Source organism: Uloborus diversus, chromosome 7 (assembly GCF_026930045.1).
Source record: "Uloborus diversus isolate 005 chromosome 7, Udiv.v.3.1, whole genome shotgun sequence".
Taxonomy (NCBI): Eukaryota; Metazoa; Arthropoda; class Arachnida; order Araneae; family Uloboridae; genus Uloborus; species Uloborus diversus.
The window spans coordinates 137667714-137733939 of record NC_072737.1 but is presented as its reverse complement, the minus strand read 5'-3'; the positions used below and the strand labels follow the sequence as shown (position 1 = coordinate 137733939).

The 66226-nt window shown below is 33.2% G+C and overlaps 1 protein-coding gene across 1 annotated transcript; it reads right to left on the bottom strand.

The window, feature by feature from the left end:
• Positions 1-18119: 18119 nt before the first annotated feature.
• LOC129226000 (SH3 domain-binding protein 5 homolog) lies at positions 18120-50299 on the bottom strand. The gene is made up of 10 exons (XM_054860574.1): positions 50184-50299; positions 41347-41425; positions 39260-39322; positions 31335-31463; positions 30261-30428; positions 27017-27147; positions 26894-26936; positions 23758-23941; positions 20787-20921; positions 18120-19185 (listed from the first exon to the last, which is right to left on the bottom strand). Exons 2-10 carry the CDS (start codon positions 41380-41382, stop codon positions 18989-18991), a joined length of 1086 nt encoding a protein of 361 aa, XP_054716549.1. The 5' UTR covers positions 41383-41425; positions 50184-50299; the 3' UTR covers positions 18120-18988.
• Between the last annotated feature and the right edge of the window lie 15927 nt (positions 50300-66226).

The following is a 66226-nucleotide window of genomic DNA, read 5'->3' as shown; positions in this document are numbered from 1 at the left end:
CTCCGAAATCTAAAATATGTTTTTTAAAGAACAGCCTTTCCTAATGTCATCAAAAATTGCTTAATGACATTTTTCGGATTTCTTTTTCAAAATTTTTTGCGATGGACTTTTTGCAATTACTACCAAAAGACAGTCTCAGTTAGAGTCTTTAGAGAAGCCCCTAATACCACACCTCTCACTTAATTTACTGAAAAACAAACTAAAATTGCGTTTTTCAGACATTAGTCTCAAAAACTTTCGGGAAAGACCCCGGATCCCCCTTTTCTCCAATGCAATCACTATACCTCAAAATTTCGTTTTTAGACGGTTCCGTGGAGCCACAGAACCCTTCCTGCCTAAACTAGCATGAAATTGACTTCAGTTTCTAAAAACAGTTCGTGAGGGCACACTGAACCCCCGCCCGCTCTTAGTCCCATTGTTATCAAACAATGAATAAAATACGTTTTTGCGACTTCAATTTCTAAAACATTCCGGAGAAGAACTGCTTGGCTTATGTAACTTTTCACCACGCTAGTACGATACCCATCAATCGTTGAGGAGAGGTGGACAAAAGTCTATAGTTGTATTTTTCAGATATTAATATCGAAAAATATACGTAAGATCCACTGAAGCTTCCCAGTATTGTTAACGTCACCAAAGACAGTATAAAATTGCGCTTTTAGAAACATCCACTTGGAGCCACAAAACCCTTCCTTCTAAAAAATAGCCTATAATGAATTTTTGTTCTGAAAAATATTTCGGTTCGGAATATTTTCACGTTTCCCCTATCGTTTTCAAATATAGCCCAAAATGGGTTTTTTAAACAATAGTGCCGAGAAATTACTGGAGGAAAGCCGCCAGATCCCCTACCATCACCAAAGACAGCCTAAATTTGCGTTTTAAACTTCAATTTCGAAAACCTTCGATGGGAGACGATTGAATCTCCCTTCCTCTCAACGTCGTCAACAAAGGTAACCCAAAATTGCGTGTTTAAACTTCAGTTTCGGAAAATTTTCCGGAAGAGCGCCGATCTTTCCTACGCTACGGTCACAAAAAATAGCTTCAAACTGATTTCAATTTGAAAAGAATTTTAGAAAAGAACATCAACATTACTATCTCCTGAAGTCTCGAAAAAGTTCCTAAAATTGCGATATTTGACATCAATTTCGAAAATTTCTCCATGCACCTTGAGTATACCCGACTATTTTGTCCTTGCAACCGAACACAACCAAAGATAACCTAAAACTATTTTTCATACACAAATTTCAATAATTTTCTCGGAGTTATTCCCCCTCCCCTGATCCCCCCCCCGCTTCCCCCTCCTCCGTCTTTCCTCTGATGTCACCGACGACAGACTATAAAATGCGTTTTTAAGGCTAGTAAATTTTGGTATCTATTATTTTCTTCAAAGATATAAATTGTACCTAAGGAGTTTCTTACTACAAAACTTTTCTTCCTTTTTATAAGTTTATCATTCTTCTGTTTTTTTTTTTTTTTCCTTTCTTTTTTAAAGTGGAACTTGGTATAGAAATTTGAAGAAAGATTTATATGGACGTTAAAGATGAGTCAAAATATGCAAATTACTCTTGAGGGGCGGCACATTAGGTCTTTGCACACGGGCGGCCAACACCCTAGGATCGGCCCTGTAAGAACATAAATATTATGCACAAATAAATACTTGAAATGTGGACACAAATCATATATAACGAGTAGATCGTTCTGTTCGCGCGAATGGGGGAGGGGGGAGATTTTCCCCTTTGCTTTAGGTTCTAATTTGTTAAAATAATTGTCAATTATTTTAAGTGTTGCAGCTTAATGTATAGCTTGTTTAGCCTATATTTTCATTCATATACTTGCCCAAATGGTTTTCAGTCCAAAATAGTGAATTTAGACACATTTTCAGCACCCCAGTGACAGTTGTATTATTTGTATTCAATGTTCTTTTTTTTTCCTTTTCTTATCTCCCATCAGAAAAGGACATTTGCTTTTCTCTTCATTTTCATTGAACTATTCAAAAAAGAAAAAGTCATGTTTTTTTTGTTTTAAGATTTTGGGTGATGCGTTGTTACTACATAAAGTCCTCCCAAAACTGAGGGGCATTGCCCCCTATGCCCCCCCTATAAATCCACCCATGCCCTTCTGAACTATTCAAAAAAGAAAAAGTATATATATTTTTTAATTTTTGGAAGATGTGTTGTTACTACATAAAGTCCTCTCAAAAGTGGGGGGGGGCATTGCCCCCCTCTGCCCCCCCCCCCCCCATAAATCCGCCCATGGATAATTGCCAATTTAGTGCAATGTTTGTGCTTTCTGGCAGCAAAAAATGTCCCGTGAATGAACATTTTAAAATGTTTTAGGCCCTGACTGGTTAACAATAAACATTAGTGTGTTATTGAAATGTATGAAAACGGAAATTTCTCCGGTCATGCAAACTTTGCCCGTCGAGAAAAAAACTTTCGGTATCAATGTCATCCGTATATACAATCAAATATCAATTTACGCGAGGGATGCCTTTCAATCCTTCTCGCACCGGTTGAAAAAGCTGTGTTATGGAATAAAAATACTGTTAAGATATATATAATCAATGGAGGAGAATGGATTAAATGAAACAGTACAGAGTACGGTACGTATAGTATGTAGCAATAATAAAATGCAGTACTATAATAGTACTGTACAATAGAAGCAGTTATTATATTCGACGCATTTTTAAGTTAGTTTGAATTTTGAGATCTTGAATACAAATTCTGTTTTTCGCAATCACGAATTGCGATAGGACCCTACTCGTTGGGTTTCTTGTTTCTACTGATGGCTTTTATCGCAACCATAATTTGAATTCAAGGTGTCAAAATTGATATCTTGAATTCAAATTATATCCTTAAAAATGCTCAATGCATTTTTAGTTGTTCAAGCATTTCGAAAATCTTCAAATTACTATAGTTGCCAGAAACGCTCTACTTTTCTTTTCATTTTCAACTTTAGATAAACAGCCCACTTATGTAAAATTATGTTTCATCAACGTCATATGTATAATGAAAAAGATACGGAGTGGCGATTTGTACGTTAACAAAAAGGTGTTTCGACTAGCAGGGCCGTCCGAAGAGCAGACGGTTTTCTGGCGCCCCCCCTCCCCTATACACACAGAAAAATCAAGTTAGTTATAACATCAATGCATAATACATACTTAATTTTTTACATATTAATGAACAGAACAATCAAAGGGCTATGCATAATACAAATTAAAAACAAAAGCAGTGAATCTGTTTCGAATATTTGTGAAATATTAATGCAACAAAAACTTTTCGAAAAAAGGGACATGTTGAAAATCCAAATATTTATCTAGTAAAATGTTATCCCACTAGATGAAAAAAAAACAATCAAAACAGAGTTGGTTATTCATACTGATCAAACTAAGAACACAAATAAATAATTTGCTGATTATAAAATGAAAATGTATTTATCGAAGTAAATTTCATCAAAATTAAATTTCGATCTGGACTCATCCAATGATTATTTTCGAGAGGTTTTTTTTATTTTACTTGTACCAACTTAATACCAGCTTTCATATATGTTATAAACAAAGCTGTTATTCTTTTGCATCAAATACTTTAGGGAGAAGCATAGTTTTATGGAGTAGCTCACAAATACTCAACAACATCGAAAATCGCTCAGAATGGCGTTTTTGGAGCTCTAATTTCGAAAAACCACTAGCCCTAATATTACAAAATATGGTCTTACAAATTGCATTTTAAGACTTAAGTTTGAGAAAATATTCCTGCAACCCCCCCCCCCCCCATGCCACCTTTCTTCAATATCACAAGCAATGGATTTTTAAACGAAACTTACAAAAAAATTAAGTTGAACAGCCCCTGAATGTAAAACATTGCTTAAATGTTTTAAACCATAATTTTGAACAATTTTCCTGGGAAATGCTCCAGATTCTCCTATCCATAAAATCTTCAAAGTTTGTTTAAAGTTGCGTTTTTGAAATTTCAATTTCGAAAACTTGCAGGGGGAGAAGGAATTGATTTCAATCTATTTAAAAAATAATCGATCGGAAAAAGTCTCTGAACCCTTACCGTAACGTCAATAAACATGGCTTATAATCGCGTTTTTAAGGCTAAAATTGCGTTTTTAAAACTAAATGCTCAAAATTTTGACCGAACAACTTTTGACCTTTTTTTTTCAAATCCGACCTTTTTTTTTTTTTTTTTGAATATGTTCCCTTAAAACTTTTTTTTATGGTTACGTCACGGCACGCAGGGGTAGAATTCAAGCAAATTTGGTGAGAACTAGACAAAGGAGAAGTCCCTTTTATTTGATTCTAAACAGTTATATTCCCAAAACTTGTATCTGCTTCAATGATACAAAGGAAACGAATGTTTTGGAGACTTAGAGAGAGAGGAATAACTTCGTGCCCTAGGAAAAAAATAGAGAATCATTGCAATGATTCCCTATTTTGTGTGTATGACTGTGTATCTATGATACACGAAATAAGGGGGCGCCGCAAGGCACCCCTAATTTTATACAATCGGGGCATTTTATACGATGAGGGGAGCCGCAAAGCGCCCCTCCTGAAAATATCGTGTTCCGTCGAAACGAGGGGCGCCTTGCGGCGCCCCCTCATTTCGTGACCCCCGGGGCGATTGCCCCGCTCGTCCCCCCGTCGGGACGGCCCTGTCGACTAGTACGTTGTGAGGAACTTCCGCTTTCAGTGATGTTAAAGAAAAATCCATTCACTTTATACAAATATTTAGTACTCAATAAAGAAGGCAATACTTAACCTCCGCGATTCACTTCCGAAAATTTTCGTGTTGCGGGTGAGGCATTCATGATAGCTCCAAAATTCGTTCTGCGAGGAAAAACTCGCTATATAACTTTTTCGCGTTTTTCGAATAGCGTTTCCGCACGAATCCAATGCAGTTTTAAACAGCACATAGAAGTAAAGAAAACATTCTTAGTTATGTTTCATATTTCGGATATTTATTAATATTTGATTCTTAATACTAGTACCGTTTGGGATATTTTTCCTATTTCTTTATTTCTTTTCTTTTTTACTGATTGAGTTTTGACACATTAACATAATAAAAGTCAATTATTAAATCTTGTAAGTTTTTGATGTTATTGGATAAAATTGATAATGTTTTTATTTCATTTTATTAGTGGCGTAAGAAAGGAGATCGCGTCCATGTCCAGACCAGAAACTTGGAGCTCAAAATCAATTAATTAGCTTCTACAAAATATAAGTTCCTATAAAATCAACTCTTATAATGGAAATTTAAGTTTTCCTCTTTTGCTTACAATATGTTTTTCATCATCAAAATCAATTTTATGTATATGTATGCCTATGTAAAATTTAAATCAAATTACGCCTCCATCTATTTACATTTTCAAGTAGCCGAGTTATACTTCTTGAAATAAATATTTACTGTCAAGAAAGGATTAAAAATTTGAAGTAGAATTATTTCAACTTTTAAATCCAACTTTCAACTTTTAATTTCTTGCAGTGAATATTCGTAAAAATTGTAAAAAAATGTTTGGAATGACAAATTGATTCAGTAAAGTTAAGGAAAAATAAATAATGCTTAGTAATATTAAATGTTCAAATGAGCCAAATTAATTATCTAAGCCACTTTTTTCGTTGAATCCTCAAAAGGTGTGTATGTGTATGGTATTTATTTATTTTTTTTTTTTTAAAGTAGCGAAGTAGCGACTACTTTTCAAAAGTTGTTTGTAGTTGCTACATTTTGAAAAAAGTAGTTGTAATTAACTACTTTTTCAATAAAGTAGTTGTAGTTGTAGTTCGCTACAAAAAAAAATGTAGTTTTTCTAACCACTGGCTTAGGCGTGCATTTTATGGGCCAAAAAGGTTGAAGTTCAATAAAATAATAACCCACAGACTCGTTGCCATTCAAGGATAAATTAAGAGTCGGAAGAAAGAATCACTTGTTCGGCGTAACATGAATCTCTTTTGCGTCCTTGACACTTCCCGTTAGGTATGAAGATCAGGAACCAAAAACTGCGTCTTCCAAATGTGACCCGAATACTAAGCAGTTTGGATCTGGAAGATTTTGTTTATTGACATGCTTTAATGTGGCAGCAAAGATGCCCGCAGGAAGATCAAAAAAAGCTGACCTTGTACTTATGCAACCAGCAAGAGCAAAAAGCATATGTTAGATACTAATTATTCATCCCCCCCCCCCCCCGAATTTTTATTTATTTTGTTTATATTATTTATTTTCATACATATATCATAATTAAGACTAGAAATTATAATATTTTTTCTCATTTGGAAACTAGATATTAATAGATGCGTTAGGGTTTTGAACGTGTAAGCCTCTATACGCTGGTTTCTAGTTTGTACGAAATCGTTAAGCAGGCCCGGATCTACGTACCCGCAGACCCCGCAATGTGGGGGGGAGGGGGCATGGGAACCAGGGGTGCCTTTAGGGGGAGGTCATGGCGCAAACTGCGATATTGAAATTTTTAAGGGAGTTGTTTTGACGGGGTTTTTTTTCATTTTGAAGGGGAGCTTTTGCTTTTTGGGGGGGGGGATGTCTTCGCGATATTTAGGGGGGAGGATGCACTCCTGCTCATAGAGGGAAGGGGCACCCCTGTGAGAACTAAGTTGTCCAGTGTCCGCGGTCCTTAGTGACATAGAGCTCCAGTGGACAGTAAAGGGCCCGACTAAATTTTTGCACGTTCCGGACCTGTCGTAAAGATTAAGAAAATTTGGCGAAATCCAGAATTTAGAAAACAGAAAGTATCAAAGATGTCAACATGGGCGTAACAAATGTAAAGAGTGTTAGGGATACTATGTAGCGCTTTTTTAACTCATTAGTAGAAATTTCTTTTGTTTATACCGCACAGGGGCGGACTGGCTCACTTTGAATCAGTCGGCAAAAGAATATTTTGGCCCACCTCTGCAAATTAAAAAAAGTTAAAATAGTGCGGCTCTCGATTCTTCCGATTCGAGCAAAGACATTTAAAATACCGCTAGTTCCTTTTTTCTTTTAAGTTTCTAAATCAAGTTTTAAAGTTCTAAAAAAAAGAAAATTATGAAACGTAAAATAAAGATAACACTGACGCATTTTTTATGGGCATTGAAAGAAGGATACTAATGGTTATAAGTCTGAAAAGGCACATCTAGGTTTCTGTATTGACAAACAACATAGGAAGAATACGAGGAAATCAGGTAAATCCCCGCGGAAGTTTTTCAAAATTGGTTGATCTATATAGGCCTAAGGAGAAAATAATCGCGTGAAGGGTTCTAGTTCCATTCCAAGCGATATTTTCAAAGTTCATGTCAAAAACCGCAATTTTACAATTTTAGGTAACGTTACAGAGAAGAAGGAAAAAAGGGTTCCCCCACGGTGTTGTTTTTTCAACTTTTTTTCCCTTCAAAATTGAAGTCGATGTTAGTCTATGTTGTTTACACTAGAACGTTGAAGGCTCTTCACAGAAATTCTCCGAAATGGGAAGTTTTAGAAAAGCAATTTTAGTCTACTCTTGGTAAAACTAATGGAACAGGGAACATCGGGAGCTCTCTACGAAAACCTTTCGACATGGATTTGACAGTCCTGGCGACATGTGGACGGGCATTATCCTGCTGGAATACAGCCCCTGGCAATCCTTGCAGGAAAGGAATAGCTTGGGGCTGTAAAACTTGTCCACTGTGGCGTTCGATAATGCACTCCGGAATGTGCCGTTCACCGGCATAGCGCTTGACACGAATTCGGCCATCATGGTGGCACATATTGAAGCGGGATTCGTCAGAAAAGACGACCTGCTGCCAATCAGCAAGCCAGTTCCTACGCACATTGGCCCATTGTAGCCGCAGGCGGCGACGGTTTCGCGTGAGAGGAATCCTGTATAAAGGAATCCTTGCGCGCAGCCCACGCTGCAGCAGACGTCTCCGAAATTGATGAAGCACACAATGAAACACCTGTAGCTGTTGACCACTGTGCTGCCAATTGTCTAGAAGAAGCTGTGCGGTCCGTCAGCGCCATACGCACCAGGTGTCTGGTGTCTGTCATCGCGAGCTGACGTCACTTTCGGGGTCCACTTCCGGAATTCCGAGCTGCCCGACCCTCGTCCGTCCACTGCTTCCAAACACGCATGACTGTGCTGCCGTTATGCTGCACACGAGCGGCTACTGCACGATAAGACAATCCAGCTTCACGAAGACCGACGATTCTGCCCCGTTCAAACTCCGAAATTTGCTCAAATTTCGCTTTTTTTTTCGTCGAAGAGGCATGGTAAAGATTCAGTTAACGTTTACTCTAGCATATAACCACCGATAATCATACACGCCTCGCTAGAGCCGTCTATTTATATTCGGTTTGATCCGCCGTTCAGAGGGCGCTGCTCAGCATTAGCATGCGCTGCCGGTTTGCAATTGTAATCATTTGCATATCATGCCCTACTTTACACTTCCTGCAATTTTTAGCTCACTCGTGTAAGTCTTTCGTGGTGTTGCAATTTTCACAAACAGGAGTGTATAAATTGTTTAAATGGCTAAGATATTACTCTCTCTTTGTATATTTTCTAAAACTTCACATCATTTCTTTTAAGAATTGTATACATTTCTATTAATTATTTTGTTTATCGGTGGGTTTGAGGGATGATCAAATATCAACTATGCCAAGAATCGATGTGAGCAAGTGACGATGCGTTGTCTTTTCTCCTCTCTCTGTAGACCATTGTCAACAATTGGTCGAATCAAAAGCAATTTTTATTTTGCATCATCTTAATTTTCAAAAGAATGTAAAATTTATAAAAAGTTCTGGTTTGCCTGGTTTTTTCCCATGATATTTTAACAGTTTCAATTATGCTTTATAAAGCCTAAAATTTCAGAATTTTTTTTTATCTATTTTTAAAAAAAATTCCCGGGGGATAAGCCCCCGGACCCCTCAAAACTAAAGATATTTTTTTCACATTTAAGATCATTCATGAATAATTCTTCTGATACCCCTTTCTCTCCTAGGTTAAAAACAAACACAAGAGAGAGTACAGCAATAAAAAGGAGGGGGGAGCATCGCTTTATGTATTGGAAGGGGGGGGGGACTTTAATGCTTGATCTATATTGCTATCAACGTAAATTGTCCCGGACAACAAAAAGGGCCTCCCATATCTGAGTTAGCTTAGGATCCCCTTTCGCATAAATCCGGCCCTGATTGTTAGTAAACTACGATAATAAAAGCGTAGAACTAATACATAATAAAAGTTCTTCGATATTATTTTTTGTAAGGAAAAGAGGGGAGGGGGACTATTACTGATCCGCGATTTTTTTCACAAATTTCAATAGATCCACGAGTTGGTCAAAAAGAGGTTGAAAAAGGCTATTCTAAAAAAATTTCAATTTATTTTCAAGTAAGAAAAAGTATGATTTTACTTAATTTTGATCTTCTTTACTGTCGATTCATTACATTTATGAAATTTATACAAAAAAGCTGTTATTTCGATGAAGTTTTTAAATTGAATTCATTAAAACTCCTCTTGATTTTCCTCTTTATCGAAAAGAAAGATCGAAGTACGTGAAAAAAGTAGGTATCAAAAACTTATTGTAAAGGTTAAGAACGAATTCCTTTAGGCCTAAATAAAATATGTCCTTGGAATTTCCGAAATGCGTAATATCAAGTCGCTCAACTAGGGAATCAAAACTGCATTTCATATGATTAACAAGTCTCTCTCAGATGCCAATATGGTTAAGTCCATTTTTTATTGCTTTCTTATTCGCGAAAATTTTAAATAGGTAATAATAGCTAGTAAAAGATCACATAAAATATTTTTTTTATAATTATCACTTTTCTGATCAAATTAAGAAACCCTAAATTGCAAAAGTCAATGCTTGAAGAAAAAAAAAAAAAAAAAAAAAAACTTTACACACACACTCCTCTTTTTTTTTCCCTTGAACTATACGGCGTTGGCTTCTTCATATTGTAATGTGTGTGTGGAGTTGTATTGAGAATAAAATGTTTTTAATTTTAATTAGGTGTTATTAGAATTAAATTGTATTAATAGGCATTCATTTTATTTATATGATAACAAGGGTGCCCATCAGGCAGGTGGTATGGCTGAAACTGAGTCGTTGAAATTTTTTAAGGGGCTGTTCTTTTTGGTTTTTTCCACACTTTTTTGAGAGGTCTCACTCTGGGGGGGGGGGGGGGGCAGTGTGACATCACTCTTGCAATGGACATCCCTGTAGTTAATGCAGTAGTCAATGTTTTTTAACTGAGGGCCCCGCAAGATTTTATAAAGGATTTTAAATTACGATTCTACCAATCTGTGTTAGATTTTTGTCGTACATTTTGAAATTTCTGCAAATTTTTCAATTGAATTGCTAGGGATTGAGATTCTTACTTTTTCTTTTTTTATAAACTACAGGGCTCCGCCTTTGCTCGCTGATGCTTAACAAGCCCCAAAAATTGCTGTGCAATCGAATTTGATTGGCACAAATTTAAACCATCTATTAGAAAGAATCAAATTAAAAAATGCATTACGAGTTCCATTTCTAACAAAATGAAAAAAAAAAAAAAAACTCAATCCGTAGAAAATGGAATTTAAGTAAAGAGCTCATAATTAGAACACAATCGCCCTCCCACCCAAAGACAAAAAAATGAAAAAAGGAAAGCGCTTTGAACCCCTTTTCCGATTTCCGAATTAACTTGTACCAACTTGCACAGCTATAGGTACTATGGGGCTCCTGAACATTGCAAAACGGCAGTTTTTTGGACGCTTGAAAAGTCTATTTCAAATCATGGTCTCTAGTAACATATTTTGCTCTTTAACTCCTAGCTTGAATTGAGTTGAGCCTAGAACTTTTCGCTTAAATTGAAACCTTTACATCTGCTGTTATTCGGAACTCCAGTGCTCGAATACGCTACCTTGCGGTGATTTACAAAACTGCAAATGAAACTAAAACATTGCCACGTTGCGTTCCACGTGTGTCTGTTGACGTAAACACAGGCAGTTTGTTCTGAGTATTTATTAACGCAATCGATGTGTCTTAGTTTGCTTTCAGCTACAAAAATTAATTCGTCCCTTAGAAGTATTCTCGAGCTTCTAAAAATAATGTTAGTTTTCCTTATTTCTTTCAAAAAAGTATTAAATGGTGGAAGCATAAACAAGAAAACTCTGGATTAACAAAATTGGATAACGTTATACCAGGTAAAATTTTTTATTGTTTTGTATGAATTTGTAAGAATATGAGTTTTTTTTAATCTTAAATTAATTTAACTAATCATATTTTACAGCAGCAGTTAGTTGGAATGGGCAGTATGCAAAATATTTTCTTGAATTTATTATCGTAGAACAAAATGAAAAATGTTTAACCGAGAAAGAATTTACTTTATTCCTTTTATTCTCAGCTGAAAGGTTTCGCCAAATTTGTTTAGGGTTATAGTTTTAGTATTGTGCGAGCAAAGTAGCCTTGGCGAGATTTCGCGTTTTTAGTTAAACCATTTTTAATTTTTATCATGAGTGGAATAAAATGATAGTAAGATTACAGAATTCGATAAGTAAAAAGAAATAATGGTCAATCAACTGAAAAGAAAACTACCACCATATATAAACTGTGAGTACACATTTTATTTATTTTGTTCTGAGTGAATTTGAATAAATATCAGTTTTTCAATTCGATGAAAAAAAAAACGAACTTAACAACATTGACTGGACACTTTTCCTTAACCTAATTCCACATAAATGATTTAAATAACCTTTGTTACTACAGTATCCTACTGAAATAGACAGTATGCAAATAAATTTTCTTGAAAATATTTATCGCAGAACAGATTGAAAAATCCAGAAAGAACGTTAAGAATTTGAACAATAAAAAATAAAAGTTCGCCAAAAATCTGTTTATAGGGTTACGGTTTTAAAATTGTGTGAAAGAATAATGTATCTTGACAAGATTTCGCATATCAGGTAAATCATTTCCATGACGAATGAATTAAATGCATGATTTCTTTGGATATCCAATCATATAGTCATAGAAATAAATTATCTAGTGTTAAACGTTACTCTTGACAGTCTGCCACGTATGTGCACTATGTGACAAAAATGTCAACAAATGCCGGAAATGTCACGAAACTGAACTTAATATGTACTAATGTATAGAAAAAACGGTACAAAATGAAAATGCCATTCGAAGCGAACCAAAAATTTATGAATTCCGAATTCAACATCGTGAAAATGGCTGCTTCAGAACAACTTACTGTGTGTTCTGCATTAATTGTTTACTTTCGTAATACTTTTTGGTTTCTAATCTCTTTCTAAATGGGTCAGGATAACCAAAAGACTTTGAAAAATCTTTTCAAATGAATAAAGCGAAAAAATCATACATACGAACAAAAATCACAACACTTTTAGCATTTTCTTCGTTACCACATGCGTTTGTTTTAGTTTTTAAGTCGGCCATTAGACAGTGACTGCAGTGCCCCCTATAGTTCGTTGGAGTTGCGAATAATTAATTGAGAAAATTGGAACAAGCTTTTTTTGATGCGGAAAAAAAAAAACTCCTTCGAATCAAGTGTTAAGGGGTGCGGGAATCTAAATCTTTAATCTTTTTTAGTAGGGAATTTACATGAAATTTTACCTTAAAAAATTTATTACAAGAAAACTAATTCAAAGTTTCAAATTAAAAAAAAAAAAAAAAACAGGTACAACAAATATGCATTAATACAATTTTTAGCTGGGGGGCCCAAAATCAAATTTGCAGGGGAGGACTTGGAAATTACACTACTAGTGACCACCTACAACTTAAGGTAGCTGTGGTCGTTCTCTTATCCAGCTGCTTCACTAGTCCAGTATTAAATCCATCAACAATTAAGTTCGACCTGCTTTGCATTCCTTTCTAGTGCCCCTCTTGTCAAAGTCTGAAATCTGTAGCTTTCAGAACTTATTACTCGCCCCATACCATTCTTGAGGTGGCACGCATGGTCTATTATAATGCATTTATTCTCTTGTCTCTTGTCAGAGTGAGATATTTTTCAATAAAATTTCCAGATAATTCATTGTTTTACTGAAAATATTTCAATTGCAAAGAAAAATTCAATCATGTCAAAGTAGCTCCAAGTGTCGTCTTAACCGGAGTATCACCATGAAACACTGTTGTACTCTATCCGGAGTCACTTAAGATAAATATTATATGGCATGAGTTCAGAGCGTTGAAAAAGTGACATGACATCCATAGTGTTGTGAAATCCCGGTGTTGCTAAGGATGTTTGTCTGTATATAACTTTAACTGTCATTTTTTCCTTATTTTTTTAAAAACATTCTTGAGTATCATGTTTTTCCCAGAAAAAGAATCCTCTGTTAAAGGAAAAAAAAGGGAACTTTTTCAAGATCATAAGCCAGTTAATTACAAAACATACTATTTTACATTCATTATGTCATACATTAAAAATTGAATTTAAAACAATATTAATCATTATTGAAACAATCAGTATCCAACAAAAAATAAGTTTATTACACCAGCAATTTGATATACAATTTATGCTTTAAAATCATTTAACAATGCTCACTTGAACACTTTAGTTAAACCTTGATTTTTATAACAGTATTTGTTATTTCCATTCCTCCATTACTATTGATATTTAACATTCAACAACCAGTCCCATTAATAATCATAAAGGAAAAAGACATAACTTACAAATTAATAAGCTCTAACATTACGGAGAGAAGTCCTTTTTAAAATAAAATACCCTACATTTTACAACCAATTTTATTTGGTTGCAGTTATTTTGAAAAAGAATAATGCTGAATAAGAGCTGACTCAAATACAAACACAAGGTTTTCAGTAAAAATTTTTAATTCGGAAAATTTATAACCACCATGATTGCAATAAATAAAAACACAACAAAATAATAAAATGTACAACAGAAAATACAAAAACAACAAAAAAACATAAAGCATTCTACACATAAAAACAATCAAATTTTAACTCTAATAAAGAGGCTTTTCAACAATAAAACAGTGGTAATATTTTACAAAATGAGATATGTAGTTATTCTTAAATATGAAACAACCTGTGCTATATTCATCAAAATATTCTTTTACAAGCCATAATGTACTAAAAACTTGTCCATAGTATGTTGTTCAAAATGAAAAAAAAAATGTTATGGAAAAAGTCAATTAACACATCAAAATTAAATACATAAAAACTTTCTTTTGAATGAAAATAACATCATCAACATATTTTTCAATTAAACATTTTTAAATTCAACATTCTCAATTATTCTTCAGTCACTCACTCTCAATTTACGCCTCAAAAATTTATTAATAAATTTTCAAATATCCTTTCTTTTTTTTTTTTACAACTGTTCGTTTCTTATTTTCCATGTTTAAAACCAAAAGGAAATGAAATAGAATTTTCATTCAATACTTTTATGCCACCGCCTTGAGCTATAACATCATCATCATCATCACTGGCACAACAGATCCTTGTGGGCCTGTGGCCTTCTTCAGAAGCTTCCATCTTCGAGTCAGACATTGTCTGAGAATATCAGTGTTTAATTTTTAGAGTGGCAAAACTTTTCATCCAGGCATTCACTCTGTTTTTACTTAGGTCTTCCCTCAAAAAAAAAAAAAAAAAACGCTAGACACATAAAGACTTTAAATATACTCTTTTTTTTTTAATCATTAGTACTTCAACTTGCTTTTAACAATAATGATAGTAATAATTAAAAAATAATAATAATAAATTTGGTTATTTTTATCATGAATATTTCTGGAATTATTATTTTGTAGAAGATTCTTTTTATTAAATGTTTTATTTATTTTATTTTTTTCCTGATTATAATGAAATTTATTTTTTAGTGTAGCCACCAACTTTCTGAACATTTATTCTCAGACCTGGACATCTCATTTTCCTTAGTTTTATGAGTTTAATAATATCTTTTTTAATTTTACAGAACTCAAATATTTTTAAGAAAAAAGAAAGAAAGAATTGCTCACTGAAATGAAAATAAAAAAAGCACTTCAAGAAAGTTCAAAATAAAATACACTGAAACCATGGTAACTTGACACTCAAATAACTTTACTTCCCAGAAAGTTGACATACTTTTTCCAATGGTTGGTCCAGTGCTAATTTCAATGGCCAAAACATGTTTACAAAAACTTCCGTGAGTCAACCTCAGCTTACTGTTCCAGCCAACTTTTTTCCTCTGATATTTTTTTGCATTGACCACCTCTGAAAATTTCATTATTTGAATTTGAAGTTTCTCGGTCAATCAGTCCTTTTTTGGAAAAAGTTCTTGTAGAAGATTTTCCCTTATATCCTGGGGAAAAAGGCACCATGACACATGTATTCAAACAGTTTAAGCAGAGCTTTTCTCTCAGTTCTGATCAGGAACATTTATCTTTTCTCAAAAATATAGATTTATTTCTCATGAAGTATTCCAATTCGATACTATTGTGTAACTTTTCAAAAGAGAAAAAACATTTGTTTATCTTGTTACATAGGTTTTTACAACTTGAATAAAAAGTACAAGTAAAAAAGAGTGCAAAAAGCTTTAAGAACTGAAGTAATGGAATCACAGTTGACACTTACACATCTTTTAGTTTCCTCTTGAAGCGTCAAGTTATCAAGCATAACAGTACAAGAATACTGTTGTCGTTTTGATACAGAAAATTTATATTTAAACCAAACTTCAAAACAACAAAGTGGAAAAAAAATCTACAAAAATGTCAACTTTCAAACTTTCTCTTTTAGAAAGTGGCAGCTACAGTGTTTAAATAAAAAATAATTTTCATCATTATCAGAAACAAAATTACATTAACATTTAAAAATAAGATTCTTCTACAAAATAATAATTCAGGAAATATTCTTGGTAAAAATAACCAATTTCAAATTTTTCAAAATTACTTTCATTACTAAAAGCAAGTTCAAGTACTAATGATATGAAAAAAAAGTATATTTAAAAATTTCATTTCAAAATAGGTAGGCATTAGATATTGATTTTGGCGGATTTTGCTGCCATCTGGTCTCCTTTGTCAACTGCCTAAGAATATCAAGCTCTAGATTTGTTTCTAGTTATGTTAAACCTTTAACATAGTACACTAGATGTCTGGTAAGAGTAACTACCGGACATTCAATGCATTATTTTCTTTTTCAGAATAGCATAATACCGTAAAAGTAATAAAGAAAACTGTGGGATTTATTTTGTGATTGAAATTTCGGCATGGTTACTAATTTTTGGACAAAAATTCTTTCATATAGGTCTCACTGGCAAGACTAACACATTAACACCTAATCTGTAGCTACAGTTGCAACAACTACCAAGAGTCTCAGTTTCCAAAATCTTCTCAAAAATCTTACTTCTTTCTTTTTTCTAGTTGCATTATAAAATCACAAAGGTTTTGAAATGTGTACTTTGAAAGCACTTTGACATAGACTTTGGCAGTAGTATTAGTTAATAGAATTAAATACCTAAAATATATAAACAAATTAAACTAGTATTCGATTTACTTATACATAAGAAACCTTAACTAAATCAAGCCAATAGATTTGAAAGCTGGATCAAAAATATCCCCACTATTATGTATTTCAAATAATTTCAAACCTAAATACATTTCTAAAATCATCACATCCCGGTTAAAAACTGAAAGCAGCTTTCAGTTTTTATAGCAAAGTATCATTTTGTTATTGCAAAATTCGAACATTACCAAAAAGAGAACATTTAAATTGTTTAATTACATTATAATGTAGTGATATTCAGCATCTGTATTATAAAATGCAGAGCAAAAGTGTGACTTTAAAGATTTAATCAAGTCTCCACTATTATTCAACCTAAACTAATTTCAATCATTATTTTTCATTTAGTTTTAAGTGCAATGAATAACATAAAACACTTATCTTTAGTCATTGCTTTTTAAAAGCTTCAATGCACACTACATTTGTTTCTAATGCAGAGTGCAATTTTACACTTATTTGCTCTTTTATTAAATCAACAATAATTCCACTTATTTGCACTTGGGGAATTTAAAAAAAAAACCCTGAAACAAGAACGTGAAGTTTACATAGCAAGAGGGTTTTTTTTAACCAACAATGCTTTTCATGAAACTAAACCAGCAAGGAACAAAACATAAACAAATAGAAAATAAATAAACTCACATTATCAGAAAAAAAATTAATATGCATTGTTTAATATTGTTCACCAGCTGAACTAAATACTCCAATGAGACTTTAAAAAATATTACAACCTCTAAAATGAAAAAAATATAAATATATATATATATAAATCACAACATAAAAGAAGAATTGAATGAAATGCTTTCATTTACAAACATAATTAATTTTCAAATGAACTGATAAAAACAATGCAAAGAGTTTTTAAAAAAATTAAATATTTCTGAAAATTGTTTTCAGACTAAAAAAAATGATGAAATTATAATCTAGCTTTCATTTTTTCTTTTTAAGAAAAATAGTTTCATACATATGCAGCATCCATTTTTTGTTTATTTGAACAACTTTTTTACTACTATCAATAAATATTAACAAAGCTTAAAATCTGTAATGATCACATTAAGTGGTGGCTACTATAATTTTGGCTACTAAATAAGTTTAATATAATTTTAACAGTAACAAAATTTTAGAGCACATAGTGTTGAATAAGAGATTCATTATATTATACTTCCTATAAATTCAACTTCTCAAAAATTAAGAATGATTTTTTTTCATAAATAACAAACAGATCCTTGATAATAAGAAGGGAATTCAGTTTCATAAATTAATATTTAAAATTTAAATGAATAAATCTCTAAGATTTGGTGAACAATTCAAGCTCAGATTTTCAAGATCACATCCATAAATGAAAAAATATGCTTATGCTTTTTAAATGCAATCACTAACAGAACATGTACACTCTTCTCTTTCTATCAAAGAACTTGAAAGAGACAAATTTAATATAGAGTTGACACAGAAAGTTTACATTTCATAAAAAGTAAAAGATATCACATAAAAAGTGACCACTCGTTGAGTTTTCAACATTTAAATATTCTCTTTAAATTTAAATACAAACTGTGGAGTGAATACTACAACTCAATTCTTTTTTCATACTGCTTCAAAGAATTAATGTTTTTTGCTGGATTTTGAAAGTATAAAGACTGGATTCAAATGCTATTACACCACCATTTCTCAATTTTATTGAATTAGAAGCATTTATGTCTTCTTTTCAACAGAAATAAACCATTCTGTTTTGACAAATTTGTAGTTTCCTAGTGGTAGTACTCAGCTCTCAAAAAGTTATCAGGAAAACATATATTTGATAGTTTGAAGCAGATCAGTAAATGTATCACAATTAGCAAATTTACAGAAAAAAAAAGCATCTGCTGAAATGCAGGAAAGATTTTCATTCATTTTTGCCCCTATTTCAAAATGTCAGATCTAAATCAAACTAAATGCACAAACACAAAGAGAGAGAGAGAATTGAAGGAAGAGAAAAGAAGGGAAAAAAGAAAAGAAAAGAAAATAATTTCCTCAGATAAAGTATAGCAAAATTAAAGAAAACTAAAAGCATGGGTTTATGAACCTTTTACATATACATCAAGGTTAATAATGAATTTAGTTCAACCCAGGAACATTATATCAAGTAAGGTTCCCGATAGAGTGTGAGACTGTGATTATCACGTCGTTTTAAAAGAAATCTCATTCGAAAATTATTTTGATGTGGACTTTCTTGGTCTCACATCTGTTAAATTGAATAAGATTTAAAAAAAAAATCTCTCAATTTTTAAAAATCTCACTTTATTTTCAACAGAGGGTGAGATTGTCTCTCACACATGTTTTCCTTTACTGGCACCCTGATATCAAGAATAAAAATTTAAATGAAAAGTAATTGAGTAAAAGATTTCACCCTTATACATTTTAAATAAATTGACAATTAAAATACACAGAATAATTTTCACGTGTACAAGATTTAAACTCACAAAGTGAAAAACCATTTTCCTAAGGCAGTGTACCTGAATCATTATTAAACTAAAACTTTCATACATTCTAAGGCAATCATATGGATTATGAACTTAAATCCACTTCTTGAAAAGTATCTTCACAAAAATCTCCAGAAGTAGAAGGTGTGGAGGACGGCATGGCATTGGATGGCAGAGGTAAATCACCAGACCCGCTGGTATTGGCACATGAATCATCACATATTTCAGTGTGTAATTCTGGCATAAGATTTTTGAGACTGTGCTGAATTGGAAGCCTGAAGTCTGAAACAAAATAATTTTTAATGTAATTGAAAATCTATATCAATCAATTATAAAAATCCATTTCAAAACACAAAAACAAATCAATGAGCTATTATCAATAATTGTTTTGAAGAAATTTTAACAGCCAATATTTGATTCATCAACTTATCAAGAACATTTATTTGCTTTAAAAAAAGATGTGTTTGATTCTATACAAATTTTATTCAAATAAGAGGTGATGTTCTATAAATTGTAACAGCTCTTTTGTAAAGTTAGTGTAATCACAATCTCCATCAAATATATTTAAAACCTTAATCCATGCAGTAAGTCCATCTTGACTGGAATTCAGCTTTTTTGGGGTGAAGGAGACTCTGTCGAAAATTTATGTCTGAAGGTGATCAAATTTGAAAGCAACAATGCAATTTGACTATTTTAAACTTTTGCATACAATCATAAAAAGAAAAAAAACTTGTATTCAATGTTACTTTTTTTCCATTACTTAATTTTCAAAATTCTCAAGTATTGCTATTTCTATTTCCCCAAATTTGCATATGTTCCAAAATTGAAAAAGTATTTTAAATAAAAACTTACCTAATTTTTTTTTCTTAATTTAAGAATGGCATTTTGTAACATTTTTAGCCATTTGTTTCTAAACAAGTTATAATGTTCCCGAAAATTTTCTATATTGCTATGTCGTATAAAATCAATCATTCATAGAGAGACATATCACCTCAGAGACTTTCTTAAAAAATAGTATCCCTAACAGCAGATTCACAAATTTTCTGCAAAATTGAGAAAAAACAGTTTTTCAAAACATCGTTGAGAAATGTTTTGAATCTTCAGCAGGACCAAACAATTTGTAAGGAGGTGTTTTAGAGATTTGTGCAAGAACCCAGTTATGACATCCTAAATTTTAGTCCCCCCCCCCCCCCTTTGCCCTAATAAATTTATATTTGACATGTTATGTGATAATACATAACATGAAGCAATTTAAATTCTAGGGTATTATTTGTCTCTAACAGCTAGCCATTCGAACACATTTAAAAAATGTTAAACTGTGGAGTTGGTGCTTTTGTCTTGTTTGCAAATGACCAGCTGTTACATCATCTGAGAGAAATTGAAAAAGAATTAATAAGGAAAAAAAGATATAATAGCTAGGTTAATGTAACATGATTTGCACAATACAGTGAAAAGCAAAAGAGAAAAGTTAGATAATATAACTCTAGAAGCATGAATAAAAGTGCTGGATAATTTGTATTGCCAATACTCTTATGATAAGCAATGGAGATCAACTTTGACAAAGCTCACAAAGTTAGGGCTCTATTTCTAATGTTGAAAGGTTGACATGACATTCTGAAACCAGAGGCTTGCACAGGCGAGGAGAATGGACACCTGTTGGCCCGGGATCGAACCTGATGGAGGCCCAAGGTTTTTAAAATAAGGGGTGAAATATATGTAGAGATGTAGGGGTAAACAATTTGGAGGGGGGCATAAAAGTCATTTGTGAATGCCCCAAAATTTTTGTGCAAGCACCTGTCTGAACCACATTAAATGAAATTTACATAAAACTTTGATCTTTTAGCATGTAAGATATAATTTAAGCTGTCAAAACACACACATACTTGGTTCCAATGATATATCCTGACACAAATGTTCCAAATCAGAAGCAATATCTGCTTCAGTAGTAGAGGATAGAGTATCAGTTTTCTGACTATCAGTTTCCCATTGTTGAAGTAATGGCAAAGGAGGATGGATTGCTAAAAAGGAAAAAAGGGGGAAAAAACATAAGTCTTCATTGCAGTTGTGGAAAATCCACTCTACTTTTGGGTGGTTTTATAGCAGCAAAAACCACCCAAATGTTTTGTGCATGTTATTTTTAACGAGAAATGTTTTTGTACGAGCTATAGCATTTTTGCAGTGGGACAAATGAAATTTGCATTGTCCTTTGAAATAGTTTAACAGAGAAAATTTGTTTTAAAGATTTTATTAACTGATCAGTTTTTGAAGCAATAACAGTAAGTATGAGGGTATATATATAAAAAAAAACATACCATTAAAAACTTTATGATTTATGAAAACTGAGTTTACAGAAAAGAGTAAATCATTTTTTCAGGCTGAGGAGTGCTGAGAAAAGTGACAATTTTTAAAAAGAAGGTGACAAAAAAGTAGCTAAACTGTTGAGTAAAAGTGATTTGCTAAATAAATCAAGTGATCCTGAACATGAATTTTGAGGTATACAATGTTTGTTATAATTTGTAAAAGTAAGCCAAAGAGAAAACAAAACGTTTAAATAATTAGAAATTTTATTGAAACAAAAGAATGAAATAACATAAAAGGGCCATGCCACAAAAAAGTCAACTGCTTGTCCACACGTGACAGTTCAAATATTTCATTAAAAAGTAATTATTTTAAAGGATAATGACGAAATTTTTTGCTTAAAATATCACACAAATTTTTAATTTGTTAAGCAGAAAAACATTTGTTCATTAATATTTTAAAATATTATTTTTAATGACACATATGAGGCGTTAAAAGCGGAACAAAATGATTGTTTTCTGTGGAATGACCCAAAATGGATTCAGACAAATTTCATTTAATGCTAGTTTATAAGACTAAACATAAGCTTTGTACATAAAATATAAACATAAATGCTTGTGTGCTTTCCTATATAAATGTACTTTGGTTCCTTTATTTTTTGTGTCATAAAATTTCTTCTCTTAACTTAACATCCGGTAAAAGTGGAAATCCGCAAACGGATAAAATTTGACATATCCATCAAGTTTGTTTATGACTGTATTTACATTTGGATAATTCAAATGTAATTTTCATAGCTTGTTTATGTTTTATATTCCATAGTTAATTGTGGTTAAGAAGATAAGAAGAAAATTTTACTTTAAAAAAAAATCAGCAGTTTTCAAATTCCTTTATTGAGTCATTAACCCCCCCCCCCCTTCTCCTCCCCTGATCATAAAAGAGGCAATCAGGTAAAAAGGCACTTTTTAATAAAAATTTGTAATAGAAAAAAGGTTTTTTTTTTTTTTTTTTTTTTTTAATTTTTTGCACAGTATTCACCCTCCAAGTATTTTTTGATAGTAATTGTTTTTTGAATAATAAAGATCCTTTTGATGTTTAATTTGAAACATTATGCTAACAACTGAGAAATTTCAGATTTATATTTCATGGTTAGGTTTGTGTGAGCCTTCACCTCAAAAAAGATTTTGTTTTGACAAAACTTTGAAGGAGCAAGGAGGGCAATTGAGGAATGGAAAAAGGGGCAGGGTGCATCTAAATTATAAAAGGGGCAGGGCACAGCCTGGGGAAAACTTTTGGGGAACACTATCATGTATATATACACTGTCAGCCCCGCTTAATCGGGTAACAGATAAACAAATACCTCATTTATACAAATAAAACCACTTGGAACCGAATATTTCCCAGTAGACTTAATGCTAAAGATCCTCGCTTAATCGAATAATTTCCCTGGATAATTGAATAATATTGATCAGCTTTTGCAAATATTTTTCCCGGAAAAATCTGGAATAAATTAGAAACAAATAAAGTTCAAACATTTATTGATGTAAAAAAATTGATTAAAATGTTTCGCTGACAAGGGGCAAGAAAAACAACATTTATATTCCATCAAAATATTTCCCACGTTCTACCAAATTTCTTTTGTCTGCCATTACAAAAAAAAAACAGTCGATAATTAAATTAAATAACACAAAGAAATATACACATTTTAGACCATAATAAATTGATAAATATTAAATGCAAAAAACGGTTGATGAGGAAGGGAAAAAGGGAGTCAGAAAAGTGTTCCCAAAAGAGCTTCAGCAAGCAATCCACAATTATGGATTTTTTCAAAAAAGAATGTTCTGGAAAAAGGTACTAAAACTTATTTCAGAACTAAGTTCGAAGCAGTGCCGCAGAGAGCCAATGGGCTCCTTGTTAGTTATGTTGCCAGGGCCCCTCTGCCACCCCCCCCCCAAAAAAAAAGAATAGAAAAGGAGATAAGAAAAAAAGACAGGAAGAAGATAAAAGAAAAGAAAAAGTGGGAAAAAAAGAAAAAAAAGGGGGAAAGAAAAAAAAATCAAAACTGCTTACTAGAAAACAATCAACTCTATTTTAAGTGTTACAGTAGTAAAAACCAAAATAGTAAATTTTACTTATTCTTTATGTTTTCTCTTATTCAGAGTCCCTCCCCCCCCTTTTCTTTCTTCCCCTCTTTTCTTTCTTTCTTTCTTTCTTTTTTTTTTGCGACAGTGTCACCGGACCCCTAGTTTTCGACTAGGCTGACATGGTCTCTCGTCAGGCCTGGTTGTAAGTTACTTCTTATAATCATCATACGTACTTAGAATATACATAATAACTACTTGTTGTTTTTTAAATTTATTTCAAAAACCAATTGCGAATAACAAAATATTATTTCCTTTATATAGCTATTGGTTTATTATTATTACGTTTTAAGACAAATGTTAATTTAGAAAGGTAAAGAAAATTTTCCCACTAATTGAATAAAATTTCTAACAACAGAGGATATTCGATAAAGCGGGGCGAACAGTATATACAAATTTCCTTATTTAGAAAACTTACAAATTTCAGAATTGAGTTTAGCATCCCACTCTGCACCAACACCAGGCTCCCTCGGAGGTAAATTCATTTTTCTCCTCTCATGAATTTCACTCGAAATCATCTCTAAATTATGAAGACATGTAGCATAAGATGCTTTAGAATCCATTACAGCTTTCTGCAAAGACTCAACCCTGTTTTTCAGATCCTATTTAAGAAAAATCACATCTCAACAAAGCTTACAATGATTAAAAATAGGGTTAAATATCCATCATATATTAGAGGCTTTTTATTGCCTTACAGTGTCAATAATATAATTCTTTTCCATAGCCTGTGATCAATTCTGGATGTTCTGGCTAAGGCTTAAAAAAAGAGGTAAGATTTCAAAAGTTTATAAATTATTGGTTCTAGTGCTTCACAAAGCACCAACGCTCGACAGCTTAGAGACCAAGCCAGTACTATCAAAGATTGAGATTAGTGCCTAAGCTAGACTTGCCAGAATTTCTGAAATGCTAAACCGGGACACTAGAATACCATGCACCCCCACCCCCCTCCCCGTCACAGTACGCATTGATGGCTGGTTTTTAGAGTGTAGTTTTTTCTCAATGCCATAAAAAGAAAATTGTTCTAATAATAAACTTAAATTATGGGTAATCATAAATGACACACACAAGCATATAAATTTAAATATTAGTTTTTTTAAAGACAATATTTACAAATTACTTAAATAAGGAGCAGTTAAAATGAGGAATTAATAAAAATTAACAATATTTTTCATTGGATAGAACTTTTTTCAGAAAGTCTTTCCCAGATTTACTCTTATTGTAAAAATTGGTACAAATACAATTCGATTGACATATCATTAAGCCTTTAACCGTAGATTCCTTCCTCATACGTGCAGCAAAATAAATTTCTTCTAGTGCTAAAGCTGCACCCTTTCAGTGCCGAATACTGGACTCAACCGAGGAGAAACAATTGGTGAGACAAAACAATACGATAACAGTATTACAATTTACTAGCAGAATATTGCTCTTCTGTAGTTTTCCTTTTTTCATACAGTGCAGTAAAAAGAAGAGAAAGTAAATATTTTTCATAATCCTTCTTAGTTATTATTTCAAAACATATTTTTTTTCGTCTTTTTCCAAATAAATTTTTTCCTGGGACGCCAAGGAAACCGGCCGGGCCAACGGGATTTTGTCTGAAATACGGGACGTCTGGCAAGCCTAGCCTAAGCCAATGAGGACTTAGATCAAGATTCAAGTTAGTGAATAGACCTCTTTTATGAATTTGTTTGCCCTCTGAAGAAGAGGCATGTGAGGTGAAACAATAGCCAGAATCATTCACTTCCTGGGTAGATTTTACTGTTTACAAAATTTGAACTGTTTTAGCAGAACTTCAGGATTAGAATATCTTTCAATGACTAAGAGAGAAAGTGTGAGTTATTTTGATCGAAAAAAAAAAGAAATGGAACAAAAACTGAGGTATATTAACAAATAAATCAACAAAAATGAGTAGCATGGTATGGAAATCAAAGGGGGAAAAATGCAAAATAAACTAAAAAGTTAAAAATTCTTTATCTTTTGAAAACTTTAAATACAAAAATCATTATTGGAAAAACTAAGATGGATAACTTTATTGTGTAATATTGTATCTTGCTTTGTGTGCTTTTATATTTATGGAAGAAAAAACTTCTAAGGCTTAAAAAGTTAGAAAACGTCTGAATTTCAATTTCAATGAAAATTTCAAAATTTGGCAAAACATGAAAGATTTCCTCTCTATCTCTGTTAGGAATAAATGTTAACAGCTAACTTATAACTTAAATTTATTTGGGGTGTGACATCGTTGCTTTTGTTAAAGCATTGATACTTCTCCCACTGATGTATTAGGATTGATGTTGTTTCTAACCTAACACCATGTTTTGCATCTGATACTTTTCGGATATTTTATAATTTCACCAAAAAGCATTATACGAGTAAAAAGCTGGGATGATTATGTTTATGAAAATACGTAACAAAATTATCCCTCTTAACGGAAATTTATACTACTGTTTCACAGTTTTATACTTTAAATATCTCCTTGAAGTATGATTTCATTTGGATTACTTAATTTGAAAGTGGGGTACTTTGAATAATTGATTAATATCACCAAATAATACTATAACTGATTTAGTTTTGACATTTAAAACCTAATTATAAATTATGTATATATAAGCTATGAACTCACTTTTCCCATGTAAGCATTTTTAAGAGTATACTATGTAGGAGTATATACCAAACAATTTGCTATTTCAAGACATCACTGTTCCAAAACATAGACGTTTTTCATCGATGTATCACAACTAGCTATGTTTTAATTTTGAACAATGATGTTTTGTCATGGATGATTGTCCAAAATTGTCAACCAACACAAGTTTCCACTGATTTTATCATAAAGACCACATAATATTGAAGTTATATTTTCTCAATATTTTGCTTGGATGTGTTACCCAGACTATTTTAAAAGCTGATAATACTTGTATGTTTAAAATGTACAAAAATGAAATGTTGAGTTTATATTTGCATGCATTTGTTCCCTAGAATACAACACTTAACCCATATCAACAAGGACATATCCAGAAAATATTCAAGGAGGGGGCAATTCATTTCAGATACTCACCCTTTTATAAATTTCAAAACCTCTGCCTCCCTAACATCATGAAAGATCGTCTCCAATTAAGCTTTTTGTTTTTCTAGCTTGGAACTTCCATTTCTGAAAAAAGTCATCAAAGGTGTCCTATAATTTCTGTTTTTGGACTTCAGTTTAAAAAACTTTCTAGGGGAGAGACCCCGAAACCCATTGCATCTCATCTAAGATAGTCAAAAACTAAGTTATTGGGAATACAAAAACTTCCTGTGGAAAGTTCCGATCTTGTTACTAGAATGCTAAGAGATGTGCCACAATTACGTTTTCAAGACTACAATTCTGAAAAAATCCCAAGAGAGATCCTTTACTTGCGTAACAATATTGAAGATTGTAGGTAAAATTACATTTTTCGAACTTCATGTGCCAAAAAAATGTTCCTAAATCTCGGCTCAAGGAGGGGGCGGCCACCTTCATTGCCCCTCCTTTGTACCCGTCCTTGCATACCAGCCAAAAGAGGATTTCAGTTCAAAAGACTTACTTGTAATACTTTGAGAAACACTTTCTTTTGCTCAAAATACGACCTAAAATAAAATGAAACCTACTTTTAAAAATATGCCAAAATGAATTTGAAACAAATTTCAGAAATGTATAAAATAAAAACCTTGATTTCACAATGTCTTTTTTAAGCTTTTGTTCCAACACTTTAACTTTCTGAACAGCAGCAGCAAAGGTTTGGGTGGTTCTTTTATGCTCTTGTTCACTTTCCTTTTTCAAGGCTTCTGCATTCATTAACTGTGGAAGTTAAAAATTTCTTAATATCATCAATTTTTACAGGAAATAATTTATAAAGCAAGTGTGCCAAATAAGGTCAACTAAAATCTCACTCATTTATCATTCAATTGCCTCCAATTTTTGGATATTCATCAAATGACTCATAAAAAATAAAATAAATAAAAATCCTTCCACATAACAGTTTAAATCATGTTTGACAACAGTTTAACAAAAAATAGCGAATTGGCATTATTTATGGACAGGAGTACCCAATAAGATCAACTGTGTCTATAATATCAACATAATTAAAGGGTGTTCTTTAAGAAGTATAGAACTTTTAAGTTGGCAACACTGCTTGATATGTGTGCCATTTTGATAGTTGTCACTTGTTTTATGTTCAGTTTGGTTTGCCATTTCATTATGAATAGACAACAAGGCAGTGCAACATGCCACACAGCACATGTCACAATTGATTTATTGAAAGAAACGTTCGGTGAATGAATAACTTTGCGCAATGGAACCGTGAATTGGCCTGCAAGATCATGCAATTTAACACCGCTTGACTACTTTTAGTGGGGCTATGTGGAGTCTGGTCTGCATCGATTAGCCACAGATGATTGACGCCTTGGAAGGGAACATTTGCCACCTTATTACTGACAGTCTCTATTGCTGTAAAAAGTGAGAAAATTGGACTTTTCAATGTACTAATTCTCCAAGCCAGCCGAGGCGGCCATTTGCCAGAAATCATATTTAAATAAAAATGGCAAAGAATCACTTTTCGAATAAAGCAACATTCATGGCAATTAACGACATTTAACTGTGTTTTATTTGAACCTTAAGTTCTCTACCTCTAAAAAAAACACCCTTTACTATCAAACTTTAACAAATTGAAATTTTTTTAGTGTCAATATTAAAACATATTAAATTACATTTGATAAATTCAAAAGCATTATAAAAAAAAATTTCTATTTACTGAATTCAATGGAAAGGAGAAAGAATAATCGTCCCATTCAGGGCTCGTTTTTCTGCACAGTTCATGCACATGAAGTGCAGCATAGGCACTAAGCAGTACAGGACCATATCCCTCCACCCAATCCATCATAGTGTTTTATCAAAGACACTGGAGTCTTACACAACATACCTTTTAAGGATCACAGGACAAAATGGCAAGACACAACAACATTTTTCATTTTGAATTCGTCAACTACATAAGTAAGGCTTTCTAGAACAACTAACAGCTTTTTCAAAAAATAGTAAACTACAGTGGACTATGAAGCAAAATTTACTGTAAAATAAGATCACGCAATTTTGCTAAGACACTTTTGTAACAAAAGTTGCTACACTTTTGTCAGTTGATAAAAACTGCTTGTTCATAGTTTTTTATCAGTTAGGCTTTCTGGACACAATAAAATCCCAATTTAGCAAATTTTTTCTATCCTGCACAGAAAAATTGAGGGTTGGCCTTATTAGTCTACATAATCTAATTTGGTGCAATCAACTTACAGATTTAACAATTTCCCTGTTGTAAAAAACATAAATAATTACAAAAAAGAACACTAGTATTCATATTAAGTCCACACTATCTGCAAAGGTTGCATTTGCCAAAACCTTGGTAAATGGATTCAAAATGTTTCAAAATTGAGGTTAAAAAATGCAATGGTAGGATAGTTTTGGAACCTTTAGGTAAAACTAGGAGGTTAAGGGTCTTCCCTCGGAAAAGTTTCACTTATGGGATATTTTAAGTCACAAAACCCTGGCAAAGAGCAATTTGCCATATTAAGATTATCTTTCTGTGATGGTTAAGTCCATAAAACTTTAACCAAAATAAAAAAGTATAAAGATAAAAATATGATTGTTTCTGAATATGTTAATTGTATGTATAAAAATTAATTTCTGTGCATATGAAAACGCATCTAAAAATTACAGAAGCACAAAATAAAGTAACTAATTTGAAATAGACTGTTAATCTACAAAAGATGAAGATGAATTCAATCATACAGGGATAGAAAAATTAAAATAGAGCATGAAAAGTTCAGTTCAGATCAATGTAGCCTCTTAAGGAAAATTTAGACTAAAGTATTCCTTTTCTCAGGTCCTGAAAGCAAAACTAAAGCTTTTAAGTTATGCTCTCAGAAGAAATATACTACATTACAACCTAATTTTTATGCATCTAATTAAAATAAAATTAATAAAATTTTATATAAAAGTTATATATATTAACACAAAAATGAATTTACATAACAATGGTATAAATATATTATCATATAATAAAGAAATTTTCACATTCAGTCGAAGGCATACCAGAACAAAGTTAAACACTTTTTGTTTGTCAATCCAAGAAAAATAGAGAAGTGCATAAAATCATAACAAAAAGTTAAAATAAAAGAATGGAGTTTCATATTTTCAGAGTTAATACTTTTTGTTTTTTAATTAACATTTTAGAGCATACGCAACTGCTCATTGCAAATAAATAACAGAGAGCCTATAATTAAAAAACATACATGCAAGTAACTTTTTCTTACATATATATATATACACACACAACAATGTTTTTACTATAAACTTTCAGAATGTTTCATTACATTGAAAATCACTAGCTTATGCGCAAATAAATATTTTAAATCCCACTTTTCATAAAATTATTGCTTTTCTGTTACCTTTCTAGTTCAACTTCTTTGTAAAACATACCTATTGAAGTAAAAGTTCCTTTGTTGCTATTGTTGTTGTCTTGTGCAAGCTAGACTAACAATTTGAGGCATGCAGCTTCACTTTCCAACAGCAACGCAATTCGGTGTGAAGTCAGACTTCCACAGTACACACATGCCATAAGAATCCGTTCATAGGGCAGGCAACCATTCACAGCACACAAAGAAACAACAAGGGTAGGAGAGAGAAAGTGCTCCGTGCCAGAGCCAGGATTCGAACCTGGGACCTCCCCATCGCAGTTAGACTCCTCTGACCACTAGACAGGGCAGTGGTTCCTTTACTTACCCAAAAACCAATTGTCAAATTAATAAATAAACCTTCATATTTGCAATAAATCCATTCTCGTTCTGATTTTTGCAATCAACCCCTAACCTTATAGTATGAGTCAGACAACTTGCTACATTTCACACAATAGAAAATCAAATTACTTTTATAGTTTCCCTATTTAACATCTCTTGCCAAGCAGCATCAAATTCATAGTCTTCTTTATTTGAGTTAAATTTCTTTTCGGCCATAGCAATGGTCTCCCTGGTTTCTTTGTGTACACCACAAGCTCTATGGAATCGAATAGCAGCCTCTTCACACTCAACTTTCGCCTAAAATAAAACGGAATTTTTACAGTTTAAATAATTTAAGGGGTAACAAACTAAATTGTTTTTCAAAAAATAAAAATTAGCAGGCATCTAACACATTCAGAAAAAGTATTTAATAAGATAATACATCAAATCCATTTTTTTCCTTAATAACAATCACATAGAAAATACAAATGACTAAAATCACCTTGACTCTAGTTAAATATCTCCTTGAACTATCTGTGCCTAGACAACTAACAATACTAGATTGATAACTGAAAATTGAACCATGACTGAACCTGCGAATATTTAATCTTTCACTATAAATATAAATTTTGCAAAGTTATTGAAGCATTGTGCATGTTCAAAGTAGAATGCTTTTGCTCTTGCGTCCCTGTTATCGAAATATAAAGCATTAAAGTCTGCCTAATTTTAAGAATAGTCGCCAAATTTAGTAACTTTTGGTGAGTCATGGAAGACATTTTTCACACGCTTTGCAGATGGATGTCATGTCACATGAAGAAGGTGAATCATGTGATATCATCAACTTCTTACTAAGTCTCAAAATTTAGCGCTTTTCTTAAAAAATTTTGGAAAACTTTATAACCTTATACCTGAAAATGGGGTACAGAGGCTCAGAGGCAAATAATTTTTGCAACAAAAAATGTTTTAATATGCTCTCTCTTTTTATTGCCATCTACTTAAACTTTTTCCATTATTACATTATTTGTGTGGTTCATTATTACAACAAACATAAGGTGCACCACAGACAATTAGACTATTGGATTAACATAAAACACTGTTAAGACTTAATAAATTAAATTATTAACAAAATTACAGTCACATGAGAAGTTATTCATAAAAAAAATATACCGAGATTTAATAATTATGCAAAGATTATTTTCATGAGCAAAATGAAATGCTAATTACAGCTTGGCTTGCTTCTTCTGCTTCATAATAAGGCCTTGCAATCTGAACACATTTGCCTAATTTTTTAGCAATCAGCTTCAATCTTTGACTGTATTCACTCAAAGTATTCCGAAAAGTTGCATTTGCATCCTGAAATGATAACACTTACATTTAATTGTAGAAAGTGGTATGCAAATAAAATATTTAATGCAAGTATTGCTTAAACAAAAACTTATTTGAATGATCCTTGAAACAGAAAAATAATAAAATTTAAGCTTACTATAATTTATAAGTTTAAACTATGTGCATATACAGAAATATTTTTTGCTTTAAGTTTGTTTCCTTTGTAAAAAAAATAATAATAATAAATAAATAACTGTACAAATAAAACAGTATTTTAATATTTTTTATCGCAGCATAATTTCAGTACACATTGCATCAAAATAAAGTGGTTTAAAAATTATCGTTAAATGAATTAGATATGTTTTTTAAAAAATGATGCATGAAACAAACTTCATTTATTGTTTTGAAGCAGCATCACATAAAAAACTGAACATGTAAGGTAACTGAAAGCAACTGGTGAGCCTGATATCAAAATCTGGTGGACAAAAAGACACCAAAAATCTAAATTCCAGTAAAATCAGTATCTGCTGCATCCAGGGTTCAAAAATATAACATTTTTGAAAATATCCGATATTTTGATATACAGTGAAACCTCCCTTAACGGACACTCCCGAATAATGGACACCTCTAATTAATGGACATTTTTGCAAGTCCCAGTCCCTCAATATAGGCCATCCCATGTAATTCACTCTGAATAACGGACACTCCGAATAACGGACAGTTATTTCACAAAAAAGTTCCCTTGCGATCGTAGCACTTCCGGTTTTTTTTCTTTTCACAGAATATCTTATTAATTGATTGCCTTACAAAGCTTTTCATCCTCCACAACTGATATCCCCCCCCCCCGTCATTTCCTTATCACTGTTTCTTGGAATTAAAAGGGTGGTAATGGGCAGAGGCAGCGATTGGGGCTTAAAAAAGTTGGGGGGCAGAAAAAAAAAAGAACTAAAAGACATGGTACTTTTTGCGGGCAGCAAAAAATGAAAAAGAAAAAAAAGGACATAATTTTGTTACGGCTAGTTTTGAGAGTATTGAGGCAGATAAGTGAAAACAGATGTCAGTCTAACAATTAATGTACGTTTTTCTTAAGATTTTAATGAATTTTGTACACAATAAAAGATAAAAAAGAGGAAACTGGGCGCTTTTTCTAACTGGGGCTCTCGGGAGATGCAATTGAGCAGACCGGCGCCGGTAGTAGTCGGCTTTATGGCGCCGTAGTTTCGTTGGGTTGTTTAATTTTTAGATATGAAAAAGATTTGTCCATATTCAAGGTCATATTGCCAACTGTCAATCATGCAATAGTGATACTCGAGATAAAATAAATAAATTAACCATAAAAAATGTGGGGGGGGGGGGGTTGCTCCGCCGAATCACCGCCGCCGCCGTTGGTGATGGGATCTTCATACTCTGAGATGAAGTGAGAGGCAAGCGAACCTAATTTTCATGCAGCAATCGTAGCTTTGCAGTTGCAAACTTTAATAAAGGTGTGTTGATTTAGTTGATTTTTTTGTGTGACAGTATTATTTGAGTTTTAAAATGGCAACTAAAAGAAAGAGACTGACATTGAAAGAAAAAATTAATGTTTTGGATGTTGCCGAAAAAGAAAAAATAAGTGTGCGTTGTTTTGCCGATCGTTTTCAAGTTGGGAAAACTCAAATCAGCGAAATTTTAAAAGATAAAGACAAAATTAGAAAATTGTGCACAATTAGAGACTTTTCGGAAGCACTGAAATACAGTGAAGAATTGAAAAACTTTTTCCTGAGTAAAGGGGACACTGAAGGACTTGCTATGGTAAATGATATAAATATATTGAGAAACAGGCTTGTAATGCAAAAAAGAGATGTCAAACTGTTTTAACTGATTACTTTAATTGATTAAATGCTTTTTAAGACAAGTGTGTGCAGTCAGTATACATTTATTTAAAAAAAACAGATTAATTACACTTGACAAAAAATGTAGTAAACTTTTCGCAATTGTTTCGATTGTGTTCTACAAAGGGAAAAACAGCCCATTTTGAAAAAGGTAGATTAAGTAGTTCCTCCTAATAGCGGACACTTCCCAATAACGGACAAATTTTCTAGTCCCTTGACTGTCCGCTATTCGGAGGTTTCACTGTATATCAGATATTTTTATATATATTCGATATTTTCAACCAACACAAACTAAAGTCTTCAAAATAGTAGTAAGTCCTGTCATCCTCAAATCACTTTTTATTTTCTTATGTTATTATTACAATATGAAGACTTAAAATTAAGGTTTATTTTATTATTTAAATATAATATTTCATTTACTCATACTTTTACAGAGTTATATGGTTCGGAAATAAAAAATATGCATTAGTTGGTGCAGAGTTATAAGACATTTTCTTCTTTTCCAACCAATGTTTAATATTTAAATAGGCACTTTTAATATAAATTAAAACTGTTACATTACTAATAATTTTGTGAATATAAAATAAAAAAGGAATATTATATTACTTTGTTACATTGATGATGTATTAATACATCATAAAAAATATAGTACATAACTTTTTGGTTATTTTTTAATAATAAATGAACAATGCTACCATGAGATAAATTAATACCTTTGTGCTGAACAGTCAAGTAAGAAAAACAACGTTGAAAAAGCACAAATTTGCCAGTTACAGCAGACACGTGTTTCGGCGTTACAGGGAACGCCTTTTTCAATGCAAAAAGTAATGAGCTTATGGATGAAATAACGCCGAAACATGTGTATGCTATAATTGGCAAATTTGTGCTTTTTTTAACGTTGTTTTTCATACTTTAATGATACCATGATTAATTTCATTTTTACATTGAAAATACCATAATTGAAAAAATAAATATTGAAAATATCAAAATATCATGATATTTTCAAAATAAACATCGGATATATATCGATTGATATATATCGGCGAACCCTGGCTGCTTCCCTAATAAGCAACGAATAATTTGCTATACATTACAAATATTTTAAAAAAAAAGTCTTTCTCATTAGAATACAGTCGAACTCGCTTGTAACGAGCCTTGATTTTAACCAGAACTCGGATTTAGGGAGGAAATCACAAGTACTTGGTTGGTACAATGTTAAATCTAAGGGAGCAAAGCTCGCTAACAAGCAAACCCCGCTAACAGCGAGCAATATTTTTGTGATTCGTAAAATTTCCATTGACCTCTAGCTCAGTTTATCCTTTTTTGGTAAATTTTCTTAAATATTCCAAAGTCAACCAAAGTTATTGATGCATCGTAAATCCCGAGAACAAACAATGACATCACTTTTTTTAATTTGTGAAGTGAAGAAACATTTAAAAATTATATATCTGTATACATGCATATTTCTCAAAATTAATGACATAATTAAGAGACATTCATACAGTTCAAAGTAAAGCAACCAACTTATTTGGAGCTGTACAGTGATTGCAAAGAAGAAAAAAAAGCAACTATGAAGAATTTTAAAGTTTTTTTCAAGAACTTGCTTTTTACAAGCACTCGAATATAATAAGCAAATATTGTGGTCCCTTTACATTCGTCATAAGTGAGTTTGACTGTATTAGCTAGTGACTCAGCTTAAGAATTATGTTTATTTAGGCTATTTATTAATAAAAAGTAATTAAAAGGGATCAATCCTAGTAAAATTATGACATTATTTCATAATGTAAGAGATATTAGCATGAAAATGAGCAAAACATTTAAACTTTCTTTAATATACAGTGCAGCCTCGTTAATAGGAACTCAAAGGAACCTTTAAAACTAATTCATCTAAATCAAAAAACAATAAATAGCCAGGACTGCAGAGCCAAAGGGGGCCCCTTGTTCACCGTGTCAAACGACTGGGCCCTTCCGATATAAAACTTATAAAATTTATAGGTACTACTCCAATTCCGAGCCGGGTCCTCCCCTAGTTCCCAACTAGACTGACCATGGTCTCTCGTTGGGCCTGCAAATAGCATTATGTGGGAATACAATAGTGCGGGGATCGCAAACGCATTCGTCTTCACGGTAATTCTTCGTAAATGAGGTTCGACAGTAGGGGAGAGTGGGGTAAAACCGGAAAGTCAGGAGCAAACCGTGTACCCTCTTCCATCCCCTGTAAGCGCTGCAATCACATGGACAAAGGAAGAACTACCTTCCACCTTGATAAAAAAAAAAGCAGTGGCCATTAAATTAGAAAGCAATAGACTCACTTCTTTTGTTATTGTGAAGAAAATTCAGTTTGAGTAGTTTTTGCTTAAAATGTTTGAACAAAACTAGACCGATTATACTATGTTCCTGTTTCTGCAACAGTAAAGGTATGTAGCCCACTAGTGGGGCAAAACCGGGTAAAATAACTTTTTTTTTTACAAAAAGCTTTATAAAAATTTTAAAAAGAAAACAATTATGGTTCTGAAACTGTGGTTGCATTAATAGATAACTAGTGCATACTTTTGCAAATTTTGTTCCTTTATGCTATTATGCTAAAAACTACCCCAATTTCCCCTATAAATAATTTAGGACTCGACCGATGCATCGGCGCCGATGGTTTAACAATTTAGCCATCGGCATCGGCATCGGCCGCCGATGCTAACTTGCAGGAAACATCGGCCCATCGGCCTTAAAAACATCGAAAAGCCGATGGATTGGCCGATGTTTTCGAAAAAAATGAACTTTGCTGTTTTACTTTTTAATACAAAATAAAAAGAGTTATTGTTTTCATATAAAATTGTTTACTTAAATTTCAGTATGAATTTCTTCTTTAATCACACCTGAAAGAGTTTTTAATACTGCATTGAGGTACCAAACAAGTTAATTATTGCGTTGTTTTTTGCGGCTGGATGTACGTATGTATCTCATAAGTCAACTCAAAAATGGTAAGCGGTAGAAGGTTAAAATTTCGCATGTGGGGGGTGTGCGTAAGTTCCAGTTGTGCACTTCCCGATTTGTTTTCGATCGGGTGTTCTAAAAAGCCTATTTACTAATTTTTGTTGTGGCTATTAATTACTTATTTCAATGCAATACTAATATAGCGTCTCAGACTGACGATCATTTGGTGATATATTGTTGAATTGGAGACTAACTTGGAAACAAATATGAGATGTCGAAACTGGCTTCTGTGTCATTTTGTTACATTCCCGTTGAACCGACGGTAATTTTTAATTTTTCGATATTTGTAATATGAATCACAGTAATGCAGTCTTTTCTGTATTGCTTCGGCGGTGGTACAAGTTTGAAGACCGTCGAAATACATTTTCGGGTCCTATTTCTCTGTCACGGAAGTTGTAAAACATTTACCATAAGCATTTTTGTAACTCCTACGGTGCCCCTAAGGTAATGGGGCCTGTTGCACAATTGCAACATTTGCTATATTTTAAATCCGCCACCGCACGTCAAAACAAACTCGGGTGCAAGTTTTAAAAGGGTTTTTCTGCTCAATGTTTATGATTATTTTAAACTCAATTTTTTACGATTATTTTTTGTATTTCCGAGAACACTTGCATGCCCCCTTCCCCCTCCCTCTATTTATGAAAATAATTTCTAGTTGTACTTCCGAGTCGTTTTAAACCATCACCATTCATTAAATTAGATTTTTTTTCAAACTTTATCTATTGTTTAGGATGAATTTGGAGCATTAATGTGAGAAATTGATTAAAGACGTTTTGAATGGTGACATAATTCGGAACATAATTTCTTTTCTCAGCAAAAAAAGTTACTAGCTTTTATAAAAAAATGCAAACTTTTCTATTCATAAATTTTAAATAAGTATAAAAATATTCCTATTATAATTTAATAGTGTAATTTATCTGTTACTCTTTTTGTTTAATTTGATTACTAAAAAAATGTGTACTTGCAATCTTTCCACTTTAATTGGGTAATTTGTTGACGGTTTCATATTTTGAGCAATCACGATTGCTTATTGTTCTCATTTGACCGTTTTTGTCCGTGTCTTTTTCAACTTGGACCAGAAGCCTTTCAGCACCACCGCCCACCGTCCTCTGCTGGCGGCGCGGCGCGGCTGCTCCGGTTTTGAGCAATCTGATCTCCTGGTCGGAGCCGTCCATGTCCTACACACACGCACGTTCACACACACACACATACACGACTTCACACACATACGCTCACACACGCCTACGTGCATACACACAGGTCTACGCACACACACAACTATGCACACGTAACCGCCAGGGAGGAGAGGCAGGCTTGGGAGGGACAGGAGTCGTTTCTAGAAACAATAACTCCAATGAGTAGGGTCCTGTCTCAGTTCGTGATTGCAAAAAACATAATTTGGATTCAAAATTTCAGAATTCAAATTAATTTTCTTTTTTATTTATTCTTTTTCTTAAATAATTAAACAACGTAATTTAAATTTTTTTAACTATGCATAGTGTATCTAAATCCATACATTATTATATTATAACTAAAATCTTAGTTATGTGCTCAATTAAAAAAAAAAATTAATCAATTGGTTATTTAACAGTGTCTTTGTTTTTCTTCCATGTTTTCCTTTCTTTTTTTTTTCTTTTTTTTTCGAATTTGTTCTTTCACTGTCATCATACAGCAATCAAAAAAGGAGAAGCATAACTACACCTTATACAGATTGTACGTAGTACGATCCAAAAGTTCGGGGAAAAGCTGCATAAACCCTTACCCAGAATAGTTCATATTATCGAAGCACATCCACCTTCAAAGGGTCACCTTGAGTGACTATTTACTTCAGCCAATAGTCATATAACTTTTGGTAACACTCCTGGAAGTCATTTTTCACAATCTTCTGTGATGCAGCTTTATCTTTTCCTGACGAAAGAAAGCGGCGTCCATGCAAATGTTTTTTTTTTTTTTTGCTGAGAACAGGTAAAAGTCACACGAGTTAAGTTCGACGAAACGTTATGCTATTTGTTTGTCATATCAGAGAATTTGACCAATCGAACCGTGCATCCTCAACATGAAAGTCGCCTGCTTCCCCACGATGAAGTTAAAAGCAGCAGCGCAAGAGCCCTTTCAGGAGATTACGAAAAATGGCTCACAGGAGTGCTTCTAAAAGCTATACGAACGTTGGCAGAAGTGCACAGTCGTTCAAGGTGACTATTTTGCAGATAGATGTGCTTCGGTAATTATTCGGTAACTATTCAGGGTAAGGTTTTATACAGATTGTCCTCGAACTTTTAGATAATACTACGTACGTATGAGTTTTCAGCTTAATATTTCATAACGTTTTTGAGCGACGCAAGTGTACGCGCATGAAGACATCACAAGAGGACTTGCGATAATTAACTGAGGAGTTGTTCAAAATGGATATTTCGGTCATCTATGTGTTCTTAGGTACATATGCATGTACAGATGTGCCGAAAAAACTTGTGAAGTTTAAGTTGGGTGGTCGTAAAATAGAAATTTAGGTCAAAATCTGATTTTTTTTTGTGATTACAATTCCCTATTTGTAGAAAGGAAGTAAAGTGAAATGAATAAATGATCTTTTAAATCCCTAGCAATCTTAGTAATTTATTTCCATTAGTTTTTTTTTTTTTTTTTTTTTTGCCATCGGCCATCGGCAATCGGCCATTTGGAGAAAACAATCGGCCATCGGCCATCTTTGAACAATCGGCCAACAATCGGCATCGGCCCATCGGCCAAAAAATGCCATCGGTCGAGCCCTAAAATAATTATTGAATAAGAAATTAGATAATGTCAACTTATAATCAACAATTTTTCAAACAAACTAACTTTGATTTTTCGAATAAGTGCAATGGGCACTATTGCAGAAATAGCTCTGATAACACAGTGAAAACAATTTAGTTTATACCACAATCACAATGAATAAAACAAGTTAGGAGTTAAAGATGTCAAAGTACTCACATCAAGCTGTAATTCAAGACTGTTGATTTCGTCAGTATAAGAATTCAGGTACTCCAACTGATCCTTTGAAAAAATGTTCAACTTTAGATGTTAAAATTATGCTATTATCCATTGTGCAATAACAAAATAATTTCAAAATTTGATAAAATAAAAGATGATTTTGGTGCAGTTAGCCTATTAGAATCCTTGAGCCATTAAAAACAACCAACTAATTTTAGTTTGTTTGTTGTTGTTTCTGATGCCCCTTGGAGCACTCAAGGTGATGGATAACGAAAGCGATAATACGTTTTTTAGGCTAATATAGGCGACTTCCGTTTAACTGAGCCCCATTTAGGTAAAAGTCCGACTTTTGCTCAGACACATAAGACAGATAGCACAATTCAGATTTAATACAATACAAGGAAAGATTAGAAGAACACCCAGGGCAGTAGGAAAGAATTTAACCCGCGCCTCTCTGCTTACAAGCAGTTGCTGAGCAATAGAGCTCGGCCACTGAGGGCTCCTTGGTTCGTTTTAATCGGGCGCAAGGGTTTCAATAAGCTAACTGATGATGAAACAATCAAAATACAGGGACATGCTACTGCAGGCCTTTCAAGACTTTATTTTTGACAAACAATAAGGATAATGAAAATAATAATTTCATTCAAAATAAAACTACAGTAGAACCTCTCAGTAAGGGACACTAATGGGACCATACATTATGTCCCTTAAATAGAGGTGTCCCTTCTTCGGAGGTATTTTAGTTTATGCATGCAGTGTGTTAACTCAGTATAATTGTTTTATGAACTTAAACTAATAATATTTTAGACTAAATATTTTTCATTTTTCAGACAACTAAATAAAATTCACACTTAATGTTTTTTTATTTCTTTAATTAAAATTAAGTCAAAAATTTGGCATGTCCAAAGTTTTGCAGTATAAAGCAATTATTTTGAAGTAATTCAATGCATGAATTTGCTTCACGTCATGTAATGTACATTTACAATGGAAGACATTGTGAATTACAATTAGTTTCCACATTTCAATTTGTATATACATAGCTAGTAAGTTTCTGTGCCCTCTCTATTGGCGCTGAGCCTACTTGAATAAAAATCTGGGTGGGCAAATTATGCATGTAACTTTCAGCAAGACTTTTACAATAAATACTTGTTTCTTTAACATTTGTTAAAGACTTAGTTTATTCTCCTCAATTATTTTTTAGAGGAAATGTGAAACTTGAATTATAGTAAATTCACTCTTTCTTATGCACTTGGACATAACTTTTTGTAATTTTTTTCTCTGTGACTGTCCCTTAAATCGAGTGTCCCTTAATGAGAGGCAAATACATGGAGATCCCTATTCAAAGGGACTGGGACCAGAAAAAATGTCCCTTAAATAGAGGTGTCCCTTATTCGGAGGTGTCCCTTACGGGAGGTTCTACAGTACAATAAAAATGGCATCATAAAGAGATACCAAAAATAATCTTCTGGATTTTCTTCATATGTTTTTTTTATCTTAGGAGCATATTGTTTTCCATTAAATCAGTAAACTGTTTGAATTGCCACTTTTAATTGTTTATGACAGCCTTTTGAAACCCATAGTGGTAATTACAAGATTTGAAAATTCCCCACAAGTACAGGTACATAGCTGGATACTAAGATTTGGGGAGAGCTAAAATTCGATTTTTCAGCACTAGAAAATAAACATCTTTCATACAGAAACAATTCAAAATATGGCTTATTTAAAGATGTTTTTTGCAGTTTAAGATGCATTACCATTGAAAGGTTTTGGAAATTAAAAAGTCATTCTTTGTTGAAAAGTTTTCTTTATGATTATGTACAATTTATGTGATTAAAAGTAGTGTGCAAACAAGAAATCAATAAATCTTCATGCATGATCCTTCAACTTCTAGAACATTTATCAAATCCAGCATGTCAAAAGTAATTTGTAAGAATTTTCACACCATATCTTAATTTTAAACATTGTAAATATTTGCTTTTAAAATAGAAACTTGTCAAAAAAAAAAAAAAAAACCTGTTAAATAAAACATTAACAGTATCTTACTAATTTCTGTAAAAAAAAAAAAAGAAAAAAAGAAAAATACTTACTTTTACTCGAGGATCTACAGCTTCACAATCATCCATTCTCACTTCTTCTACACTGACATATTACTTAAAGTAAACCACACTATAAAGAAAATTTCTTAAAAACAAATAAGTGGAAGAGTTTCATAGGTGAAAGCTTAGCTGAAAGTGTAATAACATATTAACATTATGGATAGGATAAAATAGTACAATTATTTATAAGCAAAGCTTGAAATATTGTTCTGAATTCAGCAGGAGAGCTTTAAACTGCTGGATGATCTATAAAACCTAATCCTCTGTAAAACACTCCAACTTTTCCTGAGGTAAAAGGTGGTATATAGTATTGCAGTTTCCCCCCCCCTCCCTCTGAGTTGCATGTAAACAGCTTTTTATGGCACATCAAATATAACACAATACTTTTTTTTTTCTAATTTGAGGTTTTTAACTGAAAAATTATTTTATAAATAAAATAGTGCAATAGATTTCTTATATTAACTTACCGGCGGTTTTGCACGTCTTATCACGCCATAGCAAGATCACGTCGCTAGCGTTTTACACGTATTTTTCTGACACTAAATTTTCGTTGTCAAATGGTCCAAGGCGTAGAATCCTGCGTTTCCTTTCCCCTCTCCTGAGAGCGGCACCCCGGAGCGCACGGGCCCACCTTCTGTATTCACACAATACCCTTTCATCAGGTTGGGGTTTCAAGGTTCAGTGCATCCTTCTTATCAACGCAAAGATTTCTAAGCAAACCTCCTTGCTATTTATTGTAAGCATCTGCTAAAAGCAAAACTTGATTCCAAGAATGAAATATCCACTTCTCTTTCTTCTAAGCTTAAAATTTACATTTAATTAATAATTGTGCTGTAAATGGATGCACCATAATTTAATCGACGACAATGACATTCAATTACATTTCAAATAAATTAATAAATAAAAGCCGCGAGATTTCAAATTGAACGAAAACAAACTAAGTATCCTTTTGGAAATAAATTTATAGCTACGGCTTTATTCGCTACTAACATATAATTTAGGAACTTTAAGTGTTATAAAATCACAATGCTGTAAAGAAAACCAAAGAGTACACGTAAAAGATCAATTTTCAACTTTTATGTGCACTTACGTCGCGTTTTATGCACATTTAGGCAGATGTTGTACTCAAAACACATTATAAAAAATATAAAAAAAGGGATATTTTTTCAAATTCATTTACTCTAACTGATTGGCCTTGGGTTTCGGTCGCAAATTTCAATCATTAATATCAGAAACATTTTAAATTCACCGATTCTGTCTAATACTTCAGCTTATAATTATTTTAATCACAAAGAAAAACAAACATTTATCTCTTAGCATACAATTTCAATTCTGTATGAGTAAAAAAAAACTAAATAAACAATATATAGTAAGAGCAAAAATTTTGCACAACACCAGGCAGCTATTGTGCTAACATTTATACTTCAGTTGTTAGCAAAGAACAATAATAATATTTTTTTTATTGTTATTAAAAATGGAAAAGTATATGAAAATGAATAGTTTCCAAAAAAAAAAAAAGAAAATCAAAAATTGAATCGTTTATAGCTTTTTCTTTTCAATAAAAAATAAAGAGCCTCGGAATTTTTTTCATTGAAAGGGGGAAGAAATTCAGAAGAATGGGACCTGACTCTTAGTAAAGGAAATTTCTATGGAGTTGCTTAAGATCTACAGTATTTTGTAGGAAGATGGAAATGGGGAAATGGTTAAGTGAGAATTTATAACTATTCTCTTATGTAAAAAAAGGAATAATAATAAATAGAGAAAAATAAATAAAAGTTTAAACCGTTTTTTAATTAAAATAAAACTTCAGCAGAGCTTAACTATTTGTACTTTATTAAGCAACAAATCCAGAATTTTCATTGATCTCAATTTGCCCAAAGCCTGATATTTATCTAAAATCACTATTTAATCTGTGCGATTGCTTGATACAAGTCATATGATCTTTCAATTCCTTGGAACAACTTAAGCAAAAATAATTATAAAACCTTGATTTTTATAGAAAAATCATCGGAAATTCAGCCATAATTTTTGACTCAAAAAAAAATAAATTCTCAAAAACTTCAATTATTTTGAAAAATTAACCTTCTTCTACACTTTTGCATAAGAAAATCTTTAATGCCATTACAATAAAAGTTAGCTATCATCCAAATATTCTTTCATTTTAAGCAATCCAGAAATATGATTGTGTGTTGATAAAAGGTTTGCAAAATGTGGAACCCCCTCCCCCCCCCCCCCCCACACAACACATCCTAGTTCTAAGAAAATATATCTCAATTTACTCTGCAGTTCATTATGGAATTTGGATTTTTCAAAGATGAGCCTTTTTACTCAACTTTGAACGCTTAGATACTTAGTTACGAATGAAATTGCATTCCGGTAAATGGGTCTCTTAGTGAAAAAAGCGATAAATAGTTGATTTGAGGGAATATTTTACATTTCAATGGAATTTTTCTTGTAACAAGTGTTTTTTTTATTTATTTATTTATTTATTTATTTTTTGGTTATTGATCTGGCAGATTTTTCTGAAAAGTAAATGGAACTTTCATTATATCGCGCGTTTAAATAAATAGCGCTTTTAATTAGTCTAATGAAAATTGAAAGGTAATCGGAGAAAATTGAAATCGAAAAGTCATCATATTTTTCTTATTTATTTATTTATTTATTTATTTATGTTTTTTTTTTTTTCTGACTTCTATATTTTGCTTCTTTCCCAACAAGCGCAATAAAATGACCGCCTTACTAATTATTTGATTTGACTTTTGTTTTAGCTCCAGTTAAACGCATTTTTTTTTTTTTCTTGTTTGTTTTAATTTCCAAGCCACGGTTTTGCTCGTAGTAAATATCAAAGAAAAATCTCTGAGACAAATTCTTTAAGCAAAATTTTAAACGAGCAAAAAATAAAAAGATTAGTAAAGAATAATAATGACAATATGTTGAAAAAAGGAAAACCATGTAACCAACGGAAGAAATTCTAGCAGAAATTTTATTCCAAAAACATATTGTACTACACTCATGGCATTGATCTGGAAGATACACTATTTTTAGTTTTACGAAAAAGAGCTTTTGCCCTTGATAGCTTCAAGGACACATTTTATTTACGGTTAATGAAAAAACCTACAAAATGCATGCCCATTCTGGCATTGTACTTCTAAAAGACTTTTGTAGAAGGATAGTATATTTCTTTGTCCAGAATCGTATTTTACTTCATTCTTTTTCACTTCCTAATATCAAAATACAAAAAGGAACTAGTAAGATTATCCCTGCTAGTGCACCGCCTACATTTCACGTTGTGAATTACGGGGCCCTCCATATGTGTTATTTCTCGAAAAGTAACAAAGTGCATTTAAATACTTCCTTTGAGTGAAATGCTTTGTGTTCTATGACACATTTCTGTGAAGTTTCCTATTTCTTCCGGCTGACGATACTTGAGTGTTTTTCTTTTATATGCTTATCTTTGACATGTAGTCAACTATTATTCTCCAAGAACATATAAGACGCGTAAATGCTCTTTCGTACGCATTTGTCTGCTAGCCAGCTATCTGCAAAGTTTATATATTCTTGTTTGTTTAAATTAACGATATAAATGGATTCAGATTCAGCATCAGATCAAGAAAGTCTGATCCAATCATAAGAGGAAGACTTCGGTTCCTCGGAGTATGAATCAGAGGAAGATGAGGTTTGCATAGATGACGTTAGGGACTGGTGTAAAGTGAATAGTTCAGAAAAGAGATGTGCACCGCCTAAATTTCCTTTTCTTGGAGATCCTGGAATCAAAGCCACGTTTTATGACAAAGGAGATCCACTAGAATATTTCCGATTATTTTTTAATGACCAAATAATGGATCACATTGTTATTGAAACCAACTGATATGCCGACCAGTACTTAGAGACTGCTCATCTAACACCTTCATCCCGATCATTGAAGTGGAAAGAAACAGATGCAGAGGAGATGCATAGATTCATCTCACTTCTTCTACTCCAAGGAATCACCCAAAAACCCGTAGAAAGATGGTTCTGGTCAAAGCGACCATCAATAACCACTCCTTTTTACGGTCGAGTAATGAGCTCGACACGTTTTTCTCTGATAATGAAATTTCTTCATTTTGTGAATAACGAAACTATCGATGCAAGTTATCCCGCACCTAAATTGAAAAAAATATATGACATTCACAACATGTTGACGAAAAATTTTCAATCGGCATATGTACCAGAGGAGGAACTATCAATCGACGAATCTTTGCTAGCATATAATGGGCTGCTGGGTTGGAAGCAATACATTCCAACCAAGCGAGCGAGATTTGGGATAAAAATGTATGAGCTCTGCGAATCCAGAAGTGGATATATATGGAACTCTATTATTTACACTGGCAAGGATACAGCTTTCAAAGATATTTACGCGCATTTTGGATTATCGACCAAAAGTGTCATGACACTTGCACACGATTTGTTAGGAAAAGGATATACAATTGTTACAGACAATTTCTACACTTCTCCTGAGCTTGCAGATCTTTTAATCAAGGAAAAAACCGATATTTACGGAACAATGAAGGCAAACAGAAAAGGTTTACCTGCCGAGATCAGAAAAAAAGAGAAATTAGAGAAAGGTCAAATTGTAGCATATCAGAAAGGAAAAATGTGTGTGATGAAGTGGCAAGATAAAAAGACAGTATGCATGCTCAGCACAATTCACAATGCTGATACTGTTAATATTGGCGCTGATGATAGAATCAAAACTAAACCCGTAATGGTGCATGAGTACAATTCGACAATGGGTGGGGTGGACAGATCTGATCAATACCTATCCTATTACAGCATAACAAGAGATCAGCAAAGGAAGTATTACAAAAAAATCTTTCGGCACTTACTGAGTCAATCGGTTTGGAACGCTTTTGTAATTTTTAAAAAGAACGGTGGAACTCTATCCCATGTAAATTTTCGACTTCACCTGATTGAAAGACTAATTGAACATTCTGGAGAACTAAAATGTGTGCCAAATCGTAGCGTAGGGGTAAAAGCATCGGAAAACATCTCGAGATTGACCGGAAGGCATTTTCCCTCCTATGTTACAAATAACTCAACAAGTAAACAATATCCTGTAAGGAAATGTGTTGTTTGTGGCAGTAAAACAAACGATAACGGGAAACGCATTTTCTTTTCGTGAAATTTTATAGCACAAAATATCTGTTTTTTTTTTTGTTTTTTTTTTTTTTTTTTGTGCTACAAAGCATTGGTTATTTCCTGTTAGTTCTCAACACAAAGATGATTTTTATTTATTTATTAGGGCAGTTCTCAAAAGGTGGGAACAAAAAAGTTAACTTTGAGCAATTTCAAAAATTTTCGAATTTGATATCAATTTTTCTTTTATTCTATAGTATGCATACCTAGAACACAATATATGAACATGAAAAGACAGCAGGTATTTGTAAAAATTGTTAATTAACAAATTAAATCAGCAATCTGTAGGTAACAGATTTTGGACATTGTTGTCATGTAGGTAACGGATTTTGGACATCATTATAATGTAAGTTTCACCATTTTTGACAACTGTTAATCTGATTTTTAACTTTTCCAATGAAAATTTTATTTACTACTTTTTGAATTTTGCAATTTAATGATAAAGAGGATATTAATGAAGTACTTGAATGGCTATACATACTGCTCTTTACATATAATAAAGTTTTGGAATGATTTTGAAGAAGTTGATGAAAGGTAGAAAAAAGCTTCATGGAAATAATTATACAAACTTGTAGTTTGATTTATTGGGACAAATAAGGAATAAAAATAGAAACAAATAAATACGACATATATATTTTTAAAGGAAAAATAAACAAAATATTCTTTAAGAAAGAATGTAAAAAATGACATCAGTTTTAATAACGAATATTTTTTCTAATGTCATAAGAATTAAAACGATGTCTAAAAAAATTATTGAAAAAAGAAATTCGTATTTCTATTTCGAGATCGTTAAATTATGTTTAAAAGAAAGAGAAAAAAAAAATTCTAAAATAATAAAAGCGGCGGGAAAAAAAATTGCTAGCGCAGGTGATAACGTCGCCAAAACTGGTGCAGCTGACGATTAACTACATTTGTTAAACTGGAATCCCCCTCTGGTAACCTTGAGCGTATCGTATACTGTGTTGTCGCCAATGTCGCCAGCGGAAGTTTGCTTGGCGATGTTAGCGCAAAATGGCTTTCGTTCGATCATAGAAAGCCATGTTACTACTGTAATTTATGCATTGTTCAATGTGTAACGTATTAATTATGCAAAATACCAATGGATTAAAGAAGATAACATTATAATAACCTTTTTTATTGAGGTTAGAAGACAGTGGATCATCAAAAATTATGAATAAACGGACAGAATTATCGGCATCAAGATCGTTACGCCATTTGGACATCTCACATGTATGTTTAAGAAAAATCATTTTTCTTCTAAGATACTGCATAAAAGCTTATGAAAACACTTTTAAACAATTAAAAATTGATTCTGAGGATCGATAAATACCTTTAAAACGAAAACATCATATACTTAGTTCTCAAATAATAGCATTTTAAAGATCGCAACTTTTGGACATACATCAAATTTCAAAGTTACGTTTTTTTAAAATCGTTTACAAAGTAAGTAATCTATCTTTATTTTTGTTATCTGTGTAAAATATTAACAAAAAGTTATTCAGTGTAAGATTCATACCTTTAATTTTTTTTTTTGAAACGTATGGAAATAATTTAAAAAATTTTTTTTTTAATGGTACATTTGCTCAGTTAACGTTTTGGTATATCCAAAATTGTGCCTTTTAGCAAAGAAAATATTTTTTTAAGGGCATTTGAAGAGCTTTTTTTCCATAATTTATGTCAATTCTTGTCTCTATACAGCATTAAAATTTACCTCAAAAATTTTAGAGTTAATTAAAATGAAAGTTATTTGGTGTTGAAGCTTCAAAGTTGAAGTCTGTGTTTGTTCCCACCTTTTGAGAACTGCCCATTAATATAAACAATGTTTGACACTTTTATCCCTGCAAAACTTGTGAGTTGCTGTATTAATTATCAATAGATTTCACTTTGTTCAATTTTTTTTGTCTATAAAGTACACTGTTTTTTCAAAAATTATTCCTTCAACTACAGGAAAGTCATTTCAGGTGTAAGTTATGATTTTGTTTGAGTTTTTTTTTTAAAAACAAAATCATTGATAAGAATAACTAAATAATATATATGTATTATTTCTTTTTTCATAGCGAAACTATTCATAATGTGTCCTATATTTGTCCTATATTTCTTGTGGAAAATGTCCTATATGTGACAAGTCAATCACTTCTACCCCTGATCTTATGAGTTCTCCAAGCCGGTGAAAAATGAACTTGCAAGGACTCGGCTCGCTCATTCTTAGATCCAGCACTGGTGAAGTGAACTATATAATACCAAAACCCAGAGAACATAATCTTAGAACAACAAAGTAGGCAGTTAAAAAATCCATTTCAACAAAAATGTATAGAATTAAAGGCAGACCAAGACAAAATTCAAAACTATCTGCAAACTAAAATAATTTCCTCAAAATCTTCTGCAGCATGATGTTCTATATAACGGCACAAACAGCAAAAATGATAAGTTGAAAGCAAGTAGTACAGTACTTTTAAAAGCGACCAGCATATTTTTTTCAATTATATTTACTAGTTTTTCAAGATTATATAATAGGGGCACCTCAACCGACATTTATCTCTTACAAAGAAAAAAAAAATGGATAAAACCAAAATTCGTTTCAAAAAAAAGCAAAATTATCTACCAATTTTCAGCAAACAACCCTTTTGCGTTGTCTATATTATCTGGGTCTGATTGTCTGAATCTATTTTCTTCCTTGGAAGTAAGAAACAAGTTTACAGAGATAAAAGCTTTATATGAAAATCTGTATCTCAAAGCTAGAAGGACGTAAGTCACATTATGATAATTTTACAGGTGAGAGTAAACTTTTTTCTGGCTCATGCAAAGGAAGGAAAACGTGCTCTGTTAACCCTGGTGAAAAAAATGAAAAGGATTTTTTTTAAAAAGAATAACGTTGGAAAGGCTTGATGTAAAATAGGCTTCTACATACAATGCACTAACAAGCGGAAAATCACAATTTCTGGACTTACGTCCGTCTGGCTCTGAGGAACAGAAATGTCTTAGTATGCTGAAATATGATACTTTGATACTAATTATCATTTATTCACGACTCTGCTGTTATGTCTGCTTTGGTACCTCAGAAGGGGGCTACATTATATCCTTGAAATACACTATTTTCATTTTGTTTACACTAATGAGTTAAACAGTCAACAAAGGATCCAACTTTTACCAGTAGTCTGATAGAGCCACTTGGAGATACTTACCAAAACCATCTGAAGAAGCTCAAATGGTCTATTTTTCACTGTAGAAAGTTTTACTTCTCAATGTATAACATAACTTCACTGATAACAATACCTAAAAAATACCTTACAACCATCAAAGATCGACAACCAAAACAGATCGATGTTCAAAAATGTTGGTTCTAACAAACACAAAGCTGAAAAAACATTCAAAGTGAAAAAAAAAGCCTGAAATCCATTTTCTTGAGTAGTTTCCTAAGAGTTGGCACAATACCCTTTATTATGATTCAAGCTATATTTCACTAGTAAATTCAAGTTCTATCAAAAGAATTTCACAACGTTTGTGGTCAAAAACCGAAATCATTTGCAGATAAATAGATTTCCTAGAACACTAAAGAGGGTTACAAATTATTGTCCTTGTAATTTTTTTAAAATCTAAAAACAAATCAAAAGTTTTTTTTTTTTAATTTTGTTGAATTGGAGAAAGAAACATACTTTTATGGTTCAAAGCTTGAATTTTTTCCAACATTTTTCATGGCACAGAAATAAGAATTAAATTCTTCTATCATTTGTATTCTAACACCGTTACTTTCTTTTTTTTTTTTTTTTTTTTTTTTTTGCAATAATGTTTGTAAACTAAATTTCCATCACTCAATTGTTGCCATTACGCAGAGAAAAGATTTAGGAAGTACTAAATGAAGCGTAGCCTACAAGGGTGCAGCGTCAATGCTTGCGTTCGACGAGCTCAACCGGTAGCTACCGATTAATTGAACATGTGACAGCTAATGACGGGGGTCAGCCAATGCTAAAGCATTGGAGATGACGTCATTTACTTGTCATGTGATCAACCAGCCGGTGAGCAACCGGTCGCTCTATAAATACAACCAAAGGGTGCAACAGTTCTTTGTGGGCTACTGGAGTCCCTAAATGAAAACGAGGGACGATAAGTTCAGAAGGAAATTTGACTTCCTACAGGTCGTCCGAAGGGGGATGGAGGGAGGGCAACTACCCCGTGCCCCACAAAAGGAGGGGCGACCGTATATTATAGATGCAGTCATTAACACAAAACAGATATAATCGTTCTAATAATTCTCTATTTTTTTTCCTTGTCCACAGAAATATTCCTCTTTCTTTCCCAGTCTCCAAGAAAGTTTAAGGGGCATATAGAAAAAGAAAAGAAAATTAATTTGAAGTCTGCAATGTTGAATTCAAATTATGTTTTTCGCAATCACGAACTGCGACAGGACAATACTCATTGGAATTATTGTTTCTAGAAACGGCTCCTGTCCCCCCAAGCCTGCCTCTCCTGCTGGGCGGTTACGTTGTGCATAGTTGTGTGTGTGTGTAGGCTTGTGTGTGCGTAGACCTGTGTGTATGCACGTAGGCGTGTGTGAGTGTATGTGTGTGAAGTCGTGTGTGTGTATGTATGTGTGCGTGTGAAGTCGTGTGTGTGAGCGTGCATGTGGGTCATAGATCTTAAAATAGAATAGATGTGCCTTCTCCCCACTTTTCTCCTCAGAGCGCGCGTCAACATCCCCCGTTGAACATCACGTGATCAAGGGACACCCCTCACAAGAAACTGTTTCCCTTATCGAAGAGTATTACTTTGCGCCTCGATCACTTGCACAATTTATGGAATTTAAAGCATTTAACCCATGGGTTAAATGCTTTAAGGGTTAAACCCCCTTTAAGCATGGGTTAAATTAAAGCATTTTAACCAATATCAAAGAAAAAGGGAACACTCTGTCCCTCACGTAACACCTCATATTTTTCACTGAAAGTAATAAATAAAAAAGGTAACAATTTTTTTTCCATTAAGATACCGCAAATGTATTTGTTGTACTTTTGCAAAAAATGTTCTTTGTTATCTTTTTAAGTTATTACTTTTTTAATGAAATGCGGGACAAAATGACAGCTTTTTCATGGAGTGGTTCATTAGACATTTTCCCAATCATAACTTTTGAAGCAGACGCACAAGCTATTTAAACAGTTTTTCAAGTGCTTTAAATACTGAGTAGAAATAGACGTCTTCAAAAATCTTAAACAAAAATTGACCTTATGAATTTTCTTTTATTTCAATCAAATTTTTCAAATACAGATAAATAGTTTCAATGCGTGCTTTTTCCCACAACTTTTGAAGCTAGTGCAACAATTTAACATAAAACCCTATCTAAAACCATAAACCAATTAGAAATACAAATGTAAATAGTATCGAATATCAACTCAATTAAATAATATTCTAATATTCACATACGTTTCGCACAAACACTATATTAGCCAAACCAATAACTTTGGTTTGTTCCTAATTTTTAAGCAACTTCAGTGTTTTCTTTTCTTTTTTTTTTTAAGTATACTCAGAAAATAAATTCATTTGCAATTATAAACTACATGAATGGTCATTTGACTTCCGCCCCCTCCCTAATTTTTCTTTTCTTCTTTTATTTATTTATTTTTTTTTTCGTCCACAGAATATGATAATTTTGACAATTTAAACTCGAGGGTGAAGAAAACTAGTGATTATTGTCCCTTAACAATATTAATTTTGTTACTTTTCTACTTATTGGTCTTTGTGAATTATTTTCATTGTTTGAATTGACTGCGCGATACATTCTAACGCTTAAATCTTCAGTAACGATTAATTTTATAAACTTTTTAGCGAGAAAATCTGCTGCTTCTGTTTCCAGCATATGCTTATTTAAACTTAGAAAAACGGAATTCGAAATTTTTCTCATAACTCTTGTGGTCTCATGAGTAACATTATATTTTTGTGTTTTACTCCCAAAACTTTTTCATTCTCGCTCAGTTGTTCTTCACAAATGTACATATTTCAATGGCTGCAATCTTGCAATAAGTTATCATACATGAATGTGTCCCAAAATTCTTAAATTTTATTAGGTCTATTTTTTGATTTGTTGTAGTTAAGACTGCGTTGAAGTCGTCGTAATTCACAACAGAGTGCAGTTGCCGGACAAAAAATCCAGCGTAGTCAGAAACATCATTAATTAACTGCGTCATGTTAATTGAGATGATTTCTGAATTTTCCAAATCGTCGTCAAAGGAATCAGAAGAAAAGGCTTTCTTTCAAAGCATTTTTGTTACGCTTCAAATTTAATCTTAGCATTTGAAGGTTGTCAAAATCAGGCAGTTTGAAGAACTGGACTCTTTAATTTCCGTATGAATGAATAATCTTTTTTTCGCACTTCGAAATTGTCCGACGATTATTGTTGAATCCCCCCTCATAACCTCATTGCACTGAAAAAAGTTTCAAGGTGATCCTGAGTAAGCTTATAAGTCATTACGCAGTTTAGAACTGGAATTCGGACACCTATATACTTTTCATATGTTCCCAGCACACTTTTCATAGAAATTAGAAAAACCTAAAAATCCAGTTTTTCGCGGACATACTATAACTAATTTTCCATCGCTTGTTTTTAGTGATTTAATATAATGCTCGGCATCTACAGTAAATTGCTTAAAATATTCTTAATTTCAACTCTGCATGGGGACTTTTTTTTGCCTTTCGCAGAAAGAAAGATTTCTGTTACTCACTATGTCTTTATTTTTTAATAAAATTCATCAAACCCTCTTTCGCTAGAAAATCTCAGATTCACACATATAGAGATTTCTCACATAAGTATAATGAAAATCTTCAGACAATCCTAGACTTTTAACGACGCTTCGCATTGTTATATCACTGCTGCCTGAGAAGAGGGAGACACGATGTCCCTTGATCACGTGATTCTCGGAAGAATCATGATGACCCCACTTTCTCCGGGCGAAATACGCTGCGCTGTAGAGAAAGGCCTATCTATCCCTTTTAAAGATCTATGATGTGGGTAGGACATGGACGCCTCCGACCAGGAGAAGCGGATAACTCAGGACCGGAGCAGCCGCGCCGCCTGCAGAGGACGGCGGGCGGTGGTGCTGCAGAGGCCCCTGGTCCAAGCTGAAAATGGAACCGGACGCCAAGGACGGTCAAATGAGAACAATAAGCAATCGTGATTGCTCAAAAAATTATCTGAAGAAGAGTCTGGTAAAAAATTTAAAACTTTTAGTTCTAAATACGCATTTTTACGAGAAATTGAAGGGTTAAATATGCGATTATAGGCCATGTTTATTGAAAATAAGGGATAGAGCTCCGGGACAATCCTCAATCGTTTTTAAAAAAAAAGAATGAAATCAATTCCTCCTTTTCTCTGCAAATTTTTGAAATTGAAGTTTCAATCGCGCAATTTTAGACAAACTTTGAAGATCTTATGGGAAGAAAAGGATCTGAAGCTCTTCTGTGAAAAATATTAGAAAATTGTGGTCCGAAAAACTTAAGAAAGTTTTTATACTCATGAGCTGTTCCATTATTGCTTGTCATATTAAAGAAAGGCGGTATGGGGACCTTTTCCCGAAAATTTTCTGAAACTGAAGTCATAAAAATGCAATTTTAAGGCTATATTTTGTAGTATTAGGGCCTTTAATGTTTCGAATTTAAAACTCCAAAAACGCGATTCCAAGCGATTTTAGACGTTGTTGAGTATTTGGGGGGCTTTCCCCTGAAACTTGCAAAAATTTTATGCAAAAAAAAAAAAAACTTTGTTTTGACGTATATGAAAGCTGATATCAATTTGTTTCAAGTAAAACTAGAAAACTCTTCAAAGGAATCATTGAATGAATCCATAGATTGAAACTTAATTTTAATGTTGTTTACTTCGATAAATACAATCAACAAATTATTTATTCGCGTTCTTAGTTTGATCAACATGCATAACTAATTCAGTTTTAATTGTTTGTTTTTTCTCTTGTGGGGTAATATTTTACAAGATAAATATTTGGATTTTTAACATTTTCATTTTTCGAAAAGTTTTTGGGATATTAATATATAATAAATATTAGAAATACATTCATTGCAGGCATTTTAATTTTTAGTATCCATAGCCCTTTGATTATTTTGTTCATTAACATTTAAAAAATACAAGTATGACGCGTTTACGCTTGATCGATGCACTGATGTAAACTAACTTGATTTTTTTGTGTGTGTGGGGGGGGGGCGCGTCATTAAACTTTCGCCCCGGGCGCCGTCAGTTCTTCGGATGGCCCTGCTTCCTGTGAGATGTCTAACCTTAGAGTACCCGGAGGGTGTGGTTTTCAAACTTATCCCTTTCTCAACTCATTTTATACCAACTAAATAGCCCTAAACGCAATGATTTTTATTTTTGCCTGAAAGCAGAACTTTGATTCTAATACATCGAATGCTGCACCGACTGTACAAAATTCGCCCGATTCCGATTCCAATTCTAGGAATTTTAGAGCCTTTCCAATTCCGACTCCTTTACCTCAAAAATCAGTCTGACTCCGACCAGAGCCATCATTAAGATATCATCAGAGGCTTCAGAGGGCTCAGTATTTGAAATTTACAATCTTAGTCACTGGAGAAAAAAAAATTAGCCATTGACTAAAGCAGTCAACATACTTGCCAGATCTCAATCCTTCAGACTTCTTCCTATATGCACTACACAAACTCACTTTCGAAGTAAAGAGATTTGACGATTTTCCTGACATCCAACGGTGACGAGGTTTTTCAACTCTATCTGAAGAGAAAGGTGCTGCAAAGTTTTCAAAACAAGTATAGTAGATTTCAGTGGTGCATGGTTATATATGGAAGGTCACTATTTCGAAGGATAGTAAGGTAACTTCCGTTAGTTTTTCATCTACGTTAATGTTATAGGACTATTCCCCGAACTTTATTGTCAGAAGTTGTATAATTTTGTTGTTTCATGGGGGGGGGGGGGCAGTAAGCAAAATATCTTGCCTCCGTATTGCAGACTGCCTCAGTATTGTTATGTTACTCCATTTCTGCTGTCAGCAGGCTCCACAATATTGACTGACAAGGTGTATGCAGCATAATATCAGGAAAATATCAGGCTGCTTTTGTAATCCTGCATACGTATTGATATGACAGGATAACATCAAGATGTTGTCCTGACAGCATGAAATCAAGGTCTAGGCAAGATGATCTTGCTTTTGTAATCTTGCATACGTATTGATATGACAGGATAATATCAAGATGTTGTCATGACGGCATGAAATCAAGGTCTAGGCAAGAAGATGATATTGCTTTTGTAATTGCATGCACGTATTTTTGAGAATTGCTTGTATTATCACATTCCTTGGTTTTCAGTGGTTTTTTTTCTTGAATGGAATAGTCTACACGCATTATAACATAGTTAAAGTACTACTACTAGATAGCTGTCTCTAAAAGCAGAGTAACTATTTTACTTCGCCTCGCTCTTTCACTTTGACGCACATTACCCAACTATGAAGTTTTTTTCATCTTATTTGATATTAAAATAATGTTTGTTGTCGCCTAATGTTGTTTCGTAATAGCAAAATTTACATTACATTTGATATATTGTCTATACATGACTTACCCTGAAGATGGAAATTATAGTGTTTCAGATTATTGCGACATACACGATTGCAAGAAATTTTACTTCTACATACTCAAGCAAGAAATGGCAACAAATAATATTGTTCAGCTTTTCTTCAAGTTAAAATTAATCTCGCGCAAATAATAAAGGAAAAAATTTCTTTTTGAAATAAATTTATTTTTACTTCAAACTCTTACAACTTTTTTTGTAGTCATTTTTCGATGTCCGTATCTTTAGTCGTTGCGGATATTTTTGAAATGATTATTTTGTACGGGCTTTCCAACGGTACAAAAACAGAAAAAATCGGGCCATTTCTTGACATAGACGTATGTTCAAGTGGACGTAAAACTCAGTTTTTAATTAATGTCTCCGTTAATTAGCGTCCAACGTGGTTGAGGCTAGAATATTCGTGAACCTCGTCATTTTTTGAATTTTTTAATACCTGGTTCGACCCTGAACTTGAGTCCGTTCTTGAGAATTTTGCATATAAGTGCACAACGTTCCCCATCCCGTTTCAACCCCTTAAAATTGAAATTTCCAAAAATCCTTCCATAGCATGAGCTAACGTTATAAAATAAACTTATCTTCCAAATTTCAGTTTTCTAGCCTCGTTATTTTTGGCTGTGCGTTGATTGTCAGTCAGGACAAACTATTTTATATATACAGATAAAAAAACAAAGAAAGATCAATAATAAAAGAAAATAAATAGAAAATAAATGCATGTTTTCACTTTTCGGACATCGTGGTGGTAAAAAACTATCGTCTCTCACCAATTTGAAAAAAGAAAAAAAAAAGGAGGAAAAAGGAAAGAGACAATACGAGTGTTGTCCACAAACAGATAACAAATTCTATGAAAGAAAGAAAAATTAACAACTTTCCATTATTTTTCATTTTGGGGAAATTATTACTTTCTCGAAACATGCAAACAGAATAGTAAGTAAGCGTGCTGGTTTTATTCACTATTTTATAAAAATGTTGTTCGCAACTTACATTATCGAAGCAAATACTTCTCATTTACTTGTACATTATCATTATTATAAGATTTATAACTTCAATCATATCGCAATTTCGCAAACAATGCCTTTTTATTGTCTCCAGCTTCGGACAAACAATGGCAAGTCAAGTCCATAGTCAGAAGATATTTTCGGGTAGTTTTTTTTTCACCCCCCCCCCCCGCACAAAAATCTAAAAGTATTGGTTTTTAATGCATTGAGGCTTTGTCTGTAGTAGGGCATTTAAAATATATTTCGCTTTTGATTAGGTTTTCGCAAGTCGATGTTTTCATGTATGATTATAATGGATGTGTATTCTTGAAAGAAATCAGACTCTTACCGGTTTTGTTAACGATATTTTGAAGGATGAATGATATGTTTGTTTTAATGGCGAAATTGAGGAATATTTCTCTTAATTGAGAGAGTGTTTTTTATGTTATTATACACATTATGATATTAGACGGAGCAAACATGACGACGATGTAAGAATATTTTTTAAAAATTCATACATTTTGCGGGTACGGGATTTCCTTTTTGTCCTAGATGTACCGTGTTTTCTAATTCCGTTGTTTTTCTGCTAAGGAAATTTCGTTTAAACGTTTTCGTTAGAAAGATTGGATCGTTAATCGCTCAGATTTCGCTTCGCTCGCTAATTGAGTGTGTTAATGTAGCGCTGTCTCTTTGCGATAAACAATAGAATTGCGGGATTATTTTACAATTCGAAAGCTTTTGTTAATGTAATTTAATGTCTTTTTTGTCCATTTGGCAAAATATTTAAATTGCAAATAAATGTGTTTAGGGTTTTAAAGGGTTTTTACACATTTTAGAAAAAGAAAATGATTATTTTACATCAGAGGGGGAGGGGAGGTGGAATCCTTTTAATGAAGGGATCGATCGGAGTTCTCTTCACTAGCTTATCGGCTGGGTTACGGTAGCGGGGTCACATGGCAAGTTTGGCGATAAACAATAGATTTCCAGAACTATTTACTTTTGAAAGCTATGTAATTTGATCCGTTTTTTTTTATTATTATTTTTTTTTATTTGGCGAAACATTTTAAATTGCAGAAAAAACCGCTTTACTTGCTGAAGGGTAGGATTACGGTATCGTGGTTGTTCGATACGTTAAGTGGTGAATAAACTATACAGTTGGAGGATTGTTTTAAGTTTTAAAGCAACAGTAAATCTAATTTAATGTTTTGGCGAGTCGTTTAAAACTCCAATGAAACTTTAATAGGATTTTTTTGAAAAGGTGTGTACTCTTTTTTGGTGAAGACAAATGATCATTTCACATTAGTGGGAGGGGGGGCGTGGATTTTTTTTTTATTCAACGGACTTCCTTTAAATTGTTAGCACAGGCATCGCCGTGCGGGTACTGCTAGTATACTATACAGGAGAGACGAAAAAGGAAGTGCGATGTAACAAGAGGAAATATATACGTGAAAGGATAACGTTTTTTAAAAGCTGTTGATGTAAATTTTCTGTAAAATAAACGTTTTTTTTTTTTCACTTGAAATAAAAACTAACAAGACTGAGTCGGAATCAAATAGGGACGCATTTTTGACAGTTCATAAATGAATCAATTTGTAGCATTTTCTCCTGCTTGTTAGTTCTTCGTCTGAAATGCTGAATACTAGCGACCACTGATGACATAGAGAAACGAAAACATCTGCACACGCACATTGATTGCTATAAGCGATTCCTTCTTTTCTTTTGCAGCGGCAGACACAAATATTCCCTTTCCCCCCTACAGAAAAAAAGTGAACTCCGTAGATTTTCCCTACCTGCTAGTGAAGTCGAGAAAAGGGTAACTTTTTAACATTAGGATTTGTCCTGCCCGTAGACGCTTGTGATAACATGCCAGCACTGCAAGGGAAGCTGGGTATAAAGAACTGTGCGCATGCGCAGGTATCAGCGATGGTTCACCTGTTCTATTGTGTACTAATTACCTTGACGGCGACAGCATGAAATCAATACGATCTTGACGAAGTCAACATGTATGCAATGCTGATATTGTAAGGTAATATCAGTATTGGTATTTTAAGATGAATGCAATGTTTCATACGTGTTGTTATTGCAATATTGCTTTTTGATCTTTGTGCAACCTTAATGCAGTATGAAACACGTCAATATTGACGCCGTCAGTATAATATCAAGATCTGTCAAGGTTGATGCGAAAAATTTTGCTTGTAGGGGGGAGGAGAGGATGACCCCAATATCCCCTCCCCGTCTACGCCACCGAATTTAATATATTCGAATATAAAGGACCAGCATGTATCATGATTTACTGTATCATCAAAAGAAACGAATCTATGGAAATTGAAACCCAACCTTGAAAATTCTGGGAATAAAGTTCAAGTACGAGGGTCAGTTAAAAAGTTAGTTGCACTGCTGAAGAAAACAAAACAAGATAGAAATTTTACGATAACTTTATTGGTATCTTAAAGTTCCATTATTCAAAATCTACTTTTTAACGTAACCACTTCCGTTATTTAAGCATTTTGGCGAAGCGTGGTACAAGTTTTTCGGTGCCTTCTGCAAAGAAATCCCGCCTAATGTCCAATAACCATTCTCGGGCTGCAGCTTTCACTTTGGTTGCGTTCGACGAACCTCACCGGTCGACCGGTAAGTAACCAGTTACAAACCGCAGCGTTCTATCATCTATCGGTTAACCTCACCGGTTACCATTTTAAGCTGTTGATTGGTTGATTGGAGCACGTGATCATTAGTTGTCACGTGATTAACTAACCGGTCGCTCTCGGTCGTGCTCGTCGAACGCAACCTTTTTGTCATCCAAATGGTATCGTCGTTTTGAAAGTTCTTGTTTCATCGAATCAAAAACATGGAAATCATCTCATTAGGTAAAAATGCACTTTCAAAACGTTTTTCTTTATGTTCCTCCGTTAATAGAGGTGACACACATCGAGCACAAACTTTATAAAATTTTTTGGTGATCGGCAATAATTTTCATGCACACTTCCAATGAGAAATATCCAGTTCATTTGAAATTTCGTCTATTATTATGCGCCTGTTTGCAAGAATGCATTCATTCACACGAGCAGCGATTTCCGAATTTGTTGCAGTTGATGGTCTACCTTCTCGCTCATCGTCGTCAATGTCTGTAGATCCATTCTGAAATATGTTGAACCATTTCGCAATAGCTTAACGTTACATTCATGGGCCCCTATATGCAAAATTTTAAGGGGGAGGGGCTCAGACCTTTCCCCCATGGTTTAGCAGGATATTTTCCCCAAAGAAACCGATTTCAGTGCAGATTAGTTATTAAAAAATTTGACCTTTTTAATAACTTATTCGTTAATGGCTGGAGAAGAAATGTTTTTACATTTTGGCAAAGAATAAATACTAAAAGTAAGAAAGTTCTAATTTCTAAAAGTAGGGGGGGGGGGACTTGAGTCCCCACTTGCTCCCCTATATGGGCTCTCATGGTTACATTGCATTTTCACCATAAACTTCATGCAACTTCTCAGAAAATTCAGTGCAGTTGCACCTTTTTACCCATGAAAAACGAATCACTGCACGCATTTCCAATTTGAACGCTACTTGCAGTTGTCGAGACCATGTTTGCGACTGAGTATCAGAAAAACTAAAATTGCCCCGGGGAAGCTGCCACGTCATACGATAACGGTACATGTCTGATGTGTTGGTACATTGTCATCAAAAGTCTTTGACGGAGCGTGTTTACGAAGTAGTGCAACTAACTTTCTGACTGACATACTCTAAATGCGTAAAAATATTAAATTTGTGCAAATTTAATGAAAAATACATGGAATAGTGTATCCATGGGTGCCCACCTGGGAGGGGAGAGGGGTTCATGGTGCAGACCAGGGCCGTATCCAGAGGGGGGGGGGCTGACGGGCCCGGCCCTCCTCCCCCGAAACCCAAAATGTTTTGTACCGTAAAACAGAAGGGTTTCTTTTTATTTATTTATTTTTTTAAGGTCAGAAAAGGAAAATAACAAAGCTTTTTTTTCTTAATTTTGCTACTATTCAAAATTTATAATATTTTGAAGAAATACAGAAAAATCAGTTCTAGTTCTCATTAAGCCGCAAAGCACACTTGAAATTTAAACCTTTAATTAGGACTTCCTGCTCTCTTTCCCAATTCAATTCAGGGCAGTCCAGGGTTAAGGCAGGCCCTTTGTCAGTTCGTTGTTTTTCAAGTCTACCAAACTGACTTCTGTGCACTTCCTCCTCCAGGGGCGTGCACAGAAATGTAGGGGCTGTCGCAAATGTCTTTTTTGGGCCCCCTCCATATTGTTTACCCATATTTTCAACCCTAGGTTTAAAAATATTGGACCCCATTTAAGCTCGGGCCCGGGCCAACAGGTGTCCTTTCTCCCCTCTGTACACGACCCTGCCCTCCTCCCCCTATAACTCTTATAAAACTTACACTATACTGATTTCGAGCCGGGGACTCCCCAAAGGCTGGGCCCCTATTTTCCGATTAGGCGAGTATGTTGTTACCTAGATGTGCCAAATTCAGCTCCATGATACATCCTGAGTAAAAAATGCAAAAATTCACGATTCTCGCGTTTTTGTAGCATTATTTTCAAGATCATTTTTGTGACTGATATGTTTCATGTCTTGCATTTATTTAATGCCGAATTCAGTATCATGGAAGTTCTTTTGTTATTGGTTGTTGTTTTTTCTTACCTCTACTGCATACTGTTAATACCTTGAGTATGAGGAAAAAAAATAACACTTATTCTACTTTCTTTCATTTTCTGCACTACTTGTGATTGAAAAAAAAAAGTTAGTTTCGAGAAATATTTCGTTGCATTTATTTTTTAACTTAAAACGAGTGTGTCTTACAAAGTTATAATCATTTTGTAAGACTGTACAGTCAATTTCTGAAAAGTGTAAATAAAGAGCTTCAAATAATTTCAACTGTTCGAGAGTCTTTGAAAATTATTTAAGTTTTTGAAATTCCTTGAAAAGTTCTTCAATTTTGTATCTTATCAAGAAAATAAAGTATAAATTGTCCAAATGGCCAGAATATTACTCTTCTGTTCTTATTTTCTGAATGTCTACACCATTTCTTTTAAACTATTTTGTAGAATTTTCATACTGTAGGGCATTAAATGAAAAAAAAATGGGAGTAGGGTTAGTGATCAAAAACAAACTTCACTAAAAGCCGATATGAGCAGATGACTGGGTGCTTCTCTTTTCTCCTCTCTCGTTTTTCCTCTCTGTCCATTAATTTCCATGATTTGTCGAGCAAGCAATTTTTATTTTGTTTGATCTTGATTTGCAAAAGAATGTATAACTTTTGAAAGACTTTGTTTGCCAATTTTTTTTCATATTTTTGTAGTCTCAATTACCTAATATAAGGCCTCAAAGATTACAGATACAGATTTTTTTTTTTTTTTTTTTTTCAAAAATTTCTCGGGGGAAAATCTCCCGAATCCCCTGAAATTATGGATGTTCTACATCCGACTTAAAGGGACACTCTCCTGTTATCCTTACCACTACAAGGTGAATAAGAAAAATAATAAGAAATTAAAATAAAATAACAACAGTCCAAACAGTGGAATCATTAAAAACGAGACAAAAAGTCTTCTATGTTAATATTTTTATGAGTTTGGTGTGTCTATGTATACTATGTGTGTGTGTGTGTGTTAGGGCAATGTGCTAATCCGGCCCCCCCCCCCCCCCGAAAAAAATTTCTGGATACGGCCTTGGTGCAGACTGCGTCTTTGACATTTTTAAGGGGGTGTTTTGAGGGGTATTTTTCACTTTTAAGGTGGGGCTCTTGCTCTTGGGGGGGGGGGCGCTAGTGTATCTAAGCGATACCAACAAACTTTCATATTAGTATAGAGGCCGCACCTGTTAGAAGGTTAATTGCCAGGACTAGAAAAACGAACGATTAAACGTGTTCCACATCTGTGTACAGTTTTGTTACAGAATTTTTTTTTTTCCCCAAAGTAAATTCAACGTGTAGCAATTCCGCTGCTCAAGTCACGACAATTACATCAAAACCTCCAACGTTTGCTGTTTTCGTAAAGAACAACTGCCTATATTAAGAGTAACGGCTGAATCACGCTACGAGACCTGTCCTCAAGCCCATGGATTTCAGCAAAATTTCTTTACGACGGTAGGTAATGCGACGTAAACAAGACACCTGTTGATTCAGCTTGTGGTAGGAAGCGAGGTGATGAGTGCAGCTGACTTTCGCCAGCTAAGTCGACAATTAATATGCGATACCTTCGCAAATGTAAACGAAATTCGGAAATGATATGGAACAAGTACCGTAAAATTTCGCAGAAAAAAAAAGGCAATTTTCCATTGGGTAAAATATTACCAAAAAACTCAGCTTCAACGCTAGATGAATCAAACATTTTTTTTTTCCCGTCGTACCTGCGTTTAAGTCTACAATTAGTTTCGTGACAGTGAAATAAAATGCATATTTAAAAGTAGGAAGTCATTGATCTTCAGCAGTTTCCCAAACTTTATAGCCGGCGGACCACTTTCACAGACTTATATATGCAGTGCTGACCTCTGTCATAAGAGTTAGTTAGTTGTAGTTAATTAAATTAAATTAACCTTTACTAATAAGAGAGGAACGCCACTGTTTAAAACACTTCCTATGTAGTTTATGCTGTGCTCAACTTTATTAACAAATTCTGGAGTTAACAAAAGTCTGACGTAAGGAGAGTAACAAATCAAATTGATCAGATAGAAATCAATCGGTAACAAAACGATTAACATTCAAAATAAAGCATCGAATTAATGGGACTAGTGACAGTGAGGTTGTTTTTGCTGGAACAATTTTAATTAACCCCGTTCATATGGACATTTTCTACCCCGAAAAAAAAAACTGCTTCAAACCATATTCCGGTCATTTCCCCGGGTAAATACGGACCTTGCTTGCTTCTGCTTTCGACTAGAGTAAATGCAAGGTTTTTACCCAGGATGCACTTTGGGCATAACAGCTAAGGATGCTGTGAAAAACCGCTTTTTCGGGTACTGGGTACAAGCTTTTTTTCGTATGTGAACAATAAATTTTTCAACCAGTTTTCTTCGAAGATGAAGCGGAAAAATGCGAGATTCAAAAGCCTCATGTGAACGCGGCTTTTGAGTTTAAATTTTTGATTGGAGTTGAGTATTACGTTCAGAATCTAGACAGCTTCTATAATTAGTTTTGGTGTCTGCATAGGTTGAAAATCTGGATTCGTATAGGTGTGTTATTGGAAATGGAAGAACACGCATTGCTTTTCCTACGAGAAACACATTGTTGGTGTTTTATGCTTCCCAGTCGAAGTCAAAATGGGTGTAAGTAATCTGGAAAGTAGATTTCAATGTGCAGCCAGAATTAATGCCTACCAAACATTCAGATTCACATGACGACAGACTGCATGGTTTTGCCGAAGCAGAGAACTGTTCCACATAGGCGGATTTAGGACTGAGTTCCTGGGGGGGGGGGGCAGGATTTTTTTTAGCAACATTTTTATTGTCCCCCCCCCCACTCTCATGTTTTTGTCTTTTACCTGTGATGCATAAGTCCATGCTTTACTTTTTTGTGTGTCGTTTTCATTAATGTGTGTTTTCATGCTGTCCTTTTTGAATTGACCTTAAGAGAGGGAGCCGGTATAAAGAGAGTGATGCAGGACTCCCTTTAAAGTGGGAAATAGAATATCTCCAACTTTAGGGGGCTGGGGGGTTTCTCCTCCGCAGGAAATTTTGTAAAATGGATATAAAATTCTGCATTTTGAAGCCTTATAGAGGTTAATTGGATAGACATAGAAATTGATAACTAGATTATACAGTTGTACAGTTTAGTTCAAACTTTGTAAGAAACAGCCATTTTAAGTTTGTAAGAAAAAATAAACTATAGATTTCTCATTATAACAACCTTTTTTTTTAATTATAAGTAGAGTGCAGAAAATGAAAAGGAATAGAGGTAGTGTATCCTTCTTTTTTCCTGGCTAAAAAGATTAACAATCTGCGGTAGAATTGGAGCCCATTTTGCTTAGGATTTTCAAAGTCTTATCTAATTATTTTCAAGGACTCTAGAGTAAGTAAAATAAATAAAATTATTTAACGCACTTCATTTGTACTTTCCAGTCTCTGATATTTTTGTACTTGATTGTAAATTTTTACAATCCTGTTCTAACTTTGAGAAATAGCTATTTTAAATTTAAAAGAAAAAAGTAACCATAGATTTCTCATGACAGCAACTTTTCTTCTGTTGCAAGTGGGGCAGAAAACGAAAAGAAATAGAAGTAGTGTATTGTGTTTTTTTCCCCCCTGCTAAACAGATAGACAATATGCAGAAGAAGTAAGATAAAAACAATCAATACAAAAGAATTTCCAAATTACTGCATTCGGGATTTAATAACTAGCAAGATATGAAACATATGAGTCACAAAAATTTATTTCAAATATAGTTACAAACGTGAGAACCATTATTTTTACATTTTCAATACAGGATGTGGCAAAGAGCTGAATTTGACACATTTTGGCATTCCTCCCCCCCTCTACCATTTGTTAGACATTTTAAAATTTAAGGTTTGTAGTCACGCGTTTTGAAGTATTCAAGGTTTTCAAGCACTTAAAAATGAAATTAGTTTTTTCAAGCAATTTCTATTTTTTAAGGAACGAATCATGAATTTTTTTTTTTTGGGAGTTAGGGACCCACTTCAAAGCAGGGGCCCTAAGCAATAGCTTGTTTATCTTATAGGCAAATTTGGCCCTGTTTGTAATTCACTCTTACCTGCAAATTTTTGTTTGATTTTTTTGTTATTTTTACGAAAATTTGTCAGCTTTTACGGTTAAAGGATTTTTACAATTTTACCAATCTTTGTTAGGTTTTTATATACTTTTATGAAATTTCAGCAAAATTTTCCAAAAATTTTGATGACTCAATTATATAGATTTCAATAATGGCAAGGATTTTTTGTTTTAAAATTTTGAAAGATATGTTGTTACTATATAAAGTCCTCCCAAAACTGGGGTTCATTGCCCCCTATGCCCCCCCCTTACAAATCCACCCATACCCTTCTGAAATATTCAAAAAAGAAAAAAAAAATTTTTTAATTTTTGGAAGATGTGTTGTTACTACATAAAGCCCTCCCAAAACTGGGGGGGCATTGCCCCCCTCTGACCCCCAT

Bases quoted from the DNA above. Each gene is read 5' to 3' on its own strand.
- LOC129226000 (XM_054860574.1), bottom strand. From the start codon at position 41,382: ATGGATGATTGTGAAGCTGTAGATCCTCGAGTAAAA. The intron at 39,323-41,346 runs GTAAGTATTTTT...ATTTTTTCAAAG, and splicing joins CTGTAGATCCTCGAGTAAAA to GATCAGTTGGAGTACCTGAA. The intron at 30,429-31,334 runs GTAATTAGCATT...GTTTTATTTTAG, and splicing joins CAGAAGAAGCAAGCCAAGCT to GCGAAAGTTGAGTGTGAAGA.